This window comes from Bufo gargarizans, chromosome 3 (genome assembly GCF_014858855.1).
Source record: "Bufo gargarizans isolate SCDJY-AF-19 chromosome 3, ASM1485885v1, whole genome shotgun sequence".
In the NCBI taxonomy this organism is placed as follows: domain Eukaryota; kingdom Metazoa; phylum Chordata; class Amphibia; order Anura; family Bufonidae; genus Bufo; species Bufo gargarizans.
This window is the reverse complement of record NC_058082.1, coordinates 163,678,203-163,750,291: the sequence shown is the minus strand read 5'-3', so window position 1 is coordinate 163,750,291 and position 72,089 is coordinate 163,678,203. Positions and strand designations below refer to the sequence as shown.

Sequence of the window (72,089 nt, the reverse complement as noted above, 5' to 3'; positions counted from 1 at the left end):
CACAGAGCAGGGGATAGTACAATAATCTAAAACAAAAAAAACCTTACTGAAATGTAAAATGCCCTGCTATTCTAGTCCCTGTAGCGATCACATCACATCCATTGTTCAAGTGATAGCTGCTGTTGTGATGTTCCTATACACGTGACTGCTGAGGACAGTCACTGGCTGCAGCAGTCAGAACAATGAATGGCTTGTGACTGCTGCATGCCCAGCAGGGACTGAAGCAGCAGAACATTTAAAAAGGTGAGCAAAAGATGTTTATTTCAAACAGCCTTCTGGTCAGGTGCCACTTTTTTTTATAACTCCGAAAACGCCTTACACAGATCTCTTAACCTTTACCAAATCACGCTAGTATTTCCTGACTGATACTCCTCCTGGAGCAAACACAGGAACATTAATGCAGTAAGGAATCAGTTCGGTAACACCATGAAGATGACTAGGCATGTCTTGAACAAAAGTAAGTGTACCTGTCCTGAAGATCCCACCAAGGAGTCCGCTGTCAAAAGGGTGTCCCTTGCAGTGGTCTGTTCAGTGTCTTCTGCAAGTATGTCGAATGGTGTTTTTGAAACATCATTCAAAGCCATGTCCGCAGAAGGATCAAAGAGGAGAGGAGACGGCGGAAACTGCATTCCATCTCCTACTACGTCGAGGTCCTAACAAAGGAAATAAATGGTGAAAAACACTAAAGAACAATCTTTACTGAAGACATTAAAATGTAGGTTTGTACCCCTAAAAGAACTTACATCACTGAACTCAAGGGGCAGGCTCTCAGTAGGCTGTAGCTCAGCTGTGCTCAAATATAGCTCCATGGGAGCCACATCCATCGGTTCTGACACAGGCAGCACTGGCTCAGACTTGTACATTGGTGAAGGTAAACTGTGATGAAGAGGGCAGCAGGGCTCTTCAGATAAGCTCACAGGAAGAGCTTTATTGCAAGGAACTTCTTCAGAGCCTGCACACATCTTGAAGAGAACTTGGTTACTGTCTTGACAAATATCTGATCAGACCGAATTACGGAATGTTTTAACATGGTATGAAAATGAAAACAAATCCTTGTATTGGAAGTCTGCCATGTATACATCGTGAAGCAGTTCACAAGGTGACAAAACTGTGGCAGGGCTAGACAGCTGCCATAGGGTTAAAGTAAGGTCAGTTTCAGACCAGCATGAATTCCCGTAGTGGACACTGCTCCGGCATTATAATGATTTATATTGCAGAGACCCCCATTTGTACTGATTGCATACAGATCAATACAGTTGAGGTCAAGCAGAGAACCAGCATTATAAATCCTAACGCAGTGTGGTATGGTCAAAGGAGCAGAGTCCTCCCACACAGAGCAAGCTTGTCTGAAATGGACATAACAGGAAAAGCAGTAAGAGGTGGCGTTAGGTGTCCTGTGACACTACAGGAGCAGCTAACAGACCATAGGAACACTAAAACGCAGTCACCCTTGTTTCAGACCAATCTTTTGTACAATTCATTTTGAGTCAGAATTTGTCTGTACGTTAACATTCAACAATAACCATCATTTGAGCGTTTTCTATATGCAGCCAAAACCTCCCATGTGAAACTGTTATTGGGGCAGGAGCTCCATTTCTCTGGTAGAGCTAAGAATCACCTGCTTCCAACATACAGCCACATATACACAGTATTGCAGAGCTCCATCCCACAGAAATGGATATGGCCTACTGCAACACCATGCCAGACAAATAAAAATGCAAATTTTTTCTTTGTGCATAAACCATTCTCGCCTGTAAATGTACAGTGCAGGGACAGGGTCATTTCTGCAAAGAGCTGTATATTTACAGCGCTGTGACAGACTCAGCAGCAACCAGTTAGCAATATATATGAGGCCGCGCGTTTTCAGCACAACTTAACACAGGTATTCCCTCTCCCACAGACGTCTATTAGACATCCTGTGAAACATCAGAAAAGGTGCAAGGATGGTGAAGCACTGTTTATACAATCCCCGCTGTATCTTTACAAGTATACTCAAGCACAGATGGAACACAGGTGAATATAGATGTGCTTGTGCCTACATTCGGTCTGTGCTTGTGAGTATACTTGTAAAGATACAGCAGGGATTGTATAAACGGTGCTTCACCATCAGTGCACCTTTTCTGATGTTTCACAGGATGTTTTATAATAGATGTCTGAGACTCGATTCCACTGTGGGAGAGGGAGAATACCTGTGATAAGTGGTGCTGAAGAAAATGCGCGGCCTCATATATTGCATTTTACTCCGTGTGAACTGAACCCACATCATGTCAGACACGCAGCGATTAATTATCACAATTAGCGAACTAGATATATTGTGTATTGCATTTATAACCAGTTAGCAAGAGGGAGGGGACCCATGCATGACGAGTCCTTCTGTAGACAACAGGGCGTCTGGTATTTCTGAAAATACGCAGTCTTTCAAATTACATTTCCAGAAATCTATTAGGCCTTTCTATTACCTCTTTCTGCAAGTATTACTACAATAGCAGAAGAATGAATCTTTTACACTTTAGCTGAACACTTACAAGATCAGTACAGGAAAAAGAATAAGCTGTAAAGGATACGTGATAAGCAGTGTCTGCTCATAGGAAGGCTTGGATTAGAGCAGCGTACGTCTTCAACAAAGGAAAGGCATCGCTGACTGGATCTTGTGGTGTGAGCCTGCATTAGGGGATTCAAGTTTTAGTTTCATAAGACCTAAAGCAAATGGCAATCACAAATTATGTGGGCAAAAGTTTGATATTATGATTACCAAAGAATAACTTGTTTCTTCCAACTGAATTAGCTGGGCCTATGTAGTGTGAACGGCACAGCTAACAGACCACAGGAAGAGTTCATATAGGCACCTGTTTGAAACCCACAGCTACAACAAGCCATAAGCCTTGATTTAGGGCCTGTTCACTTCTACTACTTCAGCTTTCAGTATCAGTCTTATATAAAGGTTCTTACATTAGGAGAGATTTATAAACACTAGTGCCAGGTTGGCTTCACGTGCAGTTTGAGGAAGTTGTTTTAGCCAAACCAAGGAGTTGATAAGGCCTCATGCAAATAACAGTTGTGTGCATGAAAGACTGATGCGCAGCATATTGTGTGTCGCTATAAGAGCTAAATAAGAAACCACAGAAATCAAGTCCAGAACATAAGCAACATACCTGTTGGGACGCTCCTTCTGTGGCCAACATACGACGTTCTTTCAGCTGCCGATGTAAGAGAGCCTCCACTCCATATCGTTTTCTATAGCGACGCAATGCTTTCAGTTTCTTCAGGTTGTCACGCTCTTTAGAAGAGAGTCCCTCTGGTCCAGTGAGAAGGCTACTCCCTAGGGTAAGGGAGAGACAAGATACTGACCACCAGAATAAGCTAAAAATAAATGTAGACAAGAATGTAATAAATTACATGCAGCGTGAGTTAAGGTAGGTTCACACAGTTTTTTGGAGGGGGTTTAAGAGATTTTCCTGCAGGCTTTTCAGCCAAAGCTAGAAGTGGATTGAAACAGAGTCGGAAATTGAATGAAATGGGGGCCCACTTCCCCTTCCAGCTTTGGCTGAAAAAATAAAATAAAATCTGCCTCAAAAACTCCTCTAAAAAGAACTTAGCGTGAACCTACCCTAAGGCCTCATTCACACTTCAGTGTTTGGTCAGTGATTTCCATCAGTGATTTGTGAGCCAAAACCAGGTGCAACTCTAAACACAGAACAGGAGAAGATCTTTCCCTTCTACCTCATGTCTGTGGAGGCTCCACTTCTGGTTTTGGCTCACAAATCACTGATGGAAATCACTGACCAAACACTGAAGTGTGAACGAGGCCTTAGGGTTTGTTGTACACAACAGCCTCAGTGATACGAGTGTTCCTAACTACATGAAAAGGCAATAATATACCTTAGTTTGTTAAACAAAAGCGCACCCCAACATACAATTTTATGCACTGGCAGCACCAGTTTTAGGTCGTGGAAAGAATACATACCAATGGTTTCATGCTCAGTCTTTACACTGTGCAAGTAGTTTCTTTTCTTTTCCTTGAGCAAATGCTGTAGTCTCTTGAACTGATCAATGTATAGAGATTGGAGCCGAATGAGCTTCTCTCGCATTATAAGAGTCACTTCTTCAGCAGTGTACACTCCTGCATGTCTACAAATGAAAGTGAATGAGAAACTGTATTAAAAGGCGACATTCTACAAGATAGAAGTAAGAAAAGGAAACTTTTCAACAAACCAATGGCATTACCATTTGAGTCAGTGTTCCCCTGTTTACATGCTGAACTTCCAGGTTTTGTCACTTCCAGTGATTGCTACCATCCAATTCCAAACCAGCAACTATAACGCTGGACTTACAAGCCCCCTCTACTTTCGGCCACTCCTAAGTACTTTCAAACATTTCAAGACCCAGAACAGGCATGCATGTGAAGCAACGCACCAACATTGTACGTGTGTCGCTTCTCCGAGACTGCCTGTCTGTAATGTACAGTATATGATGTACTTTGCAGTGGACAGGAAGAGAATATCCAAATGGCATCAGCAGAAGTATCAGGAGACCTGCAGTCACATGACTGCATTGCAGAAGGAGAAAGGCCAGTGTGTCACACAGGTAAGTGACTGTGGAACCACCAGGAGAATCTCTAATTCCATTCACAAGCAAAGGTAAAAACTGTAGACTTTAAAGAGGACCTTTCATGGGTCCGAACATCAAACGATATCTGGACATGTAGTGCGGCGCCCAGGGATCTCACTGCACTTCCTATTATTCCTGGGCACCGCTCCGTTCTCCAGTTATGTCCTCCGGTATGTTTGGTCACTTGGTTATAGGAGGAGACTCCCCCTGTTCTCCTGGGCGTTCCATCTCCCTGACTGTAGCACTGTCCAATCACAGCGCAGAGCTCACAGGCTGGGAGCTCTGCGCTGCGATTAGACAGCACTACAGCCAGGGAGAAGGAACGCCCAAGGGAGAAATATGGCAGACTCCTCCCTTGTGAACCAATAGTAATTACCATACAGCACGGGAGAAGGTACAAGGGATCTGAACTCTGCTCACTCCAGAACCCACATAGTCCCGATAAAACGTAATGGCTGAAGCGCTCAGAAGTTTCAGATTTTGGTTGATGCTTTAGGTGCAGCAATAAATGGGGTAGTAGACTAAGGGTAACGCTTTTTTTTTTTTATGCAATTGGATTGGTCTAAGTTTACCTTAGTTCTTTAGTTAATACTTTTGTATAGGTATTGAATTTTCTAGTAATTGCAGCATGTTCTTTCCTCCCCCAGTGCTGCGGCTAAAACAGCGTTGCTAGGTGTCCTCCGTCTCCTATCTTCTATATACAGAAGACGTAGTAGTGGGCAGTCCTGAACCCTGCGTGCATGCTCCTGTCGGACCAGGATAGTGCCAATATTTGCAATTAGAATATTTGCGATTACTCAGGAGGAAGAGGGCATGTTTTAGTCTGGAGAAAGTTGATCGGTTGGGGTGAGGCTGCGCGTTCCCAAGATGAGCCGGATGAATTCTGGGTAGTTAGGGAGGGAGGTCTTAGCCTCCGGGTAAGGGCATCGGCAGCCATCTTGAGAAGATGGCCAGAAGCCTTGTGAGGAGCGGTTGCTATAAAGCAGTGTTTCCCAACCAGTGTGCCTCCAGCTGTTGCAAAACTACAACTCCCAGCATGCCTGGACAGCCTTTGGCTGTACGGGCATGCTGGGAGTTGTAGTTTTGCAACAGCTGGAGGCACACTGGTTAGGAAACACTGCTATAGAGATTATTATTAAACAAGTGGTATGGGAACACAATTAGTGATTATGGATCATCACCACAGCAGCAACAACTTAAATTTAATTTTGAGCGAAAATGTCAGTTATCCTTTAAAGAGCCTGTCTGATTTTGTTGTACTCATGGCCTATCCTCGGAAAAAGTCATCAATAAGGTCCACGCATAATTCAAATGGTCAGCTAGAAATCCCAAAATTGTTAAGTAGATATTTAACACAGGTGTCTGAAGAAAAGTGACTCTTAAGCCTCATGCACAAAATTGTGCACCTGCAAAACACAGAAGCAGTCTGTGTGCCTTCCGCAATTTGCAGAACGGAACAGGCGGCCCATTGTAGAAATGCATATTCTTGTCCGCAAAAACGGACAGGCCATATTTTTTTTAGTGGGGCTACAGAACGGAGCAATGGATGCGGACAGCACACAAAGTGGTCTAACAGTAGCATCGAAAGCATCACATTAAAAACTAAACCACCAAGACTTACTTCAGAGGATCCTCCTGATCACTGTCCAGACTGTCTGCTTCACTATCAAGATCTCCCATCCAGGTCTGATCCACTGTCACCGCCTCATGGTCGCTGTCACTGCAGCTGTCCTCATCTAAGTGGAAACCCATTGAAATTAATCCCAAATTAACCAGACACAATGGAATTAGAATATCAGTTGGAAACCGTTCTGAATTTTGTTACAAGATTTCAGCTACACCTTAGGAGCAACTCAAAATACTGTATGCATCTTTCTACAAGCATTACATAAAAAGTTCACTGTAAGCCCGTCTAGACTGACAGGGCCTTGCACTGCCGGATCCCCACTTACAATAATGGGATTTGCCTGGTTTCCACCAGCACAAGCGCTGGGTTCTGGTTGGACAAAAAAAATAAAGAAATTCTATGGGGTCTAGGGGTGAACAGCAGTATGTGTCTAGGCTTGATACAGGGAACTCTGGCAGCCTAATCCTCTGCCGGATCGCTTTACCACAGGGATGGAACTGGCCTAAGATTTATTTTTTATTTTTAACAAGGTTTAGAGATAATATACATTAGGCACAACACTAAGCCACCAGCATGTTATGAATCTCAGATTTGGATTTCTAAAAATACCTCTGTATGAACAGTGAAGAGATGTAAAAGTTATTTTACTACATAAAGCCAAAAACGGCCAGTAGTGGTCGGGGCATCTTTAGAAGGCTAAAAGCAATTACATGGGTAATGGGTATAACAAGTGGGTGGCCCAAAAATCTAGCAACAGGTTATTTTTAAAAAAATTACATGATAGCTTACTGCTTTCACAAATGAGTTATTTTAACCCTCTAATAAAAGGGGAGCCTTTATAAATATTCACACACTTCCGCTGAGGAATCCCGTTAGGTATTAGTCACACAGTGGTGCTTAAAGAATAAATGAACAGGATGTAATACAAGGAGAGAAAACATACCCAGGATGCAACTGGATTCACTTCTGCTGCTTTCTTGGGTCTGGGTACCCAGATCTCCTCGGGCATACGAGCTTAACTGGTATAACAAAGACTCACTGGTTGGTCCTGTGTTTGATTTCTTAATTTGAGCCTGGAGAGCTAGGGCATTTCTACGGGAATGCTCAGCACAGAAAGAAACACTGCAAATATTAACAAAGCCAATAGAAAACAATTAGAGATTATGTAGAATGGACAATACTTATTACAGTTGGGAATGTCACACAGACACCTGATATAGAAATCTAACTGGTACGCAGCAGTAGAAGGGCTGAATACAGTGTCATCAGGAGTAACTCGGGACCCCCATTCTTTTATAATAATATTTTCACACTTGCGGCAGAGTGATCCGGCAAGCAGTTCAGTCGCCGGATCTGGCAAAACGTATGCCAACTAACGGCATTTGTAAGACTGATCAGGATCCTGATCCATCTTACAAATGCATTGAAATGCCGAACCTGTCTTTCCGGTGTCATCTGGAAAAACAGATCCGGCATTTATATTTTTCACCTTTTTCGGTCCGCACATTGCAGCATTTTGTATTTTGAATGCCGGCACGAATACATTCCTATGGAAAAAAAAATAAAAAATGCCGGATCCAGCATTCTGGCAAGTGTTCAGTTTTTTGGGCCAGAGATAAATCCGTAGCATGCTGCGGTATCATCTCTGTCCTGATCAGTCAAAAACACTGAACTGAAGACATCCTGAACGGATTGCTCTCCATTCAGAATGCATGGGGATAAAACTGATCAGTTCTTTTCAAGTATTGAGTCCCTAGGACGGAACTATGCCGGAAAAGAAAACCGCTAGTGTGAAAGTACCGTAAACCGATATAGAAATTTAACTGGTACACAGCAGTAGAAGGGCTGAAAACAAAGTCATCAGGAGTAACTCAGGACCGCCATTCTTCTATAACCCGAACCTTATACACCAAACTTGAAAACAGACGTTCACTCATCCCTAGCGATAAGTGTGGAGATGGGACACCCCCTTTAAAAAGGGAGTCTGTTAGCACATTTGCCCCTTTTTAACAGTTCCTATAGCGCTGTAGCCGCAACACAGATGATTAAAACGGTACATTTATATGCTTTTGTGGACTTGTAAAACTGCCAAAAACAAACTTTGATGCATATGTAAATGAGGGCTTGCAAGTGCCCAGGGGCGGCGTCCACCGCGTTGGTGCCCAGGCACCTCTGCCTCTTATCCCAGCCGTTTTCTCTCCCCGCCAGCGAGATCCTGCGCACTAACTTCCTTGGCCGGGGCATGCTCACTGCGATACCCATTGCTGGCATGGCATCGCAGTAGCTTATGCGCCTGCTAACTGCGCGAAAACTGCAGAAGTATCTGTTTAATCAGTTAGCCGGCGCATAAGCTACTGCGCATGCCCCGGCCAAGGAAGTCAGTGCGCAGGATCTCGCTGACGGGGAGAGAAAACAGCTGGGATAAGAGCCGAAGAGGCAGAGCTGCCTGGGCACCAACGCGGTGGACGCTGCCCCTGGGCACTTTCGAGCCCTCATTTACATATGCATCAAAGTTTGTTTTTGGCAGTTTTACAAGTCCACAAAAGCATATAAAGGTACCGTTTTAATCATCTGTGTTGCGGCTACAGCGCTATGGGAACTGTTAAAAAGGGGTAAATGTGCTGACAGACTCCCTTTAAGTGTAAACTTTGGCCATATTGCTTCATCCAAAGTGCCAATGCTTCCACAGCTATAATAGGTGCCCTGACATACGGCTCCTACTAGGGGTGGGCGATATGGGATATAAATTTGTGCCACGATATGGATATGCACCACAATATGACTAGGGCTGCAACGATTAATCGATGTAATCGATTATATTCGATAACTGGATTCGTTGTCGACGAATCCAGTTATCGAATAATCGCCGATTCGTTGCTATGCGGGCGGTCGCTGCATCTTTATTTTACCTTTTTACAATGACGCTCCTGTAACAGCCAGGCAGAGTGGACGGCGGCGTAACGTCACTCACTCACGTGACACGCCTGCTCCGCCTCCTTCGTTCATGAAGTGGATAACTGCGCCGTCCACAGATCCCCCATAACTGCGCCGTCCACAGATCCCCCATAACTGCGCCGTCCACAGATCCCCCATAACTGCGCCGTCCACAGATCCCCCATAACTGCGCCGTCCACAGATCCCCCATAACTGCGCCGTCCACAGATCCCCCATAACTGCGCCGTCCACAGATCCCCCATAACTGCGCCGTCCACAGATCCCCCATAACTGCGCCGTCCACAGATCCCCCATAACTGCGCCGTCCACAGATCCCCCATAACTGCGCCGTCCACAGATCCCCCATAACTGCGCCGTCCACAGATCCCCCATAACTGCGCCGTCCACAGATCCCCCATAACTGCGCCGTCCACAGATCCCCCATAACTGCGCCGTCCACAGATCCCCCATAACTGCGCCGTCCACAGATCCCCCATAACTGCGCCGTCCACAGATCCCCCATAACTGCGCCGTCCACAGATCCCCCATAACTGCGCCGTCCACAGATCCCCCATAACTGCGCCGTCCACAGATCCCCCATAACTGCGCCGTCCACAGATCCCCCATAACTGCGCCGTCCACAGATCCCCCATAACTGCGCCGTCCACAGATCCCCCATAACTGCGCCGTCCACAGATCCCCCATAACTGCGCCGTCCACAGATCCCCCATAACTGCGCCGTCCACAGATCCCCCATAACTGCGCCGTCCACAGATCCCCCATAACTGCGCCGTCCACAGATCCCCCATAACTGCGCCGTCCACAGATCCCCCATAACTGCGCCGTCCACAGATCCCCCATAACTGCGCCGTCCACAGATCCCCCATAACTGCGCCGTCCACAGATCCCCCATAACTGCGCCGTCCACAGATCCCCCATAACTGCGCCGTCCACAGATCCCCCATAACTGCGCCGTCCACAGATCCCCCATAACTGCGCCGTCCACAGATCCCCCATAACTGCGCCGTCCACAGATCCCCCATAACTGCGCCGTCCACAGATCCCCCATAACTGCGCCGTCCACAGATCCCCCATAACTGCGCCGTCCACAGATCCCCCATAACTGCGCCGTCCACAGATCCCCCATAACTGCGCCGTCCACAGATCCCCCATAACTGCGCCGTCCACAGATCCCCCATAACTGCGCCGTCCACAGATCCCCCATAACTGCGCCGTCCACAGATCCCCCATAACTGCGCCGTCCACAGATCCCCCATAACTGCGCCGTCCACAGATCCCCCATAACTGCGCCGTCCACAGATCCCCCATAACTGCGCCGTCCACAGATCCCCCATAACTGCGCCGTCCACAGATCCCCCATAACTGCGCCGTCCACAGATCCCCCATAACTGCGCCGTCCACAGATCCCCCATAACTGCGCCGTCCACAGATCCCCCATAACTGCGCCGTCCACAGATCCCCCATAACTGCGCCGTCCACAGATCCCCCATAACTGCGCCGTCCACAGATCCCCCATAACTGCGCCGTCCACAGATCCCCCATAACTGCGCCGTCCACAGATCCCCCATAACTGCGCCGTCCACAGATCCCCCATAACTGCGCCGTCCACAGATCCCCCATAACTGCGCCGTCCACAGATCCCCCATAACTGCGCCGTCCACAGATCCCCCATAACTGCGCCGTCCACAGATCCCCCATAACTGCGCCGTCCACAGATCCCCCATAACTGCGCCGTCCACAGATCCCCCATAACTGCGCCGTCCACAGATCCCCCATAACTGCGCCGTCCACAGATCCCCCATAACTGCGCCGTCCACAGATCCCCCATAACTGCGCCGTCCACAGATCCCCCATAACTGCGCCGTCCACAGATCCCCCATAACTGCGCCGTCCACAGATCCCCCATAACTGCGCCGTCCACAGATCCCCCATAACTGCGCCGTCCACAGATCCCCCATAACTGCGCCGTCCACAGATCCCCCATAACTGCGCCGTCCACAGATCCCCCATAACTGCGCCGTCCACAGATCCCCCATAACTGCGCCGTCCACAGATCCCCCATAACTGCGCCGTCCACAGATCCCCCATAACTGCGCCGTCCACAGATCCCCCATAACTGCGCCGTCCACAGATCCCCCATAACTGCGCCGTCCACAGATCCCCCATAACTGCGCCGTCCACAGATCCCCCATAACTGCGCCGTCCACAGATCCCCCATAACTGCGCCGTCCACAGATCCCCCATAACTGCGCCGTCCACAGATCCCCCATAACTGCGCCGTCCACAGATCCCCCATAACTGCGCCGTCCACAGATCCCCCATAACTGCGCCGTCCACAGATCCCCCATAACTGCGCCGTCCACAGATCCCCCATAACTGCGCCGTCCACAGATCCCCCATAACTGCGCCGTCCACAGATCCCCCATAACTGCGCCGTCCACAGATCCCCCATAACTGCGCCGTCCACAGATCCCCCATAACTGCGCCGTCCACAGATCCCCCATAACTGCGCCGTCCACAGATCCCCCATAATAGTGTCGTCCACAGATCCCCCATAATAGTGTCGTCCACAATTTGTTTTAATATGGCCTTTGAACATCATTTTTCAAGTAAGATCATATAAACCTCTCTGTTTTGTAATTTTGTCGTTTTTCCCGATTAATCGTAGAAATTAATCAGCAACTAATCGATTATTCAAATAATCGTTAGCTGCAGCCCTAAATATGACCACGGAGCGGAAGTGAAGATCAGTTACCATGGCAGCCAGGAGTCACGCTACTGAAGTCCTGGCTGCCAAGGTATGTTAGTGAGCAGCATTATACTCGCGTGCACCGTGGCCGCCGGTCGCTCCTCCTTCTGTCTGTGCTGCACATTGCTAATGCTTACAGCATTAGCAATGCGCCGCACAGACTTATGAGAAGGAGCGCCCGGTGGCCACGGCGCACTCGAGTATAATGCTGCTCACTAACATACCATGTCAGCCAGGACTTCAGTAGCGTGCTGGCTGCCATGGTAACCGATCGGAGCCCCAGCATTACACTGCTGGGACTCCGACCGGAACTGCCCACTGCCACCAATGATGGGGGGGGAACCCTGTGGCCACTGCCACCATTGATTAAAGGGTTTCTACCACTTAGTTTTCACATAATTAGCTTTCAGACACTAGCGATCCGCTAGTGTCTGCTCTGCCAAACAATCCTAATATAGCTTTTGGGGCAGCCGTTTCGCAAAAAAAAAAAAAGAACTTATATTGATATGCTAATTACCCTCTAGGTGCTATGGGGGCGTCATTAGCACCTAGAGGATCGGTCTACCTTCACAAAATGCCTCCGCCCAGCGCGTCCCTCCAGCCCGCCCATCTCCTCCGGAATGAGATCAAGCGGACGAATTCTCGCGCATGCGCCGAATACAGACGCGCACGACGGCATTTTGTGAAGGTAGACAGATCCTCTAGGTGCTAATGACGCCCCCCATAGCATCTAGAGGGTCATTAGCATATCAATATAAGTTCTTTTTTTAGCGAAACGGCTGCCCCAAAAACTATTATATTAGGATTGTTTGGCAGAGCAGACACTAGCGGATCGCTAGTGTCTGAAAGCTAATTATGTGAAAACTAAGTGGTAGAAACCCTTTAATACTGGGGGGGTGGGGTTGAGTTACCAGAGGGGGCTGATAAGAGGGAGAGGATGAGGGCGGATCAGAGGCCTGGAGGGCGGATCAGAGGCCGGCTGCCATAGTCAGCTCCCTGCTGTTGTGTGCACAAAGCACAGGGAAGCAGGGAGAGTGTAAAGTCCTATTCACCCTAATAGAGCTCTATTAGGGTGAATATGACAAGGGTTCTAGCCCTTATATATAGAAAATATATAGCACATGCTTAAAATTATATCGCAATATAGATTTTAGGCCATATGGCCAACCCCTAGCGCCTACTTACCCATCCTTTTTGTCAGGCTTAGGAGCGGCACTGCTGCAGCGTCGGCTGTTCTTGCTGGAGACATAGCTGCACTGCTTGTACGGGGCGTTTCTATCCTCTAGAATGTGCTTGATGCAGAACTCATAGCCTTCAAGGCGAGGCTGAGAGCACGGCCGGTGAGCGTAGGCACAGGACAAGGCTTCGAGGGTCCGCGGCACAGGGGTCAGGCGGCCTCGGCTGGGCAGGACGTGGATGCGAATTCTGTTCATCTGAAATGCTGATAAGAAAATAAGATGGTTAAAGAGGAATAAAGCGTTAGAAAGGAATCCATAAAAGGCACGTACATACACACTCCCCATAGACACAACCAAGACAATCCAGATTTCTTCAAATATTGTTCTTTAAGAAGCTAAATGTTTATTTCATTGGCGATGGCTGCACGTGGGGTCCACTGCCCCTGGCTGTGCTTTACATCCGGGCCTGCAGGCGGCGCTCCAGGCCCAGCCACAAGGCTTGGAGAATCACTTGTAACAACACCAGGAGCCTGAGGGAGCTCCCAGACACAAAGACTTGTATCAGAGTGTACAGCAAACGTCAGGCCGGCATACTCCAGAGCAGCCGCCTCCTGTGCCTCACTGCCTATTAGTGACTCAGCACTCGCTCCCACCGCCATTTTACCTGCAGGGCCGCTCCTCTCACACTGAGGCAGAACAGTGAGGTTGTCCAGGCTTCACTCCAATAGACACGCCCCTTAACGCCGTGATTGGCTGCCGTACCGGCTGTCGAATTAGAAGAAGCCGCTATCCCTTCTACGCCAGCTTCACTCCGTTCTCTGATTGGGAATGGTGATTATCGCGAGAGTAGGTGAACCAATCAGAAAGAAGGAAGCCTGCGCTGTCGCTTTTAAGGCGGGATGGGTCTGGGTCGCGTCTTCAGTCGCCATGTTTGCTACGTAGCAAGGAAGACACAACACAAGCAAATAAAAATGACAAAAGTACACCATTATCCGCGGACATTTCACCAGTACAACACAAACTCGGCTTAAAAGACTTCTAGAATATTTTTACCGTCTAGCACTATTGGTCTAATGCAGAGATATGCAACCTTCAGCATGCCAGCTGTTGTGAAACTACTGCTCCCAGCATGCATTCTTGCTCAGCTGTTAAAGCCCATAGAAGAGAATGGTGCATGCTTGGAGTTGTAGTTTTGCAACAACTGAAGTGCGGGAGGTTGCTGACCCTACATCTAATGTATATGGAGTAAAATCGATCTAACGTTTTGGGCAGTTTACCTCCATTCATTTCAACAGTGACATTTTCCATATAGCCAAGATTTATTGTGGTTCCAGCACATCTCTCTGCAGTCCTGTGTGAAGGTGTTTTGTCCACATGGATGACACAAGTGAGATGACTACAGCGTAGGCTGGCCGGTCTGTTCACGAGACGTGTTCCTATGGGCGGCTGAACATCACACGTTAAACAGATGGGGTGGGAACTATAGGAGTCATCAGAATAGGTGAATGTTACAGTATGTATGTGAGAAGTTTATTGTTTGGGGCAGAAATATACTGATCAGCCATAACATTAAGAGAAATGAATCTGTTAGAAGCAAGAGTAAGGATCCAGTGACTGATAAGGGCCGAATGGCAATGACTGGGTCGGAAAATCTCTCCAGAACAGCAGGTCTTGTGGGGTTGTTCCCAGTATGCTGTGGTCAATACCTACTAAAAGTGGATCAAGGAAAGAGAAGCAGTGACCGGGTCATGAGCAGCTAAGGCTTTAGTCACACATCAGTGACTGTGGGCCAGGACTGGAGCCTCCACAAGACATAAGGTATAATTGAAAAATCTGCACCTGTTCTGTGTTTAGAGCCGCACCTGGTTTTGGCTTAAAATCACTGACCGAACACTCTGTGACTAAAGCCTAAGGGCTTATGCACACGACCGTATGCCCTCCAAGACAAACGTGGGCCATATGTCCCAGAGCGGCATGATCATATGAGTGCAGGACAATAGTCCAGCGGGTGGCCAGATGCGCACAGCATCATAACCTTTGATGCTATGCGCTCCCGTGCGCACGATGTATGCCGCTCCGGGATATGAGGCCCGCTCACGGACCATATGTCTCGGAGGGCATACGGTCGTGTGCATGAGCCCTAAGGCTCAGTGATCTGTATGTAGTGTGAAGGCTAGCCCGTCTGGCCCAATCCCCTAGATGAATCACTGTAGCACAAACTGCTGAAAAAGTTAAAGGGGTATTCCCATATGGGACATTAAATGCATGTCACCGGGGTATGCCATCAATGTCAGAGAGGTGCGGTTCCCACCTTTGGGACACACTCCTATCTAGACAACGGGGGCCCCCGAAGTGACGGAAAGCACACTGCTCATGCAGACCGCATCAATATCCTTCAAAATAATCAGTCATTTTGTGATGTATTTCTTTTGCCTTTAATGCTCCTATCTTCCGTTGTGGGCTGTGGTCACATGACTATGTCCATGCAGTGCCCTCTTATTTCCTATGATGTTATGTCCATGGATGTATCAAAGCAGCAACTGGGGCAGTGATAGGGGAGCGTCTATGTAACTAGCTGGGTGTTGTTAGGGGCGGTGCTGGATGTGGCAGAGAAAGGAGACGTGTATTATGGGTTTGGATGGATACAGTAACAGGAAGTGCTATATATAGGGTGGAAACAAACCGGAGGGATTTATAACATGGTGAAAACGGGTCACAAGAGTCCAAACTGAAAAAAACTGTACATGGAAAAGGAATATGAGGTAAGGGACTACATGAGTAGTGATGAGCGAACTTGTGTTTTCAAGTTCGGCGTACAAGATCCGGGTTATCGAAGAATTCCGTTATGGATTCTGCTACCACGGACCATAAATTGTGGTCCGTGGTAGCGGAATCTATAAAAGAATTCTTAGATATCCCGAACCTTGTACATTTAGCATACCTGTTAAAAACATAGTAATTCTGGAAAACCCCTTTAATGGCAACGGCTTCTTTCATCAGAATAATGTGTTTTACCAAACTGCAAAAAATTGCATAGGAATAGTTTGAGGAACAGTCCAGGGTGTTGATTGGACTTCAAAATTCCCCAGATATCAATCCGATTGAGCATGTGTTAATGGAAGTCCCACCATATAACTTACACGATTTAAAGGATTGGCTGCTATCGTCTTGGTGACCCTTTCAGAGGTCCTTTACTATGTGTCAATGGGTCAGAGCTGTACGGAGGCGGCACGAAGAGGAACCACATGATATTAGGCAAACATACAGTTCTCCAAGATGTTTGGAACAACTGCCGAGTTCCTTCAAAAACTGTGTGCAAGTGTACCTAGAAGAACTGATGCTGGTCACACCAAATATTGATTTGATTTAGACTTCTCTTTTCTTCATTCACTTTGCATTTTGTTAATTGATAAAAATGAATAAACTATTAGCACTTCTATTTTTTTAAGTATATATATATATATTAACTTTACATCCCTATTACTTAGTCGTGCTTATATCTTCAATATGGGAGAAAAATACTGATGACTATTTTAAATTCTATTTGACCAATCTAATGCTCAGATTTCTTTTCGTATTACTAGGGGGAAGATTCACTCAGATGAATGGGTAACCACAAGTGTTGAGCGAACTTGTGTTTTAAGTTAAGCATCTAAAGTTCGGGTTATCGAAGAATCACGTTATGGATTCCGCTACCACGGACCATAACTTGGTCCGTGGTAGCGGAATCCATAACGTGACTCTTCGATAACCCGAACTTTAGACGCCGAATTTAAAAACACAAGTTCGCTCAACACTAGTAACCACGTAATGAAGGTGTGCCTCCCTGGCTAAGGCTTCATGCACACGACTGCGTCCTGCAAACAGCGGGTCTACAATATGCGGGCGCATTCAATTGAATGGGTCCACAATCTGGAGGTGTGGAACAGAACCCCACATAAGTACTACGGAGTCCTTGTTCTATTTTTTGCGGTGCGGATGGATCACAGACCCATTCAAGTTCAATGGGTCTGGATCTGTCGCGGCAAATTGCGGTCCCCAATGTACGGAACGGCTGTGTGCATAAGGCCTAAGGCTACATACACACTTCCGTTTTCAGAACAATAGTAGTCTATGGGGTTTTGCTGTTTTTAAAGGACTGTTCATGTGAATAAGTGTCCCAAACAGGACCTCAATATGCCATTTATATCCCTAATGAGTCATATAGACAGGGGAAGATCAAAAAAATGTAAGTGTGAATGGGGATCTAAGGGTACTTTCACACTAGCGTTTTTCATTTCCGGCACTGAGTTCCGTCACAGGGGCTCTATACCGGAAAAGAACTGATCAGTTATATCCCCATGCATTCTGAATGGAGAGTAATCCGTTCAGGATGCATAAGGATGTCTACCGTTCAGTCATTTTGACTGATCAGGCAAAAGAGAAAACCGCAGCATGCTAGTTTTATCTCCAGCGGAAAAAACGGAAGACTTGCCTGAATGCAGGATCCGGTATTTCTTTTCCATAGGAATGTATTAGTGCCGCATGCGCAGACCCAAAAAAAGGTGAAAAAAATAAATGCCGGATCCATTTTGCCGAATGACACCGGAAAGATCGATCCGGCATTTCAATGAATTTTTTTTGACTGATCAGGCATTTTTAAGACCGATCAGGATCCTGATCAGTTTTACAAATGCCATCAGTTGGCATATGCTTTTCCGGATCCGGCAGGCAGTTCCGGCGACGGAACTGCTTGCCAGATCACTCTGCCGCAAGTGTGAAAGTAGCCTAAGGCTTTATTCACACAACAGTATTTGTGAATTACGGGGGACATTAAGACCGGCGTTTTAGATGCTGGTCTGCCGAAGTTATGTAGAGGCGTCGGACGCTACATAACTTTGGCGGATCCAACGCCGATTCTAAATCTACGCTAGCTCCATTGCTGGCATAGATTTAGACCATTTTCTACACCTAAAACAGGCGTAGAAAATGATGAATGAGACGGCCCCGCCACTCTGTTTTAGACCTGGCGTGAGCGGGGAAAAGTTGCAGATTGCAGCACAAATATCCTTTGCGTCAGAAATATGCCTAACATATTTCTGGATAATAAATGACCCCCTATACTCTTAGCACCACAAACAAGGCTTGTGTAATGTGAAAACAACCTAGCAGTGCGCAGAGATCACTGCGTCTGTGCCCCAAGAATCTGGTCAGTAGGGCTGTTACAAAGTGCAGTAGTTACCCATCTGATCTGGCTTTTGAAGGAATGAAGCAAACACAAGTCCCTTTTTACATGGCCTCAAACATTTATTTGATGCAATGGATAGATAGAAATGTATTCATAGCAAGATATCAAACATTCATTGTACAAAATTTTTACAACATTCAAGCTGTAGTAAAAAGCCCTTCCTGTAATTTCCCAGCCCCCAAATAAAATGTGGAGATGATTTCTGGGCTCTGGATGCTCACAGCAGAGAGTGCCCTCAATGAGCCGCAGGCCTCTTCACTAGACCAGCACCGTGTTACTTCTATTCCTGAGTCGTTCCCTACTCCCTTATACCAGGCGTACCCTTTTTGCTCTTTGGTCACATAAAAAGGTAAAATATATTTAGCTTATAATCTCTGTCAGTTTTCAGGTAGATGGAAAATGTGCGGGACGGTTCGTCTGCAGTGTGGTTTATGTCCACAGATCTGTACATAGATCATTTCTCAACAGCGATTATACTTTACTGTACAAATAAATGAACATTGTGGATTATCGCCTATAAACACTGAATCTACTCAAACAGCAAAACCTTAAAGGGAGTCTGTCACCTCCATATGGCCATATACAGCGCTCACATGGCTCTGTAGCACACCTATACAGGATTGTAACGGTACCTTTGTCTTTGGACTTGCACCATCAGGAAAAACTAAGTTTAATTCATATGTAAATGAGGGCTTGCAAGTGCCCAGGGGCGGCGTTCAGTGTGTAGGTGCCCAGGCTGCTCTGCCTTCTTTTCACTTTACTCCTCCCCTGCCTTTGCCCGCCCTCCAAGTCTCTTGCCTCATCGATAGGTCCGGACTTGGAGGGCGGGCAAAGGCAGAGGCTGGGGAGGAGTAAAGTGAAAAGAAGGCAGAGCAGCCTGGGCACCTACATAGTGAACGCCGCCCCTGGGCACCTACACAGTGAACGCCGCCCCTGGGCACTTGAGAGTGCTCATTTGCATATGAATTAAAATTAGTTTTTCCTGCTGGTGCAAGTCTAAAGAAAAGAACAAAGGTACCGTTAGAATCCTGTATAGGTGTGCTACAGAGCCATGTAAGTGCTGTATATGGCAATATGGAGGTGACAGACTCCCTTTAATGCCAGTTACCATATAACAATAGCCACTAGAACATAAAGATTTATTAGATGCCCTAATAACAGTAAGCTAGTGGGTATGAGCGCATCCTGAACCGTAAGGGTACGGGCACTCGTAGCGTAAAATCTGTGGATTTTCTGCAGCGGAACTGGATGTGGAAAATCCACAGAGCTTCCAGTAGCAGCAAAGTGCATGGGATTTTAAGGCTACATGATGCCTTTCTGAGAAACGGACGTTTAAAAACGGACCCATTCAATTGTATGGGGGCAGTTGGTCAGTAAAAAACTGACAAGATAGAACATGTTCTATTTTTTTTACGTCCGTTTTTCACTGACAGTCCAAAAAAAAACTGCAGGTTAAATAACCCCATAGACGACCATTGGTCTTAAAACGGTAGTGTACATGTATCCTAAGACATCTCAACCACACGCTACGGAAAAAGTCTGCACCGTAATCAGAATTTTGACATCTGGTGTGGATTTTACATTTATGTCATGGATTTTACCCTTTGCAATGCAGAGGATGAAACCTGCAGGTAAAATCCACAATGTTTTCGCAGCAAAATGCGCACAGTTTGATGCATATATTGTCCCTTCGGATATCAGCCAGATACGCTGCTGATTTTTCACTCCCTGAAATGCCGCAGTGGACCCACTATGTGTGGTGCATTCTTAGGGGCCATTCGCACAGATTATTCTGTCAGCTCAAATTTGGTGCAGATTCATGTCCTTTATTCGCACAGTCACACAATAAACCGTGGCCTCCCATTCAAAACAATGGCAATCCAATGGAATCTGCACCAAATTCAGCCGTGTCAACAGCCCCCAAGTGTATGACACCTATATTATGTGGTCTGCGAAAGGTATGTGCCCTGTAATAGCGCCTGCTCACTAACAACTCTTAGAGCAGCTTGCCCAAATGTACAGAAATGACTTGTATTACCACTTGCAGTGTTAAGCCTCATGCAGACATCCGTGAGATACCGGACTGGCATTGCAGGAGGGCACGGCGTCATTGGTTGCTATGGCGCACGTGAGCTCCTGCAATGCCAGTCCGGTATCTCACGGACCGTGTTCCACGGACGTCTGCATGCGGCTTTAATATGCGTCTGAATTCTCAGATGACAGTGTGGAGATGGTCTATTATCAAGCCAGAGGATATTGACTTTACACTCTAAAATTGGAAGGCTGTGCATGAGAGAAGGGCAGAGGAAGAGAGCGCTCTATCCCAAATGACAAGGGGTTCCTCTAGAAGCAGCCATTATGCTGTGTACATGGTACACAGCAGGAAAACAAAATCAATGCTAATATATTAAAATTAGATCTTAAAAACAACACCAATTACGCCAAATATAAAGACAGAGAACCATCTGGAAAACTCTCCTCGCTGAGCAGCCTGACACCGTTACAACTAACATTTACACATCACAAAAAATGAAGGCAATATCAAGATAAAGCAAGTGCTCACAGTAAACACAAGTACACAGTCTTATCAGAAAGCAAAACTGTCCAGCCAGCGCTGCTCCTACAAGAGGTAGGGGTCTCAGCACCCAGATCCCCCCTCCCCAATGAGAAATCCACTACGATATGTTTGGTTTAATTCTGATAACCTATCCTTGGGGTAGGTCATCAATATCAGGTCAGAGGGTGTCCGACTCCCGGCACCCCTGCCGATCTGCTGCTTTCTCCTCGCCCCCTTTGCGACAGCCGCGCAATGTAGTTACAACCGCTGTTCCCATTCACTTGAAAGAGAGGAGCAGTTGTAATTATACCTCCTGTCCAAGCAGTGGTCGCACGAGCCCCACTACCTCTTCAAGCAGCTGACAGGAGGAGGTGTCGGGAGTTGCACCCCTGCTGATCTGATATTGGGGACAGATCCTGAGCATAGGTCATCAGTATTAAACCAGTACACAACCTCTTAAAATGATAGGCACCTTGACAACTTCTGACTTACAGTATATATGAAGGACAAATAAAAACACAAGTATAAAAGAATTACCAATGACAAACACGCCTCTTGCACTTAATCCTTGCCAGAAAACATTCCTTAAATGACATATTTCGCCAAAGAGCAGCACATTACTATTGCCCATCGTATCCAATCTGATTTCAGCTCTGAAAACAAAAGCAGTGATCTGACTGGTTACTACTGGTGAGTGTTCCTTCTTGTTTGAAGTTTTTATGCATGAGATAATTTATGTGATGCACTACAGCAGCTACCCGATGACGCATATTCAACCACTGGTAGCATACAACTGAATCTTTTTAGGGCCAGACTAGGGATGAGCGAATTTCATATTTTGAAATTCGTTTTCGGTTCATGTTGTGAGATTTACTGAATTGCGTTTTAGACTACATTACCACGGACCAGAACGCAATTCCATGACGGAATGCCTTTAGAGGCATTCCGTCTTAAATGAAGTTTATGGGCTGCAAAATGTATCCATCCAGTTTCCGTTATGCTGGAGTCCATAACGCAATTCAGTAAATACCACAACACAAACCGAAAACTAATTTCAAAATATAAAATTTGCTCATCCCTAGTCCAGACACTAAAATGTTGTCAGTATGGTCATTTTAAAGGGGTTGTGTCATCCGAGACGCTGGTAGCATATCGTTAGGTTTCCCACATGTATCTCTAGAACAGGGCCCCCAAAGGAAAGGAAAGTTCACTGCTCATGTGCGGTGTGCTCTCCATTCACTTCTAAGGGACTTCTGAAAATAGCCAAGTGAGTGCACTTGGTTATTTTCAGAACTCCCATAGAAGTGAATGGAAAGTGCACCATGCATGCACAGTCACCTCTCCATGAGTTCCAGAAATAGCCAAGCTGGCGCTCGCCTTTTTTCGGGAGCTCCCATAGAACTGAATAGAGGGTGGCCGTGTTTTGGGGCCCTTTTCTAGAGATAGGTGTTGGTGCCACCTCTGGATCCGGCACCTATCTGGAGGTGATATGCCACTAATGTCTATTGATACAACCCCTTTAAGTATAAACCCATTCTCCTAGTAATGGAGCTGACATCATCTAAGGCCTTATTCAGATGTCAGTAAATCACAGATGTTTGCTGTCAGTGTTCTCCACGGAAAGCACATGTATCCATTGATTTTAATGATATCTCCTTGTTTTTGCACTGATCGTGGGTCTGTGAAAAACAGCCGTAGCATGCACTACTTTAGTCTGCGATGCAGATCACACATGCCCATTGACATCCATGAAAAATGACTTGCAAAACACAAATGGCATCCATGTCCTGTCACTGATTTTCATTGACCATTGGTAGGAGATGCTCTGGAAATCAGCCTAGCAGTGCACATGGAATATGGATGACACACAGGCCAACAATGGACCCTTCACAGACATCTTGGATGGAACACTGACCGCATTGTCACAAACATCATCCCGGATACAGACGTTTGACTGACGCCTAAAACAGCAATGCGTGGATGAAAATCAATGCTCTACATGCCAGTCTGCAAAAAAAAAAAAAAAAAAAACGGATCCACAAAATACGGATACCTCCCATGTGCATTCTTTATCAGAAGAAAGGGCTAGTCTTATCTGCATGGCCCCATATAGATGAAAGGGTCCGTGAGCTATCCACAGAATATGCAGTTAGCACACGGAAGGAAAGCTTCACATTATAAACAAAATTCATTTAAATATGTCTCACTGGAATTTTAGGCCTAAAGTTGTAGTAGAGCAGAGCACCAAGAAGTTATCGTCTTGAATACCATCTTACTTTTTGCAGTCTTAACAGATATCTTTATATTTCTATATTTATACAGAGCCCTGCACAGACACAGGTTTAAAGGGATACTCCAGCCTTTACAAGAAACGTAAAAAAAAAAAAAAGCTGCATGGTTATTACATACAAAGCAATAGTACAACACTAACCACATCCTAAACATGTATAACTACTTTATTTTTTTTTGTAAAACTGTTGCTCCCTAATTGCCTCTCCTTAGTGCAGCAAGTCCTGTACTACCCCTTTATTCCCCTGACCCCTCTTGCGTATTTCATACTATGTTCCCTCGCACTAGTTCACATATGTGATAATTCAAGTTCCAATAAAACCTATACTTCTTTGCTAAATGCATCATGAATGGCTAATGAATAGAATTATTTACTACAAGACATTTCAGTCACATCAGTAGCATAGCATACAGCTAAGACTCTGTTCACATCATGTCTAAGTCTTCTGCGATGTATGCCATATGTCACCTGTGGACGTAAAACACCATCACATGGCCTGGGATGAGGCCACTGCAGCCTCTTTATAGAGCTGAATTGTGGGGGTGCCGGACCCCTGCTGATCTCGTATTGATGACCCATCCTGAAAATAGGCCATCAATATGAATATCCCAGAGAACCCCTTTAAAGTTATCTATACAGAAAGAAAAAAGTATAGCGGACTCTCTCTTGGCCTCCATCGGGTGAATGGGGCACTATGGATACGTTTGCGTATATGGCACATGCAGGGTTCAAACATGTGAACAGACCCTGACAGCTGGGCTGTGTGTATCTGGCAAGAGACGTCTCTATGCCCATAGTAAATAGTCCCTGTTTGGTAACTAAACATTTTATTACAATAACTAAAATACCCCTACAACCCCTCCCTCAAAAAAAAAAAGAGTAACTTTTGTATTCACATTGCATAGACATATAATGAGAAATGTAGTTCTCCATATAAGCCAGTCTAATTTCAATGAACATGGAAGGATACATAACTCTATATATATTATACACAGATATTTATTTTTTATATTCCCTTTTATGTTTTTGTAAATCTGTTGCTTAGAAAGTGAAAATAAATAAACAGCTAAAGACTCCACCTATAAACAAAATCCAAGAAAGTTATTTCCTGGCATCTCGCGTGGAGGGACATCTCTGTTATTATTGATAGGCCTAGATACAGAAGCCCACACAAAGGTCTCTTTCAGAATAGTGATGAGCAAACTTTCTTGCTCGATTTTCCCAACCAGAACACCACTGCAACCAAGGGGATGAATGACTCCATTAGGGCTCATGCACACGACCGGATGTATTTTGAGGTCTGCAAAAATACGGATGACATACGTGTGCATTCTGGGTTTTGCAGAACGGACCAGCTGGCGCCTAATAGAGCCGTACTAGCCTTGTCCATAATGCGGACAATAATAGGACATGTTCTTTTTTTTTTGCAGAACGTAAATATGGAAACGGAATGCACACGGAGTAACTTCCATTTTTTTACGGACCCATTGAAATGAATGGTTCCGCATAAAAAAACAGAACGGACATGGAAAGGAAATACATTTGTGTGCATGAGCCCTTATACTGACAGCACCCGCTGAGTTTTGTCCTGACAGTGTCAAGACGTAGTGTGTGTAAGAGCGCACTGGATCTCCCGAGTGGTGCCGTCCAGAGCAGAGGGGTGAGTTGTTTTATTTTTTTTGTCAGATGAAGGTTATAGGGGGCCACATGAGACTGGGGTCTGATGAAAAATATTTATTTTCTTATTTTCTTCCTCTAAAACCTAGGTGTGTCTTATGGTCAACGGTACTTTAATACTTTGGCTATCTGGATCCAGCAGTATGTCAACAGTACAGGCTGAACTGGATGGACAGATGTTTTTTTTAAGCTTTATAAACTATGTATGTTACTATATGTATATCAGGCATATTTTTGTATATTTCTCTTTGAGCTACAACATACTATGTTTTATATAAAGTTTGACATTTATTGTTTAAAATATAAAGTAAGATGCAAAAAAATAAATAAAAATATAGCTGGTTCTGCTGAAGGCCTCCCCAAAATGTTCACAATTTTTTCTTCCAGGAAAAAACACATGAAATGGAGTGAGGGAATAGCATTATATTTGGCCAAATTCCTTTACAGTCATCGATACTGTCACACAATAAAAAATATTTTAGGCAATAGGGCAGCAAAATAAATTATTTATGCCTCTGTGTCATGCCTTCATGAACAATGGTACCACCACTGGCATCCAGTAAAATTGCACAGAATCTGCACAGCCATTTAAATTGTTATTGCAATAGAAGTGTTGTGTACAGCTTACGGCCTCATTCACACTTCTGTATTTAGGTCAGTATTTGTAAGCCAAAACGAGGAATGGGACATGCAACATTTTGTGTGGATTTGCCTCTGCAGACTCACTACTAATTGTAAAGAACAAAAAGAAAAGCAGTGTGCCCTCCTTGCCAGTCCCCTGCCGCTCCCGTCCCATTTACCTGGTCTCCTGATGGTCACTACCGTCGATGCTGCACAGTGGTGATATGTAGTTATACATTATTGCTTGAGGCCGGGAAAACGTCAGGACGGGAGTGGCGAGTATAGAGCTTATATTTTTCATTTTATATGATTATCTAACTTCTGTGGTTATTGTTACAAATTTCCGGGTAATCAGCAGCAAAATCCCCAACCATGGGGTTGTTTGCAGGTTTTTATTGGGGATCTTAACTTCCATATTGAAGCCAAGGGGGAAAATCTGTAAAAACTTCCCATGTAAGAAATAAACATGCTACGAATTTAAAAATGCGCACAGTAGGCCAATATCAGCAACATGAGATCTGTTTTGCCTTTTACTATATTCCACGGCAAACATTTCAACCACGAAGTCATACCCAACGGTATGCTCACACGTGGCAGATTTGTTGCAGAAATTCCAGCAATTAAAAATCAGCCCCAAACATCTGAATGGTCTGTTTCTGCAGCATATTTGTACGCTGCACTCTCATTCAGAGAAACTTTTACATAAAATCCACTATGTTATGGAGTGTGTCCTGGCTTTGGCTTACAAATCCTGATACTGACCATACTGAGCCTGTAAAGCCAGAAATCGTACTGGTCACTAGAACAACCTACTGCTGCTGTCATAGTAAGAAGTGTGACTGTAACACACAATAATCATTAGACCCTCCGCACAAATTTCTGTGCGTTTCTGCAACATCTCTGTACCAAAATATGCAATTTCTATCTGCGGATTTTGCTGCAGATTAGATGCGGATTTCATTCGAAAAGGGTGAAATCCGCAGCTAAAACAACAAACATAACGGACATGCTGCAGATTTTGAAAACCGCACAGCAGGCCAATTTCCCCACGGAAACAATCTGCAGAGTGTACATAAGATTTGTGTAATCTCCTACACTTTGCTGGTACTGTACTACACTGCAGTTTTTCCCACACCGGAATCCGCGCTTCCACAGCGTGTGTAGGCCAATTACTGTTTTTTTTTTGTTTCCAAACGATAAAAAAATAAATAATCGGACCAGAGTAAAACCTGGCTACATGGAGATTTTCTGTAGTGTTACCGATTGACTTTGATAGCAAGCAACTCAATGTATTGCACTGGACTGAAGCATAATGCTGCCAGTGTTATCCAATACATTCCAGAACGGTAAGGGTTACATAGCATCATAATCAATATAATGCTATGTGAATCCAGTCAGTGCTGGGAGGTCAGGCTGGGTGCTGCGATACGGACTCGCTGCAGGAGGAACGCTTGTCTGCAAGGGGCCTTACACTACTTCTTACCAAATCAACTTCTGAATTTGGCTCAAAAAACTGCATCAAAATTGCAACAAAAAAAGCTGTGTGACACCACCTTAAGGAGCACAATAACTCAGAAGAGCACCAGCCCCACCTCGCAAACCACTACTGCTGTAAATTTTGAAATATCTGTTCAACGTGTACGTTTTTTCCTTCAAAGCATATCTAAGGGCTCTTTCACACAAGCGGATGCTGTGCGGGTCATCCGCTGCGTGAAAGAGAGCCAAGCCGCGCTCTGGACAGCAGAGACATGGAGCAGTAACATGATTGATAACGCTCTTTGCCTCTCTGTGATCTTTTTACCACAAAGTCACGGTGACAACTTTATCTCACTGTGATTTTGTAGCAAAAAGGGTCACAGAGAGGCACAGGAGCGTTATCAATCATGTTAATGCTCCGTGTCTCTGCTGTTCAGAGCGCGGCTTTGCTCTCTTTCACGCAGCGGATTACCCGCGCGGCATCTGCTCTTGTGAAAGAGCCCTAAACAGTTTTTTCTTTGAAGTAGTGAAGTCTGAAATGTATTTTATTAAAGAAACTACTTGTTTCTGCACTTATATCCCTCACTCCGCACTGATCATTGTCTCTGAACTGCCGGATCAAATCCATACATGGAAGAGACCACTGAGTGATTTATCTCACCCCAGAACTGCATAACATTTCACCTGAGCTCTGGGTTGAGACAAATCACTTAGAAGATGCTGCAGCAGTGTCTGGTCTCTCTCTGCAGTCTTTCTGCCTCCGCAGCTGGTCTTTCTCTTCCTCTCTCCATACATTAGGTACAATGTATCTGGGATTTCAGGGTAACAAATGCCCCTTCATCAGATAACACAAAGGATCTAAAATATCCATAAACTTCAATGGGCTTTGTATGGATTCTGTCTACCAATGTGATCAGTCAATTCAGAGACTGAACAGTGCAGGTGCGTGAGGAGGTTGGGGGAAATAAGTGAAAAATGTAACTTTTCTTTAATATATCACAGAAAGAGATGAATGAATTTCCGCATATGAAATTCGTTCACACTTTATTTGGTGGTAAAAGGTGAATTGCGTTATGGATTCCGTTACCACGAACCATAACGCAATTCTATGCCGGAATGCCTTTGGAGGCATTCCGTTATTCATTCCGTCATAATAGAAGTCTATGGGCTGCAAAACGGATCTGTCCCGTTTCCGTCATGCAGGAGAAGACTCCCCTGCATAACGGAAATGGGACGGATCTATTTTGCAGCCCATAGACTTCTATTATGACGGAATGAATAACGGAATGCCTCTAAAGGCATTCCGGCATAGAATTGCGTTATGGTCCGTGGTAACGGAATCCATAACGCAATTCACCTTTTACCACCAAATAAAGTGTGAACGAATTTCAAAATATGAAATTCGCTTATCTCTAATCACAGAGTTCACTATTTTTACCTTTTAGGCTCTTAAAGAACACTTTGACTATAACTTGATTATCCCACACAAAAAAAAAAATATTAAAAGTTCAGCTATGTAAAAGAAAAGACAAAATAACAAACAATTACTGGCACGAACCTGCGCACACATGCGAACACAGACCAATCAATGATTAATTATTTACAACTGTGTCACAGTCCATTTAAATCCTAAAACAATAGAGTAATATGATGCGTCTGGCGAGAAACATTCAGGTAAAGCCAGCAGTGTGCAAAACCATTTATCTCAATACAAACTACACAACAAAATATCATTCTGGAAATAAATTACTACATGACTACCTTGAATAACTAATTCCTGAGAAGAATTTTTTGTCTCTAAGTAAACACGTGTCTTACCAGTGCACATACAGTGGATACCTGCAAGGCCTCTTTCTTACACTATTAAACAGCCTGACGTAATGAGAATTTTACCTAAGGTAATCATAGAGTACGCCGGTTTTGGCATATCTCCCCATGATGTTCTGAAGCAGATGGAGATCATGTGTGATGGAGTGGGGAAGTCACTTCATACTAAAACAAAAGGCTTCAAGAAAATCTAGCGTAAAATACTAACTTCTCATTTATTCATTCCCTAGGCACGTCATAATTTGCTTTCAACACTATTATTACAAGTTATGGTCCGTGGTAGCGGAATCCATAATGGAATTCTTAGATAACACAAGTTCGCTCAACACTATTCTTAGGCCATAGTAGTCAGTAGCCTCTGTATTGTCTCCATGGTGTTTTCTCATCCGTATTTTCTCCCATGTATCAAATACAGATAATACAGTAATATTGTGATAATTTAGCTCCCCCTTCATGCAATCTCAGCACATGAAAAAAACAGGATAGCAGGGCAAATAACAGGGGAATACTCAGTACCAGAAATTCCCTTGAAATGTGAATATATGACATATTGTTATATATCATATTAGGGGAAAGTTGTGCTGCCTGTAGTTCCCCATCAGAGTTCCTGTCTCAGTGTTTGTGTGTGAGACCCCTGCTGACAAAAAACGTAAAGGGCCAAGCAGGGTCTGAGTGCATATCACACCACGCATTCCTGCCTGCACTAACAATAATACACATTCACCGCGTGATTGTAATTGTTTTTCTTTATATCAAAAGGTGCACTTAAAGGGGTTCTCTGGGATTTAAAACAATGACCTATACTTAGGATAGGCCATCAATATCAGATTGAAGAGGTTGTGGCTCTGGTGCTCATTACTAGGCTCAGTGCTGTACATTTTGTAGCAGCTGAGTATGATACTACACATACAGGGGCGGACTGGCCATAGACACTACAGGGAAATTACCCATTGGGCCGACCGAGCCCTCCTCAAGCCACCGACCAGGTTCTCAGTATTATTAATGCTAGGAGTATCAGGTACTCAAGCACCTGGCCAACAGCCACAGGAGCCCTCCTGCATTCAACTGTATCGCCATCCTCAGGACAGTGATAAGCCGAATGCACACGGCCGTGTTCCGTGGTATGCCGGGCTGGATTCCTGTTCAGAGCAGGAGCGCACGGCGTCATTGGTTGCTATGACGCCGCTGCACTACAGTAATACACTATATGAGTGTATTACTGTACTGCAGCGGCGGCATGAAGCGCACGGTGTCATAGCAACCAATGACGCCGTGCGCTCCTGCTCTGAACAGGAATCCAGCCCGGCATACCACGGACCGCTCTCAGCCGCGGAACACGGCCGTGTGCATGAGGCCATACAGTTGAATACTGCAGCAGGAGTGGCAGTATTTTGTTCTGCACTGTGTATTTTGTGCTACAAATGGTATAGTATTGCTGGCCCTGCCTTCTGTCAATTTTTAACCCCTGTACAATATGGGGCCGCTTTTATTTTTTTTTATTTTTTTTAAGGACCAATTTAAGTTCCCAGTCCGCCACTGTACATGTAGTTCTGTCCCATTCTTATAAATGAGATGAGCCACAGCAAGCTGCAGTACCACACAAAGCCGCTAGAAATGTACAGCATTGAGCCTGGTAAGCAAAGAGGCCGCAGAGCTCAGAGTTGGCGCTTTATGCACATGAACACGTGAGGCCCGTGCCATATCGCATACGCAAGATACGAAACAGTACGGAGACGCGGAGCGGAAGCCCACAGAATCACCACAGAGCTCTTCAGTGGCATTTCGGCCCGTGCCTCCACATCGCAAAAAAATTTAATATGTTCTATTTCTTTCCTGTGCGCACTGAACCTTGCGGATTGTGGACGCATTCAAGTGAATGGGTCTGCATCCGCAAATGGCAGGCACATGGCCGCTGCCTGTGCATTGTGGACCACTATTTGCAGTCCACAGCACGGGGCGCACTTGTTCGTGTGCATAAGCCCTTACTGAGAGTCGGTAGGAATGGCCCATCTTAAGGACAACCCCAAACAACCTCTATAAGTTCCCTTGTGGGATTGCATGTGCTGCCTCACTAAAGAGAAGAATTTCCACTTTTTCTTGTAACATTGTGTTTGCCAACAAGTCCCTCACACATAGATTGGGAATATAGTTCCCACAGAATTTTATGGACCCATACTGTTCTGTCAGCCAGTAAATATATTACTGCACACTGCAACTCATGCTGTGGTACATAATCTTTAGCTGAAGCATTGCAAAACCCTGCGTACTAAAGCTGGCTACGCACATTAGATCGAAAGTGCTAGCTGGCGGTCTAATGTGCATGGAGGTTAAAGAAATTAGTGGGGGTCTCAGCATCATAATCAGTCACAACTTTTGATATGTCTCGAAAAGTTTTGTAAAAGGTTAGTGACCCTTTAATGATAAACTATGGTAATAAAATTATTCAATAGAGACTTGTTAATGGAGTTCCTATTCCTACTATTTACTACACATTGGATTAAATGAGATTAGATTATTGAGTTTAGATTTAGCGGAAGCGCTTGCATCAAATACTGACAAATACTACCAGCATATCATCTCCAGTGCCAGGTATAGTAGAGCAATCATTGCGCCCCAGTGCTGGTTTTCTGAATAAATACATGTGCACTTCTTCTTTTCACTTAAAGGCTATGAAAACCTTTGGAGGCAATTATTGTATGACTGCATTTTACTCATTTTGGGGGAAAAATCATTTGAGTTTGTCTTTAATAAACATTTTTAGCAGTTTTTGTCATAAACGGTTATGTTTTAGCCTAGCTTCAAGCATCCTACTTTCACTTTACTTAGATAACCTGAACCTTGCACGCTGAACTAGAAACACAAGTTCACTCGTCCCTAATTAGAAAGCTAAGAAGTGAGCTATAATGAGTGTTTCTGTGCTCTCAGGAGAGCTCATGCGACGCAGTGTAAACACATGACCTGCTTTTAGAGAATCTCAACCTGTACAAAGAAAGGGGCTGACTTTTTTTTTTTTTAAATAAAGGACCAATTGAAAACAGGATTTTGAGCTAAAAATGAGTACAATACAATAAAAAAAGGTGTCCATAGCCTTTAAGTTTGTTCTGTTGCCCATTATACTAAAGAGACCACATACTGTCAAGGGAGCAATCAGTAGCTCTGAGCTTCCAGACTACTCCAACACTATTCAATCAGCTCGAGCTGTGTAACAGCAGGTCTTGATTGTATTAGTGGGAGAAGGGGTTTTTCTAATTATTACTAAAGTCTAATTTCCTGAATGGATTTTGTAGCACTATCGATATAATAAAAATAATTATCATTATCACAGAGCATTAGATCAGACCAGCATTAAATGACACATACATACGCCAAAAACCATCAATGATAGATGGAATAGTAAGAACGGTCATATTTAAAGCAGCAGACTAAGGCCTCATGCACACGACCGTTTTTTTTTAAGGTCCGCAAAAACGGGGTCTGTAGGTCCGTGATCTGTGACCGTTTTTTCGTCCGTGGGTCTTCCTTGTTTTTTTGAGGATCCACAGACATGAAAAATGAAAAAAAAATCTAAGTCAAGTTTGCCATTGAAATGATAGGAAAAAACGGACACGGATCACGGACACGGATGACAATCTTGTGTGCATCCGTGATTTTTCACTGACCCATTGACTTGAATGGGTCCGTGAACCGTTGGCCGTGAAAAAAATAGGACAGGTCATATTTTTTTCACGGCCAGGAAACACGGATCACGGTCTCGGCTGCAAAACGGTGCATTTTCCGATTTTTCCACGGACCCATTGAAAGTCAATGGGTCAGCGAAAAAAAAAACGGAAAACGGCACAACGGCCACGGATGCACACAACGGTCGTGTGCATGAGGCCTAAGGCCTCTTGCGCACAAACAGGTTTTTTTTTCCGTTTCCGTCCCGTAAAAACGGAACCATTCATTTCAATAGATCTGCAAAAAAAAACGGAAGGTACTCCGTATGCCTTGTTTCCGTATTTCTGTTCAAAGATAGAACATGTCCTATTATTGTCCGCATTACGGACAAGGATAGTACTATTCTATGAAGGGCCAGCTGTTCCATTCCGCAAAAAAAACGGAATGCACACGGATGTCATCCGTATGTTTTGAGGACCGCAAAATACTGAAAAAGCCATATGGTTGTGTGCAAGAGACCTTAGAGTGAATTATTACTACACAGTTTAAAATATCTAACACAGTGCAGAAAAGTGAACAACCACCATGTATGGGGACTGAACAGTCCGCCATCATTAAACCTCACTGTCAAGCCTCTTTATAACTTTGCATTTACACGTATTCCAAATGCGCACAAAATTTCCATGCAGAAAAACATTTCAGTGTCAATCCTGATAGAGATAATGGTGCTCACGTAAAGTACCTGGACATGCTAGTAAAAAAAAAAAAAAAAAAAAAAACGGACCTCAAATTTGTAGCCTTGAAAATCTCAATACAAAGCTTGTGGCTCTGCATGTTAACGGCAAGGAACTTTTAAAACATACACCCCTACTTAAAAAGGAGACAGATGAGACAAGACATTGTGAAGCTGCGGCGGTTTTGAAAGTGGCCGACAAGAACGCCAGCTGTTGTATGAACTCTAGACAAAAGAAAAAAAAAAAGGACACAAAGAAATACGATTTTTAAAATGTAACTTAAGACATGAGATACATGACAAAGTATATGGAAGAACACAGAGAAAATATGCTGGTAAAATAGTGGCTATAAAACCCTTTCATGCAAGTCTGAAGATGCGTACTTCAGTTACTTGGGGAGTGGCGGCAAAGGTGGAGGTGGCTCAGCAGGAAGTGGAGGAGCTCTGGCTTTGTCTGTGTTGCCCGGCCTGGGCCTGCGATAATCCCCAAACTGATGCAAATACTGAGCTGACTGCATGGGCTGCACTCCCTGTGCACTCAGCAGTGAATGCAGCATGTTTACTGTGTCTTGGTAATCAATAACTTTAGATGCACTGTGCCCATTGGCACCAGAGGAGGACTCCCTCTCTGTTTTGCCATGACTACTGCGTGATCTGTGAGATGCTTGTGCCACAGGTGCGTCAGATGTGGGAGTTTTGGAAGTCCTCCTTAGTTTATGAAAAGAGGGATCATGGCCGCTGACATCATCTGAGGGAGGTCTCTTTCGAGAAGGTAATGTTTTGTGAGAGGAGCTACTGAAAGAAGATCGCTTGCTATTTGAGCTGCTGGATGAGTCCGAGTGGTGTTGACGGTGAGACTGGCTGTTGTGGTGGTGATGATGGTGATGAGAAGATGAAGAACTACTCCTGTGTTTTTCCCTACTTCTGCTGCTGTTACCACCACTCTCTTCCGTTGGCACTTTAACAGAAACTTTGCCCTCCTCCGATTTATCCCGGTTAGGTACAGGAAGATGCATTTTCAGACTGGTAGACTTGTCTGTCCGTTCATGACTGACTTCATGCAAGGGAATCTTTAAAATGATGGGCGACGTGTGGCTCTCCTTCTCTCGATCTCTCTGCTGCTGAATGAGTAGGTTTTGGGCAGCACTTGCATATTGCTCTTTTAGGTTGGCTCCCATATGTTCTAGCTGTCGTTTCTGTGCAGCTAATTCTTCGGCATGCTTCGCACGGTACTCCTTTAGTGACACTTTTGCAGTGGTAGGTGGTTTGCTTACAGCTAGCTGGGCCTGATCTGTGAATGCATTGTGTTCTGTAGTCCTTTGTGGCTGCCTCTGGCTCGGTATCAGAGTTCCCCACGAACTCCCAGACATCACAGAATCCACTTTTGATCCAGAGAATGAATGAGAAGAAGCATCAGACAAGGGGGAAGATATAAAACCACCGCGAGAGCACATTCGAAGTATGGCCTGGTCGGAAAGATGGTCACTGCTATCCACATCATCAAAACCATCGTCTTTAGATTTGCCGACTGTTGGAGTGGTCTGAATGACAAAACAAATACAAGTATACTTAGAAGAGGCCTAAAATCATTTACCTGTCGGAACGAGTGACAAACAAAACTGGGTTGGCTAACACGTCATGACTTTAAATGTACAGTTTAGATGTTGGCATCACACTATCCCTATCTTTGCCAGGACAGTTTTCACAATTTTGACATCCACAAAAAAAAACTGCATTATAAAATAAAAAAATCATATTTTACACCCATACCCATGTAGACCCCTGGTACCTGTGAAAATGCCACTCAGCACTTCATGCAATATTGCATCAAATCATAAAATCTGTTTCTACCAGAAGCAATGGTGCAAGATGGACAAACAGCGGCACCCCACGGGCCCCACTGACTTATAACTGGACCTGTCAGGTTTCCCCGAGTTGTCTACCCTACAGTGCTATCTGCAATTTGGTATCCGCTGCATGTGTGAACATAGCCTTAACTTCCCATTTCTCTAATCTGGTCCATATTATAAATTGAATATATCTTTATATTGCTTTAATATGAAATTCACTTAGCCCCTGAACATGGCAGCATTGTGTCTCTGCTTTGTACATCCTTGGCAGTGCATGAATAGAGAATATTTTTTTTTTTTTCATGAATCTAGCAAGAAAAACAATTGTGCCATATTATTATGCAGGGGAACCAGTGCGATGCTGTACAGCCTCCTACACACGCTGCATCCATGAGACCCAAGTCAGCAGCATAGGGCTTTCTTATGCTGTCAAAATTGAACTAATATGTTTACATTGTGGGCACCAAAAAACAGCATCTACATTGGTTTATATAGTGATATGTGTTTGCAATGTATAAGTAACATATTATTAGTAGACTTACCCTCCAGTTTCTTACACGCTTCAAGCGGCTGGGCGTTCTCTCTAAGATCTGGAGAAATTCATGTGTCAGCTCTGCAAATAATACACATATAGTTACAGTCAAGGTGACACTCTACAAAACTACAAACATTATACTCTGCAAATCAATGCATGACACCTGAAGTAACACACAACGCCTGTGCCTACCTTGCATGCACTGTGCACCCGAGGGTATAATTAAATCTCCAAACCTACATTTACAATGTGTGGTCTATACTGAAAGTCACATTCAGAAGTAGTATATATTGAAATATCATCAAGTTAATAAAGGGGTTTTCCGAGATTCTGATATTGCATTTATTATTTCTTCAAATCTTATTAATGTATATAACTGCATATTACAAAACTACACATTTTCCATGTTAAACAGTGGAAAACCAAAAAGTTAATATACATATGGAATGCTGCATAAGAGGAAGTCTACAAGAATTGAAACCTACAAAACCTGTAGGAAATTATGGATACCGAATTGAACCATTAATAGTACAGTCAAACATACGAGTACATACTGAAAAAAAGTATGACAAGGGTGGTATAGAAGCACCAGCTAGCAAGATCCAATATTGAGCAACCTATTTGGAGGGAACTATGTCGAGTAGGGCCATGCTATATCTGGGGAAGAGTATATGCTATCCTCCAGATGTGTAGGGGAGAGGGAGATATAATATCATGATGATGACGTACAGAGCATTAAAATAAGGAGCTATAGCACCGAAAAATACAAGCTTAACAATGGAGCAGAGTATTCTAGGTGAAATGAAGTCCTCTCTGCGTGAGCAAGAAGAGTCTGAGATGCCCCCAGATTGACAAGTTTCCATAAGGTTACACGATGCAATCTGTGGACCTGCAAAGCACTTACGGACGTCTGAGGGGACCCTTAGTGTCTGTGTCAGACAATCACGGTACAAGAAAGGAAGGGGTACAGCAGTGGGGCTGAATAGCTCAAATGTGCACGTGCAAAATACAGAGAGAAGGAAAAAGACCTAACATATGCAAGTCGGACACATTTCTGGTTGATCTAATAAACATCTACAGTTACATAAGTAATGTAAAACCTAAAGATACAAACCATCCAAAAGCTTCAGTGTCACTGTCACATCCACATACTCCCACCATGGTTTCCCATCTGTTGACACTGGGATCTCCCAGTTAGACCACTTGCACGCCAAATGGATGCAGACACATGCCACTACCGGAGGGGTGTATTGAAGGCTGAACGTAGTTAAATGCAGACTACGAGAAAACAGATTAAAAATTACATGTGACAACAACTTTGAATAAAGGGTTTTCATGAATAAATTGGACATCACTCTGGGCGTGCCTGAAATAGACCATTACTTACCTAAAAGATTCCTACCCGTCGGCTGTTTTTACCCAGCTGCAGCATTGATTTATCACATGTTGTAGATGTAATGTCACCGCTGCAGCCAGGTCAACAGAGCCTAACCGGGAGAATTGGAGTGGCAGCTCAGGATTTGCAAGGTAAGTAATGGTCTGTTATTTATTTCAGGTACGCCCTGAGTGATGTACAATATATTTCTGAAACCTGACAACCCCTAAAAAAAAATGGTAATAGACACTTGAAGTTCTCCAGCCGTATATCAACCAAGCAAGCATGTGTTTTGAATGGGGACAGGGGAAATCCAGCTCATCAACAATGAGAACAAAAGAGCCGGCATGTTGAAATGCAATACGCCTAATCCTTCTTTTCCCTAAAACCTGCCCTCAAGGAGGAGTTGAGACACCACCATACACACTGGACAGCCTGTACTGCTAAGATCAGCAAGTTTGGCTGACATTAATCCAATGTGTATGGACTAGTGTTCATCGAGCACCAAAGTGCTCGGGTGCTCGAGTAGAACACTTTGGGATGCTCGGTAGAGCACCAAAGCACAATGGAAGTCAATGGGAGAACCCGGGCATTAAACCAGGCACCCCCTGCTCTGAAGAGGGGAGGGTGTCTGGTTCATAGGAAAAGGTCAGAAATTAATGGAAACAGCACTGAAATGGTTCTGGAACAGCATAGGGAGGATGCCTGGGTGCATCTTGGACTCCCAGGTCGCTGCTGGGAACGATGTTGTCTGAGTAGTACGCCACTTTTACAGACTGACAATAATACGCACCAAACCGAAGATAAAATCGATTTTAGAGGAAAAATTGTTAGGAAACATTCTTTCCTGTATATTTACTTGTATATAAAGTGCAAGGGCTGCCAAAAATTACAAGGAAGAGGCACTCCGATACAACCTGTATATCACATAAAGGAAGGCCTCATTCACATTGTGGTACAATTGTTCATTGTAGTGGGACTCCTACACTCATAAAGCCTATGCACTAAGTGAAAGGGCTGCCAAAAATTACAAGAAACCGGCACTCTAATACACCCTTTAGTACACAAAGGAGGGCATCATACACACCCTTGAAAAATTATGATTGATGGTCTGCTGGTGACCCTCAAAAACATTAGGAGCAAGGGCCTGCTGGTGACCCTCTAAAACATTAGGGACGAGGGCCTGCTGATGATCTGACCATCTAAAACATTAGGGGTGAGGGTCTGCTGCTGATCTGGCCTTCTAAAACATTAGGGGTGAGGGCCTGCTGCATGAGCTGACCATCTAAAACATTAGGGGTGAGGGTCTGCTGCTGATCTGGCCTTCTAAAACATTAGGGGTGAGGGACTGCTGCAGAGCTGACAATCTAAAACATTAGGGGTGAGGGTCTGCTGCTGAGCTGACCCTCAAAAACATTAGGAGCGAGGACAGCCTTATAAGCATGTTGATATGATGGAGAAGAGTCAACCTGTCAGCATTTTCAGTTGACAGTCGGATGCGCTTATCAGTTATTATGCCCCAGCAGCACTAAATACCCGCTCTGATAAAATGCTGGCGGCAGGGCAGGCCAGCACCTCCAAGGCATAGAGCGCCAGTTTGTGCCCCGTGTCCAGCGCTGACACGGTCTGCTATATACTCCTTCACCATCTTCCAAAACTTTTGCTGGCGGGGTGTCATGAAACTGTCCCAGGCCTTGGAGAGTGTTGCCCTGCCTCTGTTGAAACTGCTGTGTGTTCCCCTTGTCTCCCCTCCTGGATTGCCCAAGGAACTACATACTCTGCCGCCAGCATTGTCAGGTGGAAATTTTTGGAACAATTTTTCCACAAGGACCATCTGGTATTGCACCATTTTGCTAGTCCTCTCCACCACAAGAATGAGAAATGAGAAGTTCTCTTTGTAGCGGGGGTCGAGAAGGATGAACAACCAGTAATCAGTGTTGGCCAAAATGGGAGGGTCACGGGAAACGCAGCATAACATAAAGTCAGCCATGTGTGCCAGAGTCCCAACAGACAAGACTTCGCTGTCCTCATAAGGAGGATGACTCTCAATCTCCTCATCCTCTTCGGCCCATCCACGCTGAACAGATGGAATAAACCTGCTATGGGTACTACCCTCTGTAGCGGAGGCAACCGTCTCCTGCTCCTCCTCTTCATCATCCAATTCGCTCTGAGAAGATGAACTGAGGGTGGTCTGGCTATCACCATGTGTACTGTCTTCCCCAATTTCCCCCTCTTCCACATGCAAAGCGTCCGCCTTCATTGTGAGCAGCGAGCGTTTCAGTAGACACAGAAGTGGGATGGTTACACTGATAATAGCGGCATCGCCACTCACCATCTGTGTTGATTCCTCAAAGTTGCATAAAACCTCATCCATGCCCACTTGTCGCTTGTAAAGAGCGGAAGCTGACTGGAAAGGCGACGGCCATCATGCAGCTGGTATTCCACTACTGCCCTCTGCTGCTCACAAAGCCTGGCCAACATGTGGAACGCGGAGTTCCAGTGCGTGCTCACGTCGCACAATACTCGGTGAGCTGGCAATTGCAAGCGCTGCTGTAGCGTTGCCAGACCGGCGGCAGCTGTAGATGACTTTCGGAAATGTTTACACACGCAGTGCACCTTCACCAGTAGCTCAGGCAAATTGTGGTAGGTTTTGGGAAACCGCTGAACCACTAAGTTGAACACGTGGGCTAGGCATGGGTTGTGTGTGAGCTTGCCGAGCTCCAAAGCAGCCACTAAGTTACGGCCATTATCAGACACAACCATGCCTGGTTGTAGGTTGAGTGGCGAGAGCCACAGCTCAGTGGCTGATCCCTTATACCCTGCCAAGGCTCTGCAGCGGTGTGCTGTTTGTCACCTAAGCAAATAGGTTTCAGCGCGGCCTGTTGCCGCTTCCCCACTGCAGTGCTACACTGCTTCCAGCTACTGACTGATGGCTGACTAATGCTGCAAGATGTGAATTCAGAGGTGGAAGTGGAGGAGTAGAAGGGGGGGTTGCAGCCACTAATGTAGGTGGTGGCGGAAATCCTGATGGAAGTAGTGCACGCAATCCTTGGCGTCGGTAGCACCTGTGTCATCCCAGGGTACGACTCGCTCCCGGCCTTCACAACATTCACCCAGTGTGCCATCAGAGAAATGTAGCATCCCTGGCCACAAGCACTTGTCCATGTGTCAGTCGTTAAGTGGACCTTCCCAATAACTATGTTGGTGAGGGCACAGGTGAGGGCACCACTGGACACCAGTTGGTGTAAGGCGGGGACGATACACTGGGAAAAACAGTGGCGGCTGGGGACTGAGTAACGAGGGACGGCCACCGCCATCAGGCTGTGGAAAGCCTCGGTGTCCACAAGCATAAATGGCAACATTTCCAGGGCCAGCAAAGGTGCGCATTTAGTGCTATGGCCTGTGGGCGGGTGATTGCGCTTTCGTTCAAAGGCCTGGGGTATGGATATCTGTACACTGCGCTGGGACACAGAAGTGGATGTGGTAGATGATGGTGCTTGCGAAGGTCCAGGTGCAGGGCGGGAGGCATTAGGGCCTGAGTATTGGACAGCACATAACACAGGGGAGGAGAAGGCAGTGGTGTGACCCGCAGACACTGATTGGGGACCCAGGCGTTCGGCCCACCCGGTTCAAATGACAATTCTTTTATCGTCCGCCAGACTGCGAAACACCAGACTGCGGAATACCTACCCCTTGGCAAGGGAGATTGCCACAAGGGGGTGCTCCGGGGAACAGTTGCGGGCCTGTTTGGTGTGGCCCGCCTTCTCCCTTTTGCCACCGCACTGCCTCTACCAGCCTGTTGCGGTGCTGCGGATCCCTCCCCCTCTGTACTGCTGTCCTCGCTTGGCTTGCCACCTTCCCAGGTTAGGTCAGTAATTTAATCGTCCACTACCTCCTCTTCCACTTCCTCACTCTGGTTATCCTCCTGACTTGTTGACCTAATAAGCACCTCACTTATTGACAACTGTGTCTCATTCTCATCATGAACCTCTTGAGACACTAATTGCGGTTGACTTATTGGCAACTGTATCTCATCATCATCCACCTCGTGAAACACTAATTGCCGTTCACCACCATCATCTTTTTCTGACTGTGGATGCTCAAGAGTTTGGGCATCAGTGCACAAGATCTCCTCATGTCCCTCTTCAAGCAGGCTTGGCGAGAGGGCCAAATCAAGGAATGGCGATGAAAAGAGCTCCTCGGAATATCCAAGTGTGGGATCACTTGTTTGCCAATACTCTGGTGAGAGGAAGGAGGATCAGGGTGAGGATTCTGTTGACCAGACTCTTGGCTACTGAGACTGGAATTTGTGGCAGACAGGGTGGTGCTTAACCGACTGGAAGCATTATCTGCTGCAATCCAACCGACTACCTGGTCGCACTGGTGTGACTTCGAGAGTGGTGTCCTGCGCCGCTCTGCAAACTGGGACATGAAGCTAGGTATCGTGGATTAGTGCGTTTCTTGTGCTCTGGCAGCAGGCACAGTTTCACCACGCCCAGGGCCACGGCCTCTGCGTGCAACATCAGCAGCATGGCCACTTCCCCATCCCTTACTGCTTGCCTTGAGCATATTAAATGGTATATATCAGGCATGCTCAACTTGCGGCCCTCCAGCTGTTGCAAAACTACAACTCCCAGCATGCCTGAACAGCCTACAGCTATCAGCCTACAGCAGGGCATGGTGGGAATTGTAGTTTTACAACAGCTGGAGGGCCGCAGGTTGAGCATCTCTGGTATATATGCTTGCAAGTATGTCACACGTACAGTAGCGCAGGTTTTGTAAGTGTATGCGCAAATAAATTAAACTGAATGTCACAGATATTTAGGATGCGCAAACGTTATACAGGAAATGTAGCACAGGTAATGTCGCTGTCACCAGCGGCGAAAAAATTAAACCAAATGTCACTGATATTTAGGATGTGCAAACGTTATACAGGAGATGTAGCGCAGGTAATGTCGCTGTCACCAGCAGCGAAAAAATTAGACTGAATGTCACTGATATTTCGGATGCGCTAACGTTATACTGGAGATGTAGTGCAAGTAATGTCGCTGACACCAGCGGCCAAACAATTGCGCTGAATTTCAAAGCGCAAATGTAAAACACTAGATGAAGTAGAGGTTGTGTCACTGTCAGCAGCGGCCAAACAATTGCACGCAATTTAGCGCAGGTTGCGCTAATAATATACATGGCAGCCAGATAAAACAATAGTCCTTAAAAGTTCCGTCCAGCCAATCACTGTAATGCCAGTAGCCAACATGGCTACGGCATTACAGTGAGTGCCAGTACCACCGCAGCCAATAAACGTGCGGGAAGGAGACTTGAGCATCGAACTTGAGCACACACAGTGTTCGGCCGAACACTGCGATGTGCCAAGCATCGAGATGCTCGAGTAAAAAAGTGTTCGGCCGAGCATGCTCGCCCAACACTAGTATGGACACCTCAAGTTATACTGAAAAAATGTTAAAGAGGACATGTCACTACTCCTGATATGTCTATTTTAATAACTACTTGCATTCCCCATGTACAGTAATAACAATTCTGGAGCCTCTATTCTTATGGCTCTATGTTGTGCCGTTCCTTTATTATTTCTACTAGAAGTTACGAATGAATTGCTAACAGTCTGCAGTAAGGGTACAGAAGGGTGGTAACCAGTTGGGGGGATTGGTGTGTCCCTGACAGCTATCTGTGTGTGTACACAGTCATAAAGGGAAGGCTGTGACCACACCAAGTTTCCAACGGGAGGATTTTTCTGATGGAAATCTTGGGCATACAAGTTTAACAGATGCCACTTAATAGCATCTATACCCCATAGGTGGTGAAGCTGGTAAAAAAATAACATTGCATGATACACGGTTTTTCAGTGGTTGGGTCTGTATGTAATAGTACAGGCTACAGTAACGAATTGGAAAACCCAGCTGATATCCGCCTGACAGAGGCTAAAAGTATACTAATTTGGCGTCTACTGGTATGATGGGGGCCTATGTGACTACTGCAGCCAATCTTTGAAACTGGCCCCTACCAATGACATTTTGACAAGGTCACATGACCGCTGCAACTGATCACTGGCTGCAGCAATCATAGGATCAAGCCAATATGTCATTGCTGGAGGCCGGCATTAAAAGATCAGCAGCCCATCCTGGAAGTGGAAACATGGGAGCAATAGGGGAGCAGTCAGGTGAGTATTATTCTGTTTATTTTAGACCATTCAATTTGGGGATGGACATTTCCTTTAATGTTTGCAGGGTTCCGCAACATCTATTTCTATTTGCATCAGAATTTAAAGACGCAATAAGCTGAGAAGACCTTAGTGGAATACGCTGTGAAGAAATAACTATACTTCAAATGTACAGGTGGCCCAAAAACATTTCAACAGTAAATATTTCAGTAAAGCTGGCAATAATTGTACATATTCCATGTTAAAGCCATTATGATGTCCCTGTATCCTAAAACAAGTCTTTTTTTCACCTTAAACCCTCAGAAATACGCTCATAAATTAACCTGTTGGTTGCCATGAAGTAGGATGTCTGAGCCAAGTCCTTGCTTGCTGAGGAGAAAGAGAGAGATAATTAAAATGGGTGCATAATAGGTTATTTCACACATTACAATATTTTAAAATTTGCTGGTTAGGTAGTCCTTCCACAGTGCTCACTCAGCTGTTTCTGCAGCTATCATAGCTTTGTACGGTGTGCAGCGGTGCTTATGCTCAGCCAATGCTCCATACAACTCCTCCTCAAATTCTATGATGTAACATTTACCTGCTACGCTGCAGGCAAAAAAAAAAACTTTAGAGGGAACAGAACCTTTCACATTGACCATGGTGTCTGAGCTGAAGACACCATGTTATAGAGCAGGAGGAGCTGAGCAGATTGATATATAGTTTTATGGGAAAAGATTCAGTAAAACTTGTAATTCATTAATTTATATCTCTGCTCATTCTGGGCTTTGAGGTCAAGCAGGCGGTCCTATCAGTGATTGACAGCCTTCCCTCTATGACTGTGTATACACACAGATAGCTGTCAGTCACTGATAGGACCGCCTCCTCGACTTTAAAAGCCCAGAATGAGCAGGAATATAAATGAATGAAATACAAGTTTCAATGAATCTTTGCCCCCAAAAAACTATCCGCTCAGCTCCTCCTGATCTGAAGTCAGAAAATATTTGTTTCTTATTTTCTTCCTCGGGCTCATGCATACGGTTGTAGTTTTGGTCCCCATCCGATCTGCAATTTTTATGGATCAGATGCGGACCAAATCATCTCAAAGAGGCAGAAAAATATGTGGACAGCACACCCGTATGTCTGTTCTGCGGCCCCACAAAAAAAATTAGAACATGTCCAATTCTTGTCCATTTTGTGGACAAGGATAGGACATTTGTGAAGGAGTGAAAAAAAATGTCTGCAGGCTCTTGACCAGCGTTTTGCGGACCACAAAAACGGCTATGGTTGTGTGCAGGAGCCCTAAAACCTAGCTGTGTCTTTTGGTCAGGTGTGTCTTAGGGAGCGTAAAATATGTTATGTAACAAATATTTTCTATTTCTACAATGCCCAATCAATACATTTCAAAATATAAAACTAGGAGGACATCACAATGCCTCATATATTTTCACAATACATATACTGTTCCCACACTTTCAAAAGCAGTTCAAAAGCCAAAATAAAGAGCATGTTGTATGGTTGAGATGTCAAACAAAAAAACCTCATACAAAAATGTGTTCGCAAACAGTCGGTTGCTGCTGTATATAGGGTTCCCACCCCAAGTAATATTTTTTCAAAGATAAATATTATCTTTGAAAAAAAAAAATAATATATCAACATTAAAAGGGTTTTCCGAGACTAGGAATAGGTCATCAGTATCTGATCGGTGGGGTTCTGACATTTGGGTCCATCACCGATCAGCTGTTTGAGAAGACACCACAGTAGCGCCGCTTCCTTCTCACAGCTTTTCCTAGGCCGTGACAAGTTCATTGGTCACGTGGCCAAGGCGCAGCTCAGCCCCATAGAAGTGATTGGGGCTGAGCTAAATCATCAAGCCTAGCCGCTATTAAATAGACGTCGCTGTGCTTGGTGAACAGAGAAAAGGTGGCCACGGTGTTACTGCGAGTGACAGCACCTTCCCAAACAGCAGATCAGCAGGGGGTGCTGGGTGTCAGATGTATCCAGAGGATAGGTCATCAGCAGAAAAGTCTCAAAAAACCTATTAACTACATTATCTGGTTACTGCAGGGAAAATGTAGTATTACATGGCTGTCAGTCATATAACTGTTAAGTAATGCATGAGGGAACCTGGTCCCCTAGTTCTCTGCTTTGGCTAATAGTACTAGCGTACTGAATTTAATGTGAGCCTGTGGAAAGGAAATGAATTCTCACCTCTTACCAACTGGGTACACTTCACTACATGAGTGTGTGGGTGATCAATAGTAATTTCAAACCCTGAAAAACAAAAGACAATACTTTAGATATTAATCTGAGATAAGGACGATTTGGTCTTAAAGGGGTTGTGTAGGCAGTATATGTCGGTGACCTATCCTCCGGATAGGTCATAAGTATCTGATCGGTGGGAGTCCAAGACTAGGCACCCCCGCCGATCAGCTGTTTGAAGAGGAGACGGAGCTCCATTTGAGTGTCTCAGCAGCGCGGTATAATTATAAGAACTCGGTACATTAATTGAAAAAAATGGCAAAAAATTGTGCTTAGTCCTTAAAGGGAATCTGTCAGCTCCAAAACCCCCAACCCCAAACAAGGGTAAGAGGTGTATAGTGTAAGTGATGCCAAGTCCGGTTATGTAATTATTATCCTCGATCCGATTCTGACAAACTAGCACTAAAATATACTGAGAGGACTCCTGTGCTCACGTACACAATGGAAAGGACTCGCAGTGGATCTTACTGCTGGCTCATTGGGGTACAGTGTCAGAATTCAAATGAGTATGGAGATAAAGATTACATAACCGGACTCAGCGTTACTTACACTGTATACTGCTTACTGTAGTTTGTGAGGTATTTTGGAGTTGACAGATTACCTATAAGGCCCCAAAGAGGTGGCCCTTAATGGGTTAAACACTGTACACCATAACACAAGGTAGTAAGGCCCTTGGGTAGCACGATTATCATCTACCACAGTGTTATTCTGCAGACTTTTCCTCCAGGTCAGTCTTGCTCCATGGCTGGGATCAAGGCTTAGTTGGGGCTTTCGTGGTTTTCCCTTTTTCAGCCATCCTGGAAGACTTACCCAGGGTCTGCAGTATAATGCTCTCTAGAATGACCAGGTCTTGGGCTTGTTGCAGGTATGCCTGTTGTTGAGAGGACAGGCAAATTACTCACTGGCAAGCACTCTGTACAAAACAGGGTTACAAACTGCAAAAAAGGGGGTCAGTCAGCACATCCCAATGTGCAGGTGCACGCTGCCATGGCTAGAAACATACAGGAAAAAAAGACAACAAAACAGCACTCTGCAAACACAAATAAAGTATAATAATGTCATAATTATAGAAAACATTCTGTTGCTAATGCTACGCTTATTTTGCAAATTTGAGATTCTTGACAAATCCATTTTGTACAAAATTATTTGGGCCCGTCTGCCAAACGTCAAGGCGATCTCTATAAGACGGGAACCTAACACTAAATTCTACCTGTTATGTGCCATAAAAATTCAGGGAGTGCAGGTTCCACATGCATGCTGGGTCTACTCTGCTTTTTAACACACCTAGCAGCACATAACAGGTAGGATTTAGTGTTAGGTTACTATCTTATAGAGATCGCCTTGACGTGTGGCAGACGGGACCAAATAATTTTGTACAAAATGTATTTGCCAAGAATCTCAAATCTGCAAAATAAGCGTAGCATTAGCACCAGAATGTTTTCTATAATTATGGCATTATTGTACCTTATTTGTGTTTGCAGAGTACTGCTGCATTGTCTCTTTTTGTCCTTTTTTTCCTGAGGGTTACAAACTGGTCAAGGTTCTACAGTAACTAACGATTATGTGGAATCTTAGAGCTGGTTCAAATGACTGCCCTCAGCCCGGAAACACAGCCTGTATGTCGGCCGACCGTGGATCCCCTGACCTGAAGTGACTGCATCATAGTGATTTATGATACAGACGGTCCCTTCCTGATCGCTGGTTTATTGTACTATACTCACATCATCATGTAAGTACAGTACAATAGATTTGCCATCAGACAGTAGCTGACGGTATCATAAATCACTATGGTGCAGTCACTTTGTGTCAGGAGAGCAGTGGTTGGACTGAGAGATGTGGCCAACCCACGTCATGTGAATCAGCTCTTATTATTTCTTCTCAATATGATGGGGAAGAGAATGTTTAATAAAAGATTTAATCATGTTCTGACCAAATGTTATTAGCAGCGAGAACAGACCAAACCTTACAGGGCGAGCCAACCTGCTAAAAGGCTACAGAGGCAAAAGGTTCAGTGAAAGACAAGACTACATGCAAACAAGTGCATAACAAGCATGCTCAGCGAACCCTCTCCCCTAGTCCATATCTGATCCTTACCAGTATTTTTGCCTTTCGCTGAGCTAATACAATGTACCTGTCCTAATCCTAAAATTCATAGACGGTAACAGTGTCTAAACAAACCCTGGATCTGAATACTTTTGTAATAGCGTGTAATTAAAAATTTAGTATAGCCATTGAGTTATTCACTGAAATCTATCTGTATAGCGCCACCTGCTGGTTTACAGGGCTGGTTCAAGCTTTGTTAGAAAGTATTGTCATGTACCAATATGATGTCTTATATCAATCATGGCATAACTCCTTTAACTAAAATTATTAACAATCTTCATATACTGTCTGCCTGCTTCCGGTAGACCTAGTATACACCTTGCATAGAAACAACTAAGGCTACTTTCACATTAGCGTTTTCAATTGAATATATTGATATATCCGTCATAGGATCTCAATAGCGGAAGAAAACGCTTCAGTTTTGTCCCCATTCATTGTCAATGGGGACAAAACTGAACTGAACAAAACGGAATGCTCCAAAATGCATTCCGTTCCGTTTTGTTGCATCCCTATCACGGACAGAATAACTGCTGCAAGCAGCGTTTTTCTGTTTGTGATGTGGTGCGGAGCAAGACGGATCCGTCCTGACACACAATGTAAGTCAATGGGGACGGATCCGTTTTCTCTGACACAATAGAAAACGGATTTGTCAGGAATAAGGACCGCCTTATCCTTAGTTATTATGTTTGCAGCGATATTAAATGTTTTATGGTTATATGTCGTAGTGTAACATATTCCGGTGTGATTTACACACACATATATATATATATATATATATATATATACACATTGTGTGCTTATGTATTTGTATCTTCTGTATTACAAGGGTAATTGATTTATGAATTGGCTTAAGGCTGCATAGAGAGAGTCGATCTGTCTGCCTCGTACCTGGGAAACAGCCAAACTGCTCCCCGGAAGATAGATAGCACAGAGATGCTAACGAGGGTGGGCCCGTTTGCTGATCACACTTCAGGACAGGGGACTGCAGACTCTCTGGCCCCATTTGTCAGTAGGGGGTTCCTAACCAGAGAATGAACAATAAGTTGTAATCCTTCATAACTTGTTCAGGAGGGGGCGGATGTCTCCATCTCCTCTGGTATGATGGGGGCATCGCATGGACACCAGACATGGCATATCAACTCGCCTTCATCTTCCTATAAGAAGGATCTCACCTTCCAGGCGTCCTGGACGTGTCACGTTTGATATGCTAGGACTCGGAACGGTGAGATATGAATTATGAAGAAGGGCTGGGGCCTGTATCTTCACCAAGGCAACTGGGAAAATATCTTTTGGATATTTTCACACCTGCTCCCTAGATGGCCAGGGGGCTGGCTACATGTGTAATGAAGCACAGCCCAGAGGGGCTGAGTCAGAGGTGTGAGGGAGAATCCCCCTCAGGCCTGCCCTTGGAGGAAAGACATAAAAATGTAATCCCTAGATATTTGGGTGTCACAAAGTGGGAGATCCAATCGAATTAGTTTGCGCACCATTACTCTGCCCAAATCTCCTGGGAGGAAAGGACTTTTACCACGCAACTGCTAAGTATCAGGACTTTCTATGTTTGCCATTTATGTATTTCTCTTGTTAATCATTTTTTGTAACCAAGTGCTGTCTATTTTTCATACATTAAACCTAAAAGTTTGATGGTTTATCTTGTAACCTCAAGAACCTGTTAGCTCCATGAAGAGTGTGTGTGCAGTCTGAGGCGGTATGTTGTTGTTCCGTGAGGCTTACTATCGTGTATGTGTCTGCTTGCGAGTGGAACACTCAGGGGTGTCCTGTCGACATTATAACTGGCGGGTGGTGGCGGCAAAAGTTTTGTGTTATTGTGTGGGTGTGCTTGCAGGCTTCAGGTGGCGATTTATTATGCTTGGGTTACGGCCCGGCACAGGGTGTAACAGCGTGTGAGGTGAATCGGCCTGAAGGGCTTGGGCAACCCTTGTCACGTGACGCGGTGGTCTGGTCTGGTCCCCAGTACGTGACATGATCCGTCCCCCATTGACTTTCAATGGTGGTCATGACGGATCCGTCTTGGCTATATAAGACATAATACAACCGGATCCGTTCATGACGGATGCATGCGGTTGTATTATTGTAACGGAAGCGTTTTTGCAGATCCATGACGGATCCGCAAAAAACGCTAGTGTGAAAGTAGCCTAATGGGGTTGCCTAAGATAATTAAAAATCTTTGACAGTCCTAAAATGGCCCCTTTCTCCAGCGTCATTCTCTGTGGCACCGGTCTGGTTCTCCTGCTGCTGATTGTTTATGCTGGAATGCAACACGTGACATCTGCGTTCTACTGCTGAGGACAGTGATTAGCTGCAACAGTCACTTGCTGATCCTCGACACATCCCTGTACAAATCACTAACACTGTGAAGTGCACAGTGACAAGAAGGTATACGGAATGTCACCGCTGCAGCCAAACACAGTTTTCACCTGTAGACCACTGAGGACAATGACTGGCTGCAGCGGTCATGTGATTTATGGCATCAAATCATTGCGTTTGTAAACAAACAATTGCAGAAGGACCGGACCAGTACCGCAGAGAATTGTGCTGGAGAAACGGGGAGCTTAAATTTTTTTTCATTTTAAGGCCATTCAAGATTTTTAATTAGACAATCCTTTAAGGCCTCATGCACACGACCGTACGTATTTTGCGGTCCGCTTGCATTCCGTCTTTTGCGGAACGGAACAGCTGGCCCCTAATAGAACAGTACTATCCTCGTTCGTCATGCGGACAATAATAGAACATGTTTTTTTTTTTTGCGGAACAGAAATACGAACATACGGAAAGCACAAGGAGTACATTCCGTTTTTTTTTTTTTGCGGACCCATTGAAATGAATGGTTCCATATACGGTCCTCCAAAAAAACTGAACGGACACGGAAAGAGAATACGTTAGTGTGCATGAGCCCTTAAGGTAACAGCAATTATTTTATTTTTTTAATAGTCGCTTGTAAAATCCCACTCTGCACCGGTGTTCACCTACATTTGTTTATTTTCCTTCAGTGGCCATACATTCATGTAACATCTGCAACCAATAACTGGCATCTGCAGTCTCGTGCCATACATCTTACCAGTGGGGCCAATGGGCACTTCAGTGCTGCAAGAAAAATAAAACTGCCAGGAACGGGCGGAGTATGAGTGCTGCAGTAGCATTGGGTTTAACAGGTGTGTAATGTTGGTATTTTTATTTTGTAACATTTTCTGCAGGGCAACCCCAGGCTCTAAAAAGTTCAGCCCTCGCTGTTGCTGTAAACCTGGCCGCTTCTGCAGCCATTGGGACCTGGTGAGGTGGAGGTACATTTATTGGACATTTAAAGGATATATTGTGGATATGCCATATTTATCAAGATGTTACAGATACGGAGGACTTGACATGCTCGTTAACTACATGTACACAGTGTAAATCGTGCTGAAATACTGCACCATGCACGGCCAGCTTCACACTGTGGACTATTTTTTATTGTATAAAATCACAGTAGTGGCTACATACCTCACTCTGAGTGTCTGGTAGAGGTTCCTGAGCATTAAGACAGGCATGAGCAACCTTGATGACATGCTCCAACTTACGAGGCTGTTCCTCCACCTTGGCTGCTAAAAACAAAGCAGCAGGCGCTACAGTCTGAGATAAAAAAAAATATTATAGTTACTTCATGGATTTTTTATTTAAAATCAAATATGTACTTTATTTAAAATAAAGGAAACAATTGCACAACATAAAATATAAATAAATACGGTATATATAGAGAGAGAGGTAGATTTACAAATACCATCTAAATGAAAACTTCGACTAGACAGTCTAAAGATGCTTAGGAAAAAGTATATGAAGTTCTCCAGCACTCTATATTTTATTTCACATCCTTAGGCTACATGCACACGACCGTATGCGTTTTGCGGTCCGCAAAAAAACTAACGGATGACTTTCCGTATGGCATCCGTTTTTTTTGCGGATCCATTGTAATAATGCCTATCCTTGTCCACAAACTAGAAAAAAATAGGACATGCACTATTTTTTGGGCAGAGCAACGGAATGGACATACATTGAAATGAATGGGTCAGCATCCTATCCACAAAAAAAACGGAAACAAAATACGGTTGTGTGCATGAGGCCTTAAAGACATTAAAAGTATTCAAAAACTCTCTGAGAAAGACAGATACAATGTATCATCTTTATGAACAGTATAAATATGCACCAGATTTATTATAGTGGCTGATGAATCTGATGCACCTTTAGGTTACCTGCGGAAATAACACAGAGTAATAAGGGCCCTTGCACACGACTGTATGCCCTCCTGAGCGGGCCATATGTCCTGGAGCGGCATTGATCGTGCGCACGGCAGTGAACAGCATCATAGAGTACAATGATACTATGCACATTGGGCCGCCCGCAGGGCTATTGTCCCACATATGAGTACCATTCTGGCAAAATGTCAAGAAGCATAGGGTCCTGTGTTATTTTTACAAAAAAAAAAAGAAGCAAAGGTTATAGTATAAATATATAGTAAATTTGAAAAAGTGTCGAGACTCTAGCTATAGTAGAGTCTAGAATCAAAGTTTTGATTAAAGGGATTGTCTTAATTCAGCAAATGGCATTTATCATGTAGAGAAAGTTAATACAAGGCACTTACTAACCGGGTGGATAAAAATCTATGATTTAAAAAATAATAAGAAGAAAAAAACAGTTTTTTTTTATTTTAATCAGATTTTTTTTTATATATAAAATGCTTTTTAAAAGGAAAATATATTACCATCCAAAGGTTTTTCCATCATGAAATAAAGATTTGTTTTTTAATTATGTAGAATAAGGCTGTATATGTTAATTGTTTTTAGTAAATAAATTCCATTAATCCATTCACAATGTCATGCTCTTCCAGAGGTTTCTTTAAGATTATTGGGCAGTTTCTCTGCCTACAAGATATTATCACAGATGCTCGGTTTACTTTTGCAGTTCTCAAAACTGAATTTGACTCAGCAGAGGTCACATGCCTCTTCTTCACAGCAAAAATGTTATAACATGAACAGAGTTGAGAAAAAGACCTTAATCCTAACTTCTACAAACCTATGAATACAGAATCAACCTAATCAAACTAATATGAAAAGTTGTTATTCTAAAATTCTTTATCTACTTGCATATAAGTTATACCAGCAATAATTAGTCTTTATGTAGAAAACTAGGATTTAAATCAAGCCTTACTGACTAGTGATTTAAATCAAATCCACCCTGGTTACTAATGTATTGTGATTGTCCATATTGTCTCCTTTGGTGGCTGGATTTATTTTTCCATCACATTACACACTGCCCGTTTTCATGGTTATGACACCCTGCAATCCAGCAGTGGTGGCAGGGCTGTGGAGTCGGTAAGGCTACTTTCACACTTGCGTTCAGAGCGTATCCGTCTGGTGTCTGCACAGACGGATCCGCTCCTATAATGCAGACGATGGGATCCGTTCAGAACGGATCCGTCTGCATTATAGTTTAGAAAAAAATCTAAGTGTAAAAGTTGCTCAGACGGATCCGTCCAGACTTTACATTGAAAGTCAATGGGGGACGGATCCGTTTGAAAATTGAGCCATATTGTGTCAACTTCAAACGGATCTGTCCCCATTGACTTACATTGTAAGTCTGGACGGATCCGCATGCCTCCGCACTGCAAGCAGCGTTCGGGTGTCCACCTGCTGAGCGGAGAGGAGGACAAACGGTGCCAAACTGATGCATTCTGAGCAGATCCGCATCCACTCAGATGCATTAGGGCAGTACGAATGCGTTCGGGGCCGCTTGTGAGAGCCTTCAAACGGAGCTCACAAGCGGAGCCCCGACTCCTCAATTTCCCCTAACTCTGACTCCCTCATACATGTTTAAGTGATAATTCAAGCTTTTTTTGTGTTTCTGTATTTCTAAATTTGAGATGTTAGAAAACAGTTTTCCCCCTTATATACTATGTATAGCATATAGAAGCCATCAGAGCAGCTAACCTCTCCAAACAGGAGCTCAGAGGAAAAGCAAACTAAAATATAAAGCATCCAGAGAGAACATGCCTGGACAATTGATTTATGCACAGTTTATTGAAAGTTTAGATATACTAAGAAGTACTTGCCTTAAAGGGGTTTTCTCAGCACGTTGATGCACTGGCTGACAGGCAGTTTGCACTCGCTCTACATCCCCAGGCCGGGGAGGGGGATCTCCACCAGTTATTAGCATATAACTTACTCTGACAGAGCAGGAGATTGTGATCTCTAACACAATTACAGGTAAAGCCGTGCTTCTCAGTCCTCACAACACTTGGACCTTTTGCTTACTGCATGTAATCTTGCTAAACCTTATAAATTCCCTCAGAGCTCAGTCCCATCGTTCCGCGGGGGCGAGGCCACTCCTGCTCTCAGCTAATCAGATATGCAGGTTACCATAGAAACCTGTGTGCAGTGAGAGACCTGCTGAACTGTCTAGACTCTATAGTTCATGACTAAGTAAAATCTACTGACCAATGGATTTAGAAAATGTCTTCTTTTAACTGTCCCTTTATGTTAGAAGCAAATCTTTGTAACTAGTGAGAAAAACTCTTTAATCCTGTTTTCTCTAGCAGATCTGAGATGAGTGCAGCCATTCCTTCCCAGGGCCTTTTTCCTCAGATCTGTAGAGAAGGAGCTTCACTACTGAGCATCTACATGAAGGGCAGCACACATTCATCTCAACTAAAAGCCTAGATCCTTAGATCAGGAATAGAACAGACACTTATAGGACATTTCATCATTTTCCCAAATTCTTATGAAAATATATTCAGCATAAGTGCCCTGTATTAACTGCGTCTACATGATAAATGCCATCTGTTGAAGTGACACAACCCCTTTAAAAAATGGCTGTACATTTCTAAGACCCCATTCACACGACTGTAGTTTGGGTCCGCATGTCATCCCTATTGTTTGCGGATTGGATGTGGACCCATTCATTTCAATAAGGCCGCAAAAAAATGCGAATACCCGTTCTGCAGTCCCACAAAAAAGATAGAATATGTCATATTTTTGTCCACTTTGGACAAGAATAGGCATTGTTACAATGGGTCCATCCAAAAAAAACAAAACGGATGCAACACGGACATAATGTGTAATTTTGTGGACTGCAAAATACATACGGTCGTGTGAATGCACCCTAAAAGAAGAAAAAATCTTTAAAGGGAACCTGTCACCGGGATTTTGTGTATAGAGCTGAGGACATGGGTTGCTAGATGGCCGCTAGCACATCGCAATACCCAGTCCCCATAGCTCTGTGTGCTTTTATTCTGTAAACAAAAACGATTTGATATACAGTTGCAAGAAAAAGTATGTGAACCCTTTGGAATGATATGGATTTCTGCACAAATTGGTCATAAAATGTGATCTGATCTGATCACAACAATAGACAATCACAGTCTGCTTAAACTAATAACACACAAAGAATTAAATGTTACCATGTTTTTATTGAACCCACCATGTAAACATTCACAGTGCAGGTGGAAAAAGTATGTGAACCCCTAGACTAATGACATCTCCAAGAGCTAATTGGAGTGGGGTGTCAGCCAACTGGAGTCCAATCAATGAGATGAGATTGGAGGTGTTGGTTACAGCTGCCCTGCCCTATAAAAAACACACACCAGTTCTGGGTTTGCTTTTCACAAGAAGCATTGCCTGATGTGAATGATGCCTTGCACGAAAGAGCTCTCAGAAGACCTATGATTAAGAATTGTTGACTTGCATAAAGCTGGAAAGGGTTATAAAAGAATCTCCAAAAGCCTTGCTGTTCATCAGTCCACGGTAAGACAAATTGTCTAAATTGTATAAATGGAGAATGTTCAGCACTGCTGCTACTCCCTAGGAGTGGTCGTTCTGTAAAGATGACTGCAAGAGCACAGCGCAGACTACTCAATGAGGTGAAGAAGAATCCTAGAGTGTCAGCTAAAGACTTACAAAAGTCTCTGGCATATGCTAACATCCCTGTTAGCAAATCTACGATACGTAAAACACTAAACAAGAATGGATTTCATGGGAGGAAACCACAGAGGAAGCCACTGCTGTCCAAAAAAAACATTGCTGCACATTTACAGTTTGCACAAGAGCACCTGGATGTTCCACAGCAGTACTGGCAAAATATTCTGTGGACAGATGAAACCAAAGTTGAGTTGTTTGGAAGAAACACACAATACAATGTGTGGAGAAAAAGAGGCACAGCACACCAACATCAAAACCTCATCCCAACTGTGAAGTATGGTGGTGGGGGCATCATGGTTTGGGGCTGCTTTGCTGCGTCAGAGCCTACACAGATTGCCATCATCAAAGAAAAAATTTATTCCGAAGTTTATCAAGACATTTTGCAGGAGAACTTAAGGCCATCTGTCCACCAGCTGAAGCTCAACAGAAGATGGGTGTTGCAACAGGACAACGACCCAAAGCATAGAAGTAAATTAACAACAGAATGGCTTAAACAGAAGAAAATACGCCTTCTGGAGTGGCCCAGTCAGAGTCCTGACCTTAACCCCATTGAGATGCTGTGACATGACCTCAAGAACGCGATTCACACCAGACATCCCAAGAATATTGCTGAACTGAAACAGTTCTATAAAGAGGAATGGTCAAGAATTACTCCTGACCGTTGTGCACGTCTGATCTGCAACTACAGGAAACGTTTGGTTGAAGTTATTGCTGCCAAAGGAGGTTCAACCAGTTATTAAATCCAAGGGTTCACATACTTTTTCCACCTGCACTGTGAATGTTTACATGGTGTGTTCAATAAAAACATGGTAACATTTAATTCTTTGTGTGTTATTAGTTTAAGCAGACTGTGATTGTCTATTGTTGTGACTTAGATGAAGATCAGATCACATTTTATGACCAATTTGTGCAGAAATCCATATCATTCCAAAGGGTTCACATACTTTTTCTTGCAACTGTATATGCAAATGAACCTGAGATGAGTCCTGTCCCTGACTCATCTCAGGGACAGGACTCATCTCAGGTTAATTTGCATATGTATCAAATCATGTTTTTTTACACAATAAAAGCACAGAGCTATGGGGACTGGGTATTGCGGATGTGCTAGCGGCCATCTAGCAACACGTGCTCAGCTCTATACCCAAAATCCTGGTGATAGGTTCCCTTTAAATAACCTTGCTATAGTTACTCTAACCACTGTAACTCATAAATGACAATACATTTGAGGAAAAGAAAATACACACAACATCACTTACGTTGCGGTGGAATCTTGTAAACGACTGGACCATATAGAAACGATGCATGTATACAATAGCTGTATTAATAGTCAGCTGAGATCTGCATTATTAAAACTAAGGAAAATACAACAGGTTATATCCACCTTCACAAACTTTGTTTTATTTTGTTAATGCAAATAATATAAAAAGTGAAGTAACTTTGCAAAATTTCCTATCGTTTTGTTTCTACAGCTCTTCTGCAGCCTATGGGTCTCCATAATAACGGACAACAAACTGACCATGTATAGTATGATCCTGTAGTCATATGAAACCACTTAGGTCCTGACTTATCAAACTGGTTTGGTCTTTATTTTGGAGTAAAATGTGACTTTTTCGTCATTTTACTTGTAAACCAAATTTATCAATTGCCTTTGACAGGCCGATGTTAATTTGTGTGCCTGCTAAAAGGCTACTTTCACACTGGCGTTTTGGCTTTCCGTTTGTGAGATCAGTTCAGGGCTCTCACAAGCGGTCCAAAACAGATCAGTTTTGCCCTAAGGCTACTTTCACACTAGCGTTGTTTTAATCCGGCGTTCAATTCAGACACTGGAACTGGCCGCCGGATCCGGAAAAACGTGTGAAAACGGATTACATTTGAATCCTGATCAGGCTTTCGATCACAATGGAAAAATGCATTGGAAAAAACGGATCCGCAATTTATGGACTTTAACTTTTTTTTCACATTTTTCGGGTTTAACATGCAAAAGCCGGATCCGTTTTGACTGAACACACGGGGCCGGATCCGGCGTTAATGCAAGTCAATGGGAAAAAAGCCTGATCAGGCCTTCAGTCAAAGTGTTCAGGCTTTTTGGCCGGAGGTAAAAATACTGCATGCTACGTTTTTCTGAAAAGCCTGATCAGTCAAAAAGACTGAACAGAAGACATCCTGATGCATCCTGAAGGACTGACTCTCCATTCAGAATGCATTAGGATAAAACTGATCAGTTCTTTTCCGGATTTGAGCCCCTAGGACGGAACTCAGCGCTGGAAAAGAAAAACGCTAGTGTGAAAGTACCCTAATGCAGGCATACTCAACCTGCGTCCCTCCAGCTGTTGTAAAACTACAACTCCCACAATGCCCTGCTGTAGGCTGTTCGGGCATGCAAGGAAATGTAGTTTTGCAACAGCTGGAGGGCCACAGGTTGAGCATGCCTGCCCTAATGCATTCTGAATGGAAAAGCATCTGCTCAGAATACATCAGTTCGCCTCTGTTCAGTCTCCATTCCGCTTTGGAGGTGGACACCAAAACGCTGCTTGCAGCGTTTTGGTGTCCGTCTGACAAAACGGAGCCAAACGGATCTGTTCTGACACACAATGTAAGTCAATGGGGACGGATCCGTTTTGTCTGACACAATAGAAAACAGATCCATCCCCCATTGACTTTCAATGGTGTTCAAGACGGATCCGTCATGGCTATATAAGACATAATACAACAGGATCCGTTCATGACGGATGCATGCGGTTGTATTATTGTAACGGAAGTGTTTTTACAGATCTATGACGGATCCGCAAAAAACGCTAGTGTGAAAGTAGCCTAAGTCAGAATAAGAAATCCAGCAGTTTTATGGGCGTTCCTATGGTATACATTGGTTTTTGCCATTATTTATGATAGGGACATTTGGAAATGTCACAAATAATTGTCCCAACTGCACTCCGCTCCTACCCTGCCATAGCTGCGGCAGGTGAAAAGTCAGAATGTGAGAGGGCTGGGCGCCACTTTTATAAATGATCTAAAATATTATTTTACATGCCCGTATAATATGAGCTTTAGACCGATTTTATACAGTCTTTTGGTCAATGTTTTCAATCAGTGATTGTGGACCATAACCAAGTACGGGTCAAAAACACAGAACCGGTGCAGATCTTTCCTTTATACATGATCTCTGTGTAGCTCCACTCCTGGTTTTGGCTCACAATCACTGATGGAAATCACTGACCAAACACTGATTGTGTGAAAGTGGCCTTATACTAATTTGTAGTATGGTTCAACTTTAAAGGGAAGTCACTGTTTAACCAGGCACAAAGCCTTGTAGGTAAAGCTCACCTGAATGCAATGATACCTTTTACTTAGCCACATCTCTATTATTTAAATGGAGCGAATGGCTGTGGCAGATAACGGTAACTCCGGTAGTCTGTTCCTCTGCCGAAACACACTACCAGAGTTAAGCCTCATGCATACATCCGTGGAACACAGTCCGTGAGATACCAGACTGGCATTACAATAGCGCACGGCGTCATAACAACCGATGGCGTCATGCTCTCCTGCAATGCCAGTCCGGTATCTCACGGACCACGTTCTACGGACGTCTGCATGAGGCTTAATTCTGGTAGTGTGTTTCAGCAGAGGAACAGACTACCGGAGTTACCGTATCTGGCACAGCATTCACTATAATGGGATCTACAATAAATTTACAGGTTCCCTTTAATAGCAACTATACCAAGATTTTCAAGCAACTTTTTAGCAAATCTGTCTTAAGCCTCATTCACACGTCCGTGTCTGTGCTCAAATATGTAAGCAGGTGGTCAGTGACGCATCCGTTTTTCACTGACATTAAACAGCTGAAAAATAATTTTCAAAGCATCTCTTCCTAATGATCCGTGAAACACCTCTGGTTTTCATGGACCCATAGACTATAATGGACGTGATGGATCCGTGAACACGGACAAAATAGAGCATGCATCCATGCTAAAAACACTGATGTCTGAATACACACATTAAGGCCTCATGCACACGACCGTTGTGTGCATCCGTGGCCGTTTTCCGTTTTTTTTCGCGGACCCATTGACTTTCAATGGGTCCGTGGAAAAATCTGAAAATGCACCGTTTGGCAGCCGCATCCGTGATCCGTTTTTCCTGGCCGTGAAAAAAATATGACCTGTCCTATTTTTTTCACGGCCAACGGTTCACGGACCCATTCAAGTCAATGGGTCCGTGAAAAATCACGGATGCACACAAGATTGTCATCCGTGTCCGTGATCCGCGTCTGTTTTTTCCTATCATTTCAATGGCAAACTTGACTTAGATATTTTTTTCATTTTTCATGTCCGTGGATCCGCCAAAAAACAAGGAAGACCCACGGAAGAAAAAACGGTCACGGATCCCGTTTTTGCGGACCTTAAAAAAAAAACGGTCGTGTGCATGAGGCCTAAAATGAATGGGGACGTGTGCTGTCCGTGGAGAACACTGATGTGTGAATGAGGCTTTACTGATGAAATTTCCACATGCGGAGTTTGTGCTATAGTCATATGTATCAGATTTGAAAGCAAATAGAGATATTACTGTGGCATGTACACGGACGAACCAATCTACCACTTGTGAATATACAATAACTATAGGTGATGCAGACGTTGCAGCTGCCCCTGGGCCTCAGGAACCCCAAAATTACCCCTTACCCCACAACAGACTAGTACCATAAGGCCCCTTGCAGATAAGTGTGTAACACTTACAGTTCTGGAATGTATTGGATAACACTGACATAATGCTGTCAGTGTCATCCATTTCCAGAATTGTAAGGCCCCTTTCACACGGGCGAGATTTCCGCGCGAGTGCAATACATGAGGTGAACGCATTGCACCCGCACTGAATCCGGACCCATTCATTTCTATGGGGCTGTGCACACGAGCTGTGATTTTCACGCATCACTTGTGCATTGAGTGAAAATCGCAGCATGCTCTATATTGTGCGTTTTTCACGTAACGCAGGCCCAATAGAAGTGAATGGGGCTGGGTGAAAATCACAAGCATCCGCAAGCAAGTGCAGATGCGGTGTGAATTTCACGCACGGTTGCTAGGTGATGATCGGGATTGGGACCTAATCATTATTATTTTCCCTTATAACATGGTTATAAGGGAAAATAATAGCATTCTGAATACAGAATTCATAGTACAATAGGGCTGGAGGGGTTAAATAAATAAATAAAATAATTTAACTCACCTTAATCCACTTGTTCGCGCAGGCGGCATCTCTTCTGTTCTGAATAGGACCTTTGATGACATCACTATGTTTATCACATGGTCCACATGATTCATCACCATGGTGATGGATCATGTGACTGACCATGTGATGAGCATAGTGACGTCATCAAAGGTCCTTTTCCTCACAGATGAAGACAGAAGAGATGCCGGCTGAGCGAACAAGTGGATTAAGGTGAGTTAAATTATTTTATTTATTTTTTTAACCCCTCCAGCCCTATTGTACTATGAATTCTGTATTCAGAATGCTATTATTTTCCCTTATAACCATGTTATAAGGGAAAATAATACAATCTACACAACCTTGAACCCAAACCTGAACTTCTGTGAAGAAGTTCGGGTCTGGGTACTACAGTCAGTTTTTTATCACGCGCGTGCAAAACACATTGCACCCGCGCAATAAAAACTCAACAACGGAACGCAATCGCAGTCAAAACTGACTGCAACTGGGTACCTTCTCGCTCGGGTTTGCCGCTATGCACAGGGACGCATCCGGACACGCTCGTCTGCAAGGGGCCTAAGGATTACATAGCATCATAAATCAATATAATGCTATGTGACCCTGGCAGTGCTGGGAGGTCAGGCCGGCAGCTGTGGACTCGTAGCGTGACACACACACTCGTCTGCAAGGGGCCTAAATTAGAAGCGATTACAAATTGAGACCCAGGGGCTTCAAGTTACACCTATGATCAAAGGACAGCTACGTAAAAACCAAAGTCCATGCAAGACCAGTTTCAGATGAGTGCGTTCACTGTGAGAAACACCCCCTGCGTGGGAGCACGCTCTTGTAATGGGATCTCACTGCATTGATTTATAATCCTGTGTGTCCCTGCTGTAATGACATGTACTGACGGCAATCAATACAATTCATTACAGATGACATTGGGCAGGGACCCACAGCATTACAAATTATACAGTTCTGTACACACAACCACATGTATTCTGCGGTCCGTGGATTCTCAAAATGCAACTTCCCCCTATTATAAATGCACATTAGGACATGTTCTATAATTTGTAGAACGGCCGCACAAATACGGATAGCACACTGATGACATCGGTGTGCTGTCCTCATTTAGGGACCATAGAAGTGATTGGGCCCTTGTGTGATCTGCAAAAAAAATGTGGATTGAACATGGACCCAAACAATGGTTATGAGTAGAGATGAGCGAACTTCTGTTTTAAGTTCGGCGTCTAAAGTTTGGGTTTGGATTAGCGGAGAATCCCGATCTGGAACCGGATATGGATTCCGACTTCCGTTGTGGTCCGTGGTAGCGGAATCAATAATCGGCCATTATTGATTCCGCTACCAGGGACCACAACGGAAGTCGGAATCCATATCCGGTTCCAGATCGGGATTCTCCGCTAATCCAAACCCGAACTTTAGACGCCGAACTTAAAACAGAAGTTCGCTCATCTCTAGTTATGAGGCCTAATGCCGTGAGCAGAGATGAGGAAATCCCGCTCCCACAGTGAACGCGCTCGTCTGAAACCGGCCTAACAGTGTGTACTAAGAGGGGAGTCATTTTACATTCCAGCCAAATCCACTCTGTACGAGGATTTGCCTCACAGGATTAGATGTGCAGCAAACGCACACGGAGAGACGTGAATTCTGCAGAAGCTTTGCCCATGCCATAAAATGAATCCATTCAAACTATAAGGGGTGGGTTCACACCTGCGTTCTGAATTCAGTTATAAAAAGGATGTAACAGAAAATAACGGAATCCATAGGACGGATCCGTTATGCTGCCCATAAACTTGTATTATGACGGAATGCAAAACAGAAGCCTTTTAAATGCTTCCGTTTTGCATCCCGTCATAATACAAGTCTATGGGCAGCATAACGGATCCGTCCTTCCGTCTTATGGATTCCGTTATAACCATTTTATAACGGAAAGCCATAACGGAATCCAGAACGCAGATCTGACCCCACCCTTAAAATACTGACATTGTGCAGTCAGCCTGTGCGGAATCCTTTTATTAAGCCACTTTTTATCTAGTTTACTTCTAGCAATCATTCATTTGACGTTTATTTCACAATTATAAGTGATGCAAATTGATACGTAATCGCCGACAGCATTCCTAAGGCTACTTTCACACTGGCGATACTTTACCAGCAGGGGGACAGCCTGCCAGATCCACTTTACCATTTGCACATGGTTGCTGTCAGAAGTCCACCCGACCCGATTTGCTATAATGGGCACCGGTTGATGACAAGCACCTCTCGTCATGTCAGCGGTCCCCATTATAATGAATGGGGGGCCAGACGGACTTTCAACAGCACACGTGTCCAAGCAGTACTACGGATCCGGCAACGGAAAAGCTTACCGCGAGTGTGAAAGTAGCCCAAGTCTGCACTCTACAGAAATGACATCCTGGATGCACAGTACACGGTCCTCCTGAGAACACAGGGCACACAAAAAATAAAAAGGTAACGCAATATTTATTGAATTAAAGACACCACACATCTGGATCCGGTTTATTATCACACGTTCTGCGGTCGGTTTTTATTTTTTTTGTGCCTTGTATTAGGTTTAACAACCCAACTGTAACTTTTCCTGCTACAATAATCAGAGCCACCACTGTGCCCGTGGTAATACACCATTACTGCTGATAGGAACCTACTGCCATCCAAAACTGCTCATCTACAAGTCACCATGACTGCAAGAGGTCCCACAGGGGGCCAGTCATGTATCTGTAAAGTAGGATCATGCCCCCTGGTGGGGGGGTTCAGTAATGACACCTCATATGACCGTGGGGCTAAACACACGTCTGGGGGGGCTGCCCCGACACCTTCCTAACACGCAGTATGGTTGTCAGCAGCAAGGGTCGTGAGCAGTCGTGTGTGTCCAGCGCAGCGCTCGTCCTTCACGCATCGTACAGAGGGAGGCAACGGCTCCCCTCCTGTGAACACAGCCGCCCAGCTCTAGGCCTTCCTTCCTGACTACAGCCCAGGGAAGGATACACGTTAAGCCGTTGGCCCATATCTTGCAGGAGGTTAGCCGCCTGCTGCCGGTAAGAAAGCTCCTTATCTGGGTCCAAGCCGGCGCGGCGTGAGGGGCTGTTCTCTAGCTGTTCCCGGGTGAAATACCAGCGGCTCGGCGGCGCCATGACGGAGTAAATGGGACCGCGCGAGAGAAAACAGGAAGTACGTCATGCCGAACCCTGCACGGCCTCACCGCGTACACCGGAAGTGCTTCTGGGAGGGCGGAGCGAAGTGACGTCAGTACGACGACGCTTCTTATATAAGGAAGGGTGCTGCGGCTGTAGCGCTCTGATACTCCGATTGTGTAACTTAGGCAGCGGTGGGTGGTGTGCGCGCTGTCCAGGCAGGCAGAGGTTAAAGGAGTTGTCTCATGTCAGTAAATTATTATTTATTATTATAGGGCCATTCATTCGATGGCGCTGTACATAGGATAAGGGGAGCACATACATAATCCAGACAACTGCACTAAGCATGAACAAGAGCAGTTACACACTGGTACAGAAGGAGAGAGGGCCCTGCCCATGAGTAGCAGTTATTATGTAGACAAAGTTATTACAAGACACGTAGCGATTGCCAATATTGTCTCCTTTGATGGCTATATTTATTTCTCAGTTGCATCATACATTTCTGGTTTCCATGGTTACGACCACCTTGAAATCATGTCTAGTCTTTACAGTATTAGTAAATTATATATATAGTTGTAAAATTCTTGTTTTGGCTTGTTCCTAAGCTATTCAAAAAGGCTAAGTACCGTATTTTTCGCCCTATAAGACGTATTTTTCGCCCTATAAGGTTTTTGAGGAGGGAAATAAGAAAAAAAATATTTTGAACCAAAAGGTGCGCTTTTGGTGGGTTTTGAACTAAATGTGGTCTGTGGGTGACGCACTGTTATGGAGGATCTGTGGATGACACACTGTTATGGGGGATCTGTTGTTATGGGGGATCTGTGGGTGACACTTATGGGGGATCTGTGAGTGACGCACTGTTATGGGGGATCTGTGGGTGACACTTATGGGGGATCCTCTCTGGATGGCACTGTTATGAGGATCTGTGTATGACAGTTATGGGGGGGATCTGTGGATGACACATATATAGCATCTTATGCTATGTGTCATCCACAGATCCCCTCCATAAGTGTGGGGGTCGCATCTGCTTTTATAATGACAGCGGGGCCCGTGCAGTGACTGTATTCTACTACACGGGCCCCGCTTACTGTATAATCATATCCCTAATAGTTAATTGTTGTATGCATGTAATCGCATAATGAGCGCTGTGTATCACCGTACTTACAATTAGAAGCGCTCGCTGTTCGGAGCAGAGAGGAGGGAGGAGGCAGGCCGGGCGCTGGCAACGTGAGTCATCTGTCATGCGCCCACGCCGCCTGCTTCATTCATAAAGTGGGCGGCGCAGGCGCGTGACGTATGACTCACGTTGCCAGCGCCCGGCCTGCCTCCTCCCTCCTCCGAATGGCGAGCGCTTCTAATTGTAAGTACGGTGATACACAGCGCTCATTATCGCTCATTATGCGATTACATGCATACAACAATTAACTATTAGAGATATGATTATACAGTAAGCGGGGCCCGTGTAGTAGAATAGTCACTGCACGGGCCCCGCTGTCATTATAAATGCAGATGCCGCCCCCCAGCCCCTCCTCCCTCACAGCTGATACACCCGCCGCACGGCATCGCGGCGGGTGTATCATTGAAAACTGGGCAAAATCAGCTACATTCGCCATATAAGACGCACTGCTATTTCCCCCCCACTTTTGGGGGGAAAAAAGTGTGTCTTATACGGCGAAAAATACGGTATATAGTACAATACAATCCAGAACGAGAAGCTGATTATTGGTACTACTCCTCCTTCCAGGTACACTGATTTTATGAAAGATTTTATGATGATACATTACATTACTCTGCAGGGTATTGTTCCCCTGGAAACGTTTTATCTATGGCCTCTTTTACACGAGCGTCGCGGGAAAATGTGCGGGTGCGTTGCGGGAACATGCGCGAGAGCAAAACATTGTAATGCGTTTTGCACTCGCGTGAGAAAAATCGCGCATGTTTGGTGCCCAAACCCAAAACGTCTTCACAGAAGTTCGGGCTTCGGATCGGTGTTCTGTAGATTGTATTAATAGCATTCTGAATATAGAATGCATAGTAAAATAGCGCTGGAGGTAGGGCTGCAACGATTAATCGATGTAATCGATTATATTCGATAACTGGATTCGTTGTCGACCAATCCAGTTATCGAATAATCGCCGATTCGTTGCTATGCGGACGGGCGGGCGCTGCATCTTTATTTTACCTTTTTACAATGACGCTCCTGTAACAGCCAGGCAGAGCGGACGGCGGCGTAACGTCACTCACTCACGTGACGCACCTGCTCCGCCCACTTCATTCATGAAGTGGGCGGAGCAGGTGCGTCACGTGAGTGAGTGACGTTACGCCGCCGTCCGCTCTGCCTGGCTGTTACAGGAGCGTCATTGTAAAAAGGTAAAATAAAGATGCAGTGATTAGTCCGACTTATAAGCAGCCGGGGCTGTTATGGGGAGGGGGGAGGATCTGTCTATGGCACTGCTATGGGGAGGATCTGTCTATGGCACTGCTATGGGGAGGGGGGTCTGTGTATAGCACTGCTATGGGGAGGAGGGGGGGTCTGTGTATGGCACTGCTATGGGGAGGGGGGTCTGTGTATAGCACTGCTATGGGGAGGGGGGAGGATCTGTCTATGGCACTGCTATGGGGAGGGGGGGTCTGTGTATAGCACTGCTATGGGGAGGGGGGTCTGTGTATAGCACTGCTATGGGGAGGAGGGGGGGTCTGTGTATGGCACTGCTATGGGAAGGGGGATCTGTGCACTGTTATGAGGAAAGGGATCTGTGCACTGTTATGCCCATAACAGTGCACATATCCCCCTCTCCATAACTGCGCCACCCACAGATCCCCCTCTCCATAACTGCGCCACCCACAGATCCCCCTCTCCATAACTGCGCCACCCACAGATCCCCCTCTCCATAACTGCGCCGCCCACAGATCCCCCTCTCCATAACTGCGCCACCCCCAGATCCCCCTCTCCATAACTGCGCCACCCACAGATCCCCCTCTCCATAACTGCGCCACCCACAGATCCCCTCTCCATAACTACGCCGTCCACAGATCCCCCATAATAGTGTCGTCCACAGATCCCCCATAAGTGTCGTCCACAGATCCCCCATAAGTGTCGTCCACAGATCCCCCATAATAGTGTCGTCCACAGATCCCCCATAATAGTGTCGTCCACAGATCCCCCATAATAGTGTCGTCCACAATTTGTTTTAATATGGCCTTTGAACATAATTTTTCAAGTAAGATCATATAAACCTCTCTGTTTTGTAATTTTGTCGTTTTTCCCGATTAATCGATTAATCGTAGAAATTAATCGGCAACTAATCGATTATTCAAATAATCGTTAGCTGTAGCCCTAGCTGGAGGGGTAAAAAAAATAATAATAATTTAACTCACCTCCACTTGATCGCGAAGCCGGCATCTCCTTCTGTCTTCATCTTAGCTGTGTGGAGGAACAGGACCTGTGGTGACGTCACTCCGGTCATCACATGATCCATCACATGATCTTTTACCATTTTTCTTACTACTTTTTCAGCATCAAATCACTTTTTTGTTAAAAATTTAATATTTTGCATCGTCATATACTAAAGTCCATAACTTTTAGATTTTTTTCACCAATGTAGCTGTGTGAGGGCTTGTTTTTTGTGGGACGGGCTGTAGTTTGACTTTTTGATCACTTGTTATTTATATTTTTGTGGAGGTGAGGGGACAAAAACAGCAATTCCGTCATTGTTTTTACATCGTTCACCTTGCAGAGTTACTAAAATGATACTTCTATAGATCAGGTCGTTACGGCCATCACAGCAGCGGCAGCCCGATGGAAGAGAGAGGGAGCTCCTCTCAACCCCATGGATCCCATGAGCGGCTACTGACCGCAGCATCTATGGGGTTAAAGGGCCGAGATCGGTGCCAGCACCAATTTCGACTGTTGCAGCAGAGTGTCAGCTGTAAATTACAGCACACACTCTCTGTTGATGGCAGCGGCTCCGTTCCTGAGCCGCTGCCATCAATGCCGGAACAGAGGAGCAGGAGGAATCAGGAAAAGGAGGGAAATGGCGGCATCTTGGGGCATTAACCCCTTGAGGCATTTGGACGTAACTGTACATCCAAATTGCAAGTGACTTACTGCATTTGGATGTACTGCTTAGCGGGGCTGTGACACTATAAAGTGTTACAGCCCCGGAGTCTCCGCTCTCCCCGAGAGCAGAGACAGCAGGGAAGCCAGCAAGGGACCAATCAGAGTGGTCCCTTGACGGCAAGCGCTCCGATTGATTAGTCTCTGCAGACTAACCAATCAGAGAGCAGCTCTGTAAAATGTTGGTTTCAGGCTGTGATCTCCACTCTGGAGATCGCAGCCTGAAATAGGGTAAGACCCCCTGTGTGCCGCCGTGCCCCCATTGAATTTAGTGCCCCTGTTATGTTAACCCCTTCAAGCGACAGCCATTTTTTTACAAAATGCCAGAGTCCCATTTTTCAAATGTGACGTGTCGGTTTATGTGGTGATAACTTTGAAATGCTTTTATTTATGCAAGCCATTCTGAGACTGTTTTCTCGTGACACATCACAATTCATATTAGTGGTGAATTTGAGTTCATACGTTTTACCTTTATGCATAAAAAAAAACAAATTTGCAGAAAATTTTGAAAATCCGCTATTTTCTAAATTAGAATTTCTCTGCTTTTAAGCCAGATCGTGATGCTTCATAAAATATTTATTACTTTACATTCACCATATGTCTACTTTATGTTTGCATCATTTTGTAAATGTCATTTTATTTTTTAGGACGTTAGAAGGCTTAAAAGTTTTTAAGAAAACTGCCAAAATCCACTTTTTTAAGGAGCCGTTCAGTTATGAAGTCACTTTGTTGGGCCTACATAGTAGAAACCACCCATAAATGACCCCATTTTAGAAACTGCACACCTCAAGTTATTTAAAACTGATTTAGCAAACTTTGTTAACCCTTTAGGTACACAAGAATTAAGGCAAAATGGAGGGGACATTTTAAAATTCCATTTTTTTGTGCAGATTTTCAATTTTAATACATTTTTCCTGTAACACAGCAAGGGCTAACAGCCAAACAAACTTTAATATTTATTATCCTGATTCTGTAGTTTTCAGAAAACACCTCATACATGGTCGGAACCTGCAGTATGGGCACACAGCAAGGCACAGAAGGAAAGGAGCGCCATATTGTTAAAGGGCTTCTGTCACCCCCCTAAAGTCATTTTTCATTTTCATTTACCGGTTTTCAGTCGGCGCAGGCGCGAGATTTAGAACGTAGACAGGGCCAGCCAGAGGACGAGAGCGCTCGTTGGCCCTGTCAATCAACAGGAGGAGGGGGCGTTTATTTGAAAGGAGGATGCGGCTGCTACCAGCAAGTAGCCGCTTTACTTGCTGGTAGAGAGGTAATTTACATATTTTAAGGGCCATAACATTTATATTTTTTCATCAATGTAGCTGTGTGGGCTCGTTTTTTGTGGGACGGGCCGTAGTTTTTATTAGTATCATTTTGGTGCATATGTCTTTTTGATCAATTTTTATACAGTTTTTTGTGGAGGTGAAGTGGGTAAAAATGGCAATTGTGCCAGTGCTTTTTATTTTTAATGGGGTTCCTCTTGCTTTAAATATTATATAATAATTTTATTCTGTGGGTTGATACGGTTATGGCGATACCAAATTTATATAGTTTTTTTTATGTTTTACTACTCATACAGCATAAAATCACTTTTGTGTTTAAAATAAATGATATTTTGCATCACCATATACTAATATCAATATCATATTTATTTTTTCACCAATGCAGATGTGTGGGAGCTTGTTTTTTGCAGGACGGGCTGTAGTTTTTATTGGTATCATTTTGGGGTACATACCATATTTTTTGCCCCATAAGACGCATTTTTCTCCCTGTGTCTTATGGGGCGAATACTAATGAGCGCTTCCATTATGGAAGCGCTCATTAGTACTGGAGGACCAGGAAGCGGTGAAGGCTCTGTACTCACCGCTTCCTGGTCCTTGGCTGTCGGCTGTGAAGGCTGCGCACAGCGTGAGGACACTCTGTGACCTCACGCTGTGTGTGTCAGATCACAGCACAGCCGACAGCAGGAGGAAGAGGATCGCGATGTAGGTGAGGAGCGGCAGCATCCAGGAGCAGGAGAGGTACCGTATTTTTCGCCGTATAAGACGCACCGGCGTATAAGACGCACCTAGGTTTTTGGGGAGGAAAATAAGAAAAAAAATATTTTGAACTAATTGTGGTCTGTGGGTGATGCACTGTTATGGGGATCTGTGGATGACGCACTGTTATGGGGGATCTGTGGGTGACACTTATAGGGGATCCTCTCTGGATGGCACTGTTATGAGGATCTGTGTATGACAGTTATGGGGGGGATCTGTGGATGACACATATATAGCATCTTATGCTATGTGTCATCCACAGATCCCCTCCATAAGTGTGGGGGTCGCATTTGCTTTTATAATGGGGTGGGGGTCGCATCTGCATTTATAATGACAGCGGGGCCCGTGCAGTGACTGTATTCTACTACACGGGCCCCGCTCACTTTATAATCATATCCCTAATACCGTAGTTAATTGTTGTGTGCACTGCATGTAAAAGCATAATGTGCGATGATGAGCGCTATTACTTACAATTAGAAGCGCTCGCCGTTCGGAGCAGAGAGGAGGGAGGAGGCAGGCCGGGAGGACGGGCGCTGGCAGTGTGAGTCATCCGTCATGCGCCTGCGCCGCCTGCTTCATTCATGAAGCAGGCGGCGCAGGCGCGTGACGTATGACTCACACTGCCAGCGCCCGTCCTCCCGGCCTGCCTCCTCCTCTCTGCTCTGAACGGCGAGCGCTTCTAATTGTAAGTAATAGCGCTCATCATCGCACATTATGCTTTTACATGCAGTGCACACAACAATTAACTACGGTATTAGGGATATGATTATACAGTGAGCGGGGCCCGTGTAGTAGAATACAGTCACTGCACGGGCCCCGCTGTCATTATAAATGCAGATGCCGCCCCCAGCCCCTCCTCCCTCACAGCTGATACACCCGCCGCACGGCATTGCGGCGGGTGTATCATTGAAAACTAAGCAAAATCGGCTACATTCGCCGTATAAGACGCACTGCTATTTCCCCCCCACTTTTCAATGTAGCTGTGTGGAGGCTTTTTTTTGTGGGAGGGGCTGCAATTTTTATTGGTATAATTTTGGGGTACATAAGGCTTTTTGATCACTTGTTATTTTTTTTTGTGGAGGTGAGGTGACAAAAACAGCAGTTCCTATTATAAGATTTATGTGAGGTTTCAGCCGATCGCTGCTTGAGTAATAGGAAGGTGCTATGGTTTAATAGGATTGGATGTATAAATATTTTGGTTTGTATCCAAAATATTTGTATCTACCAATAAATGTATTTCTGCCAGTAAATATTTTGTATCCAGAAAAAATTAAGATTTACCGTAGATACTTTGTATGTGATCCTGGCTCTTTCGATCTGTGTATTGTTACATTACCCGTCCTGTAGATGCTGGATGGATCGGGAGTTGTCAGCAGCGATATGTGCTGGTATTCTCCGCTATGCTCACCAGCTCTTGACATGGCGTCCCACGTGAGCGGGAGCTTCGGCGGTATCTTGTCCTCTGAATGGATGGGGGGGTGCCGGGCTGTGCGCTTTTTTGATGAGCTCAGTTATATTGGATCGAATGTCCAGTCCTTTGTAGGATTGTTAGGATAGTTTAAAAATAGGAAATATATATATATTACTACAGGGAATACCAAACGCGTTTCGAAGCGCAAGTGCTTCTTCCTCAGTGGCCTGCAGTATAAGGCCTCATGCACACGGCCGTGTTCCATGGCAGAGAGCGGTCCGTGGTAGCGCTGACAGCAGGAGCGCACAGAGTCATTGGTTGCTATGACGCCGTGCACTTCATGCCGCCGCTGCACTACAGTAATACACTCGTATGATTTATACCAGTGTATTACTGTAGTGCAGCGGCGGCATGAAGCGCACTGCGTCATAGCAACTAATGACGCTGTGCGCTCCTGCTGTCAGCAGGAAGCCCGGCCAGGTTACCACGGACCGCTCTCAACATATATATGCATATAGATGCAGGTATTAGTTTGCTTAAAGGTTGTAGAACGTATATGGACAAGTTATATATTTGTAATATGTTGTTGTGACAATATGGATAAGGGACTAATGTTAGATGTTTGACATAGGTATAATGTGTAATATGATTTTTTTTTGTGATGGTTATACTGGCTATTTTTATTCTGTAACTGTATATGGATGTCCAGAATTCATATTAATGTATGTAAAAAGATCTCT

The 72,089-nt window shown here is 44.6% G+C and overlaps 2 protein-coding genes and 1 non-coding gene across 4 annotated transcripts in view; all 3 read right to left on the bottom strand.

Moving 5' to 3' along the window:
- KANSL2 (KAT8 regulatory NSL complex subunit 2) overlaps positions 1–13,869 on the bottom strand; it is a 16,491-nt gene extending 2,622 nt beyond the window's left edge. Inside the window, exons 1-9 of one of the 2 annotated variants that reach the window (XM_044287001.1) lie at positions 13,782–13,869; positions 13,125–13,380; positions 7,179–7,357; positions 6,230–6,344; positions 3,965–4,128; positions 3,153–3,319; positions 2,565–2,661; positions 744–997; positions 468–653 (exon numbers count right to left, since the gene is read on the bottom strand). In XM_044287001.1, the coding sequence (XP_044142936.1) occupies positions 468–653; positions 744–997; positions 2,565–2,661; positions 3,153–3,319; positions 3,965–4,128; positions 6,230–6,344; positions 7,179–7,357; positions 13,125–13,372 (1,410 nt within the window). In that variant the 5' untranslated portion in view covers positions 13,373–13,380; positions 13,782–13,869. Of the gene's footprint in view, positions 1–467; positions 654–743; positions 998–2,564; positions 2,662–3,152; positions 3,320–3,964; positions 4,129–6,229; positions 6,345–7,178; positions 7,358–13,124; positions 13,381–13,447; positions 13,762–13,781 lie in introns of those variants that run through there. The other variant, XM_044287002.1, reaches the window with a different exon arrangement.
- Positions 2,762–2,897, bottom strand: LOC122933540. The gene has a single exon (XR_006388492.1). It is a non-coding gene; the product is annotated as a small nucleolar RNA SNORA2/SNORA34 family (small nucleolar RNA).
- Positions 13,870–33,432: 19,563 nt separating the features above from the next.
- Positions 33,433–63,833, bottom strand: CCNT1 (cyclin T1). Its single transcript, XM_044287566.1, has 9 exons — positions 63,637–63,833; positions 56,682–56,763; positions 50,960–51,088; positions 46,169–46,229; positions 45,308–45,370; positions 43,441–43,486; positions 36,682–36,845; positions 35,575–35,645; positions 33,433–34,723 (listed from the first exon to the last, which is right to left on the bottom strand). The coding sequence occupies exons 1-9, from the start codon at positions 63,780–63,782 to the stop codon at positions 33,572–33,574; spliced, it is 1,914 nt and encodes a 637-aa protein (XP_044143501.1). The 5' UTR covers positions 63,783–63,833; the 3' UTR covers positions 33,433–33,571.
- Positions 63,834–72,089: the final 8,256 nt, after the last annotated feature.

What these genes read in the sequence shown, in the direction of transcription:
- CCNT1 (XM_044287566.1), bottom strand. Translation starts at nt 63,782, where the DNA reads ATGGCGCCGCCGAGCCGCTGGTATTTCACCCGGGAACAGCTAGAGAAC. An exon ending in ATGGGCCAACGGCTTAACGT is followed by an intron (nt 56,764 to 63,636) that starts GTATCCTTCCCT and finishes TTAATAATGCAG; the next exon opens with ATCTCAGCTGACTATTAATA. An exon ending in GACACTGAAGCTTTTGGATG is followed by an intron (nt 35,646 to 36,681) that starts GTTTGTATCTTT and finishes TATTATTTGCAG; the next exon opens with AGCTGACACATGAATTTCTC.